At 41.1% G+C, this 72089-nt stretch overlaps 2 protein-coding genes across 2 annotated transcripts; one reads left to right on the top strand and one right to left on the bottom strand.

Annotated features, from left to right (window-relative positions):
• The first annotated feature begins 6516 nt into the window (after positions 1 to 6516).
• On the top strand, positions 6517 to 59689 carry LOC145398694 (ionotropic receptor 93a-like). Its single transcript, XM_080271495.1, has 6 exons — positions 6517 to 6573; positions 41925 to 42145; positions 43071 to 43251; positions 47712 to 47811; positions 49835 to 49964; positions 59588 to 59689. The coding sequence occupies exons 2-6, from the start codon at positions 41966 to 41968 to the stop codon at positions 59687 to 59689; spliced, it is 693 nt and encodes a 230-aa protein (XP_080127621.1). The 5' UTR covers positions 6517 to 6573; positions 41925 to 41965.
• On the bottom strand, positions 18493 to 19062 carry LOC145398775 (uncharacterized). Its single transcript, XM_080271585.1, has one exon. It carries the CDS (start codon positions 19060 to 19062, stop codon positions 18493 to 18495), a length of 570 nt encoding a protein of 189 aa, XP_080127711.1.
• Positions 59690 to 72089: the final 12400 nt, after the last annotated feature.

Below are 72089 nucleotides of genomic sequence, written 5' to 3' on the forward strand. Positions count from 1 at the left end.
TGACACTGTACTACACTCAAACCAAAACCGACTGCACTCCACTACACTCAAACTGACCTGAAACCTGACTAAACTTGTAATAATCTCTATTCCATCTTATATAAGCTTGCACTACTCTCGAAACGTCTACATTTTATGAGTATACTCTTGATGGGCAACAGTTGCCAACTCAGGCACATCAAAACATGTAGAGTTCTCACATTATATAACACTCTAAATCATTTACCATACGAACTTAAACTACATAATTTAACAAGCAGTCATTTAAATAAAACATTGTTGAGAAAAAGCACATTAAATTAATGCATAACTTACGAAATAACTTTGCTCACAAACAGCAGGCTAACTGGCAACTCTGACTCGTACCAAACTTACGGTACCAGAAACATCACGAAGGTACGAGACTACCTATCTGGCAAATCCCCCTTCATAACACTACCCCCTCCCAAGTTTTTTGTCGTCCTGACAAAGCTACACAGTATATACAAACATAAACCTTAATCCTAATGAAACATCCAACTGTACACATAATAATCCTTGCAACCACTAAGGTCTTCTTCTATACTGCTTCCGACAATGTCCTTGTTCCTCCACGCAGTCCACTCCTCCTGGAAGGTCTTGGTCCTCTTCTTGACACAGCACACATCACAGGTCTGACACCACTCTTCAACATCGTGATGCATGCCAATCCAGTAGAACTTGTGTCGCAGCCGGATTAGATTTGCTTTCACTCCCAGGTGCCCACTAGTGATCTGGTTATGGGACTCATCCGTGATCTCAGACCTCATCTTCTTCAGAACCACTAGTTGCCAACACTCGCTAAGGCCATTGGGCTTCTCCCACTGACGCTCCAGTAGTCTGTTGCAATGAAGAAGGTCCCATTGATCCCAGCAGCTCCCAGTCGCAGGGCCCAACTGTACTCCGCTGCAGGCACTCCAGCACCGGTTGCAAATCTGCACCCTCCATCTTGATCCTCCCCAGGTCTTCTCAGTCTGAAGCCAGCCGAGTTACTACAGTACAGTAGCATTTCTTCCTACGATTCCCATTCCTACTATGCTGCATGTCGTCTGTCCTGTCTTCTCGCACACTGTTCATCAAGGTTCTCTTGCATTTCTTCAGTGGTGGGTCTTCTGCAGCCTTCTTATCATCCCAACCATTCTGATCCGCAAGTAACTCGAGCTGTGCACAGTAAGCTTCCCAAGATACTCTACCATCTAATTTCTGAGTTTTCTTTTTGATTGGACCCCCATTATAGCCATGCACTTCACTACTTTGAGGCCTAAAAACTTTGGCATCATAATTATGGCCAGGACTTAAAATTTCTGCACTCTGATTATGCACCCCTATAATGCTACCTTGAGATGTCTGGGATCTGTCAAGATTCACCATACACCGTCCACTCTTTTCATATCCTCTCTACACCAACCTGAGTCCCAGCAGTGCAGTATTTCTCTTCAGCCTCCATATTCTCACTAATTATCTTCTCATGATCGACTACATGCTTCAACCGGTTATCTACATGCTGTCTGCACTCTATCACAATTCCCTCACTAATCTTAGCTGGTTGTCCACATGCTGTTTGCACTATGTCACTATTTCTTCACCATCTGTCTTCAGCTGTTTGTCTACATGTTGTTTACACTCTGTCACATTATTGGTTACCCCATACTTCTGCTGCTCTAGCTGGTCATCTAGTTCCTCCTTAAGCTGTTGCTGTATTTCCTTCATTGCCCCCATGAATGCATCTAGCTCTCCTTGCACCCTCGGTTGTAATTCCCTCTGTTGCTCCTCTGATGCCCCTTGAAGTTGCTGATATCTGTCTTTTTGTTCTTCACGTTGTGCCACTAGTTGTTCCCTATTTGCCTGAAACAGTTCTTTGATTTCGTTCCTGAACTCTTTCTGTTCTTCAGTTCGGGCCTGAAATTGTGCTTGGAGTTTATCCTGTCCTTCACTCTGTGCTTGTATTTGTGCTTGTAGTGCTTGTAATAGTTTCATAATTCCATCCAGCAAAACCTCTTCCTGCCTAGCTTGGCCTCTTGTCTTGACACCTTCTTGCTCCATCTTGGAGATTAGACTCACTGCAGCCCTATATAATCCCAATCCTGATACCAGTGTTGTGTCCCAGTCCCCACACTGCCACAGGCTCCAAAAGTAGTAGTATAGTACAGGAAGGACGTTGCTCAGTGAGTTGTTCTTCTATGGTCAGCCTTTAGGTGTGCAGTACACATGATCAGCTTGGGTGAAAATAAACACTGGCTTCTTATCCCGCCACGTGCCAGTGCCATTTTAAAACGGTCTGACATAATTCTGCGGCCAGTGTCAGTGCCATTTTTAAATGGTTTAATATAAAAAACTTCACTGTGACCATAATTTTCAAGATTCACTGGTAGAAATTGGCAGGGATGTAAGGTAACTGTTCCTCTACCATCCCCCAGGTTGTCAAGGCCATACACTCACTTGCTTCCCCGCTCATGCTCGCTCTGCCTCACTCTGCCTGTGTGCCTAACCCAGTGCTGTACATAGTGAAGGCATTTTGTAAATATTTTCATGCAAGTGTAAGTTGTAAATATTTTCGTGTAAGTGTAAGGACTATATAGTGAAGTCAAGTTGTAAATACCTCCTTCTAAGTGCCAGGGCTCTACGTAATGAAGTCAGGTTGTACTTATTTTCAAGTAAGTGTAAGATAATGCATTCACAGTGAGAATGACATGCAAACTGTGATAGATGCTGAAGTAATACGTAATCAGAAAAGTGTACTGAACATTGCTATACCCTCCCAGCATAAATACCTGAGTTTACCTTACATAGAAAACGGCTTTTTCTCACGTATGTGGTGAGCATGAGAGAGCAGCTATGCCTGTACACGAGTATGCAGGACTCAATAAAACCCGTTTCCTAGCCTCAGTGAGCATTTTTAACAGCGAAATTCGTTGTTTCCACATCAAAACCTATCATTTTAGCCAAAAAAAAAAAGTAAAAAAATGGCCGGCACTGGGGTGACACATCGGGCTAAAAATAGCTGGCACACAGCGGGCTAAGGTTCACTGTCTTTATTTTCCAAGTAATTCCAATTAATGCTTTTCAAATTCACTGTTCTCAAGCACTGGAGCTATACAGACTTTACCAATTGCAGTTATACTTAATGTTTAATCCCTACAGTACACCACGGGGATGTTTTCGCTGCTCCTTGCGCCTCCTGCTGGGATATTCGTGCTCCAAAGTGACTTTTTAAAAATATTTTCCAAAAATCAATTATTAGTCCTAGAATATTATAATTAAATATGCCTATGGCACATACCTTCAGCTTTCTCCTGGGATGTTTGTTGAGCCTTCTTCGACAACCATAGGACTTGTGGAGACTTCTAAAGTTGGGTAACGAAGTCTCCACTTTACACTTCCCGACACCCCGTAATATGATTACCACAGCCTGATATTATCACTAGAAACACTATTCTATGGTTTTAAAGTAGTTTGGAATCCATACTCCAAAAAAAAACACCATACTCCAAACAAAAAAAAATTATGAGCGGGTACGAGCTTCTCACCCGTGATCATTCTCTGCTGGTATTCTGTCATTTATTATTCATAAACCCACTCACACTTTATATTCCTATTACTTTATTACACTTATAATTATATCTACAGTATTTATCCATAAGTTTCCTTCAGTAATAGTAGTTTATTTTCACTCCAGGCATTCATTTTCACGTTCAGTAAACTACGTAATGTATTTTCAATATTTACATTTCTGTTTCATTTACACTATGTTATGTACTGTCTCTTGCAGTAACTTATAAAACTATTTTCCACTGTTCAGTCATATTCACATCCATTGCTTTCACTTCCTATTTACACATTATTTACACATTATTTACATTTCCACTTGCACTGTTTTAGAGTTACCAGAAAGATAGTAGTCACTGTCCATTATTATCATTGATATTAGCCAATTCACGTTCCACAGCAGAGTCACTTAGCCCTTTACCCCTTCCCACATGAGGTTTAGTAGGGGTAGAGGTCACAGGTCCCTTTGCATGGGGTTAAAAAGCGGTGGAATTGGACAGGTGCGAATCCGATGTGGTTTCACCTTGAAAGATGACAGTAAACTGAATGCTGTGGCCTAGGGGAGGTGAAGGGTTGAGAATGACAGCGTTGTGGCAGCTGCTAATTTATATGCTATGATATGATTGGCAGGAAATCTAGACAATACATTATAAATTAGGTAGTTCCAGGTAAATGTAAATATCACTTAGGCTTCTCCCTTCCTTTCTTTTATTTTTATTTTGAGAACAGGTCATACGGCATATTTCAAGGGTAAATAAACAGGGAAAATTAGCGAACAAGAGCAGGTGGGGTGTTGCCAGGTGATAATTAGCCCATTCCGGATGTATGGCAGTATCAATTACCTGTTCTCTTTCTTTTATATATTATTATGTATAAGAATAGCGCATAGGTCACATTTCAATGGATAAAATGAGTGGAAAAATCAGTCCAGAATTTGTGTCGTGCAGCGCAGCTCGGCAGGCGGGAGGAGAGGGTAATGGAAGGGAGGTAAAGAGGGGAGTCAAGGACAGGGGAAAAATGGCTAAATTGTCAACAGTGGATGGGAGTACAGATGACATTAGCAGAACTGAGTATAGCTGGACACTGGTAGTACTGATAGATGATACAAGCCACCACTTGAAAGCCTGTGCGAATTCAAAATAACACAGAATCACAAAAGTGACGCCCCACAGAATGATCCCTTGCACCCAAGCATCTCAAAAGTGACGCCCCGCAGTTAAGGGGTTAACAACACTTCACAGTTAGTACACTTAATGCTTGCTAACACTTCACTTATTACACAAGTACTGAGAATAATCTTCACTGAGAGTAATTACACTTAATACACTTCACTGTCTCCTCAAGTTCCAATTATTTACAAACTTCAATAACCCTTCACTGTTTGCCACTGTTTTCACAAGTACCAAAAATGTACAACCTTCACTGACACTGACACTGCACTTCATTCAAACCAAAACCTACTGCATTCCACTTCACTCAAACTGACCTGAAACCCAACTAAACTTGTAATAATCTCTACTCCATCTTATATGAGCTTGCATTACTCTCGAAACGTCTACATTTTACGAGTATACTCTTGACGGGCATTGGTTGCCAACTCAGACACATCAAAACATGCAGAGTTGTCTCACATTACATAACACTCTAAATAATTTACCATACGAACTTAAACTACATGATTTAACAAGCAGTCATTTAAATAAAAAATTACTGAGAAAAAACACATTAAATTAATGCATAACTTATGAAATAACTACGCTCACAAACAGCAGGCTAACTGGCAACTCTGACTCGTACCGAACTTATGGTACCAGAAACGTCGCGAAGGTACGAGACTACCTAACTGACAAATCCCCCTTCATAACATAGAGAAGTAATTATCACTACAAGCACAATAACGAACAAAGACATACAATGACACATATATGGCCCAAAATTGTTGCAGTAATTATCATTACAAGTTTTGAGATGAGCAAAATGGTACATAGATACACACGTATGTCCACATGTATGCAAAGAGAGGCACATATGCACACATACATTTACGTATATATCTATGCATATATGTATATATTCACACACCTGTATGTACAGGTTAGGTACGCATGTTTAGATATGGGTATATATACAGGCATGGATACATATACATATGCTACATGCACATATAAATGACATTCATATATACATAGACAGGGAGACATATAAATACATATTCACCCTAAATAGATACATATACATAGTCACATACGCAGGTAGATAGATAGACAAAAACAATACGCAATATAAAATTACATCTTCATTAAAAATCCTATCACAAGATGCTCATTTAGTGATATGCTGTGGAAAAACAATCAATAGTGTCCATGACTCGGTTGCATTTGTTTTATTTTCTCAATCACTTAGTTCTCAATGAAGATAACTACCTCTGTCTTGTTTATATAGTTTGTCAAATCTTGTTGAATTAGGCTAGTATGACTTCCATATCAACTGATGTAACATAAAATGATGGCAAGCCTTATACAGCTCAGTATGCGCAATACAGCACTACTTTTAAGTCTTGACTTAAACTCTTGACATAAAGTGTACCAACTAGTAACCATGGTTTTATTGTTATGCTTTTTCATAACCGGCCATTTTACTAAACGACCTTCATATCTGATTGATTTTAGCTGCGTACACTTTCTTTATATTAATTCACTAAATTTCAGGAGGCCGATCTCAGCTGTGGGCCACATCCCATCTCATCCTACAAAATTAAGGATTTGTACTGCAGTCCTACCATCTTTATTACACGGTATAATATACTGGGTACCCGTGGACGCCCTGAAGTGGACCCATGGGGCTTCCTGCTGCCTCTGTCACGATTAGTGTGGGTGGCTGTGGGGGCGGCACTGCTGGCCGTGATCACTCTCATGTTGATCCTGCCCTCCTGCCTTCCCCCATGCACCCACCTTACAGACAGACGAGACACCAACATCTTCAACTGTATTCGCATCCTCCTCCAAGAAGGTTCCCTAAATGTCACGTTCCAAACTTCCTGATCTCTATCTACTTATCTGTCTATCTATCTATCTATATTATGGTTCAGAATTGTAAGAACAAATGTTCAGGGTACAAGCATCGTAATTTGGAAGTATATCATTAACCCCATAACCGTGGGCCATCACTTTCGTGACACTTTGGAGCAACGTATCGTACCGCGGGGCGTCACTTTTGTGATTCTGTTATTTTGAATTTGCCCGGGCTTTCAAGTGGTGGCTTGTATCATCTATCAGTACTGCCAATGTCCAACACTAGTCAGCACTCCCAATCTCATCTGTACTCCCATCCATTGTTGACAATTTAGCCATTTCTCCACGTTCTTGACTCCCCTCCCTACCTCCCCTCCATTACCCTCTCCTCTCACCTGCCCGGCCATGCTATGCCAACGCCTTATAAAATTAGAAGGTCTCTCCAATCCTCTTGTGAACTCAGGGGCGTAGGTCAGGGGCAAGGTGCGTGGTCAGGTGGTGGTCAAGGTTCTGCCTCACCAACTCTCTGTTGTGTACGTGTGTGTGTGTGTGTGTGTGTGTGTGTGTGGGTGTGTGTTAAATGATATTATATATTAATAGATTTATTGGTACTCATAATTTTATTCTTGTGAAAAATTTACATTGGTAAAAGAAGAGTTACTACCAAAGAAACGTATGTAGTGACATCTGAAATCTAGCATAATTTATTACATTTATATATATATATATATATATATATATATATATATATATATATCTATCTATATATATATCTATCTATATATATATATATATATATATATATATATATATATATATATATATATATATATATATTTATATATATATATATATATATATATATATATATATATATATATATATATATATATATATATATATATATATATACATATATATATATTTATATATATATATATATATATATATATATATATATATATATATATATATATATATATATATATATATATATATATATATATATATATATATATATATATATATATATATATATATACATATATATATATATATATATATATATATATATATATATATATATAAAGTCACATATATAAAGAAAAAAGCATACAATGAATGGATGAGAAATAGGGGCGTGAAAAAAGTTGAGAGGTGGAAGAGAGAGTTATATGTAGAAAGAAAGAGAGAGGTGAAAAGATTAGTAAGAGAGAGTAAGAAGAGAGTGGATGAGGAATTTGGAAGGAATTTGAGTGTAATGTGGAGGGACTGTAAGAAGATGTTCTGGAAAGAGGTGAAGAGAGTAAGACAGGGTGGAAGTGAGGTTAGCTGGGGAGTGAATTATAAAAATGGTAGATTACTAGTGGAGAAGGGAGAAAAAGTGAGCAGATGGAGAGAACACTTTAAGGAATTGTTGAACATACAGGATGGAAGTAATGCGAGTTTAAGTGGCTGGGGAATGGCTGGGAGAAGGAGGGATGTGAGAGGACAGGAAGAAGTCAGTAGGATAGAAGTTGTGGAAGCAATGAAGAAAGTTAAATTGGGGAAAGCCCCAGGAACTGATGGAGTGCGTGGTGAAATGCTGAAGCATGGGGGACAAATAGTAGTAGAATGGATGTGGAAGATGAGCAGATTGGCCTGGGAGGAAGGTAGAGTCCCGGAGGATTGGAAGTCATGTATAATTATTCCCTTGTACAAAGGAAAAGGGGAAAAAGAAGTGTGTGGTAATCATAGGGGCATTTGTCTTCATAGTATAATAGGAAGAGTGTATGGTAGGATACTTTTTGACAGAGTTCGAGAAAAAACAGAGTAATTAGTTGAAGAAGAACAGGGAGGCTTTAGGAAGGGAAGAGTTTGTGTAGATCAGATATTCATTCTTAGAGCGTTAGTGGAAAAGTTTCTAGAGAAGGGAAAGAAGTTGTATGCGGCTTTCATGGATTTGGAGATTGCATATGACAGGGTGGATAGACAAGGATTTTGGAAAGTATTAAGAATATATGGAGTAGATGGAAAGTTGTTGAATGCTGTGAAGAGTATGTATGATGGTGCTAAGGCTGCAGTGCGTGTGGATTGTGAAAAGTGAATTTTTCTCTTTGGAGGTTGGGTTGAAACAGGGATGTGTCATGTCTCCATGGTTGTTCAACCTGTTCATGGATGAGGTATTAAAGGAGGTACAAGGTAGGGTAGTGGATGTTGGAGTGGCCCTGGTGAGAGAGGATAGTGTTTGGAAACTCCCTGTACTGTTGTTTGCAGATGATACTGTGTTGTTGAGTGAAGACGAAGGGGAGTTGCAAGGCTTGGTGGATGAGTTTGGGAGAGTGTGTAAGAAACGAAATCTAAAGGCGACTGTAGGGAAGAGTAAAGTGATGGTCTTTGAGAGAGGTGAAGTCAGTGAATGTACAGCGAGGTTGGGTGGTGAGGAATTAGAAAATATGAGTACGTTTAAGTACTTGGGTAGTGTGATGAATAAAAATGGAGGTTTGGAGGGTGAAGTGCTTGAAAGGGTACAGCAGGGAAGAAAGGTTGCTGGTTCTTTGAAGGCAATGATAAGAAACAGGGAAGTGAGCATGGAAGTGAAAAAGTTACTACATGACAGTATTGTGATACCAACTCTAACGTATGGAAGTGAAGGTTGGACGTTGTTGGAAGGACACAAGTCAAGAGTGAGAGCATTGGAAATGAGTTATTTAAGAGGAGCCTGTGGAGTCACATGGAAAGACAGGCTGACGAATGAGGATATAAAGGAGCGTTGTGGTGAGGATGTGGATGTGATAGGAAGCTTCATGAGGAACACACTGAGGTAGTTTGGCCATGTGGAGAGGATGTAGGGTGAAAGACTGACGAAGAGGGTGTATGTGAGTGAGGTGGACGGGGGAAGAGGGAGGGGGAGGCCGAGGATGAGATGGAGGGATGGGGTGGAGAGGTATATGAGAGAAGGGGGTGTGAGCTTGGAGCAGGGCAGTGAAATGGCAGGGGACAGGGCGACGTGGAGGCGATTTTGTTTGTGGCCACCCCAAACGGGATTGAGGCGTCTGGCAATAGATAGATAGATAGACATACGTATTTACACACACACACACACACACACACACACACACACACACATTACAATTGTAAAAGAACAGTTACTACAAAAGAAACTTATAGTGACTTATCTGAGATCTGGTATAAATTACAGCATTATTTACATATATATGTATATATATATATATATATATATATATATATATATATATATATATATATATATATATATATATATATATATATATATATTGATTTGTGATATGGTGCTTAAAGAACAAGTGATGGAAAGGAGGACTTATGTACCTAGGAGGAAAATATGGAAGCTGAAAAACCAAGTAGTAAGGGATGCCTTCTATAGCGAGTTGAGGAGAGTGGTGGCTGAACAGGGAGCTGTAGACAGAGGCGTTAATGAACAGTACAGAGCCCTCAAGAACAATTTCTTGAGTGTTACTGATGTAACATGTGGCTGGACAAGAGGACCACCAGGACATAAAGTAACTTGGTGGTGGGATGAGGGTGTAGAAGCTGCAATTAAGGAGAAAAGAAGGCTTTTCCGGGAGTGGAAGAAGGGTGGTAGCAAAGAGGAATATATGGCTGCCAAGCGTAGGGCTAGGAGAGAGGTATACAGGGCAAAGTCTGAGTCACAGAGACAATTACTTGATAACCTAAATCATGGGGAAAGGAAAAATATATTTAGGGTGGCAGGTCAGGTGAAGAGGGATAATCGGGATATCATAGGTGAGCAGTGTGTGAAGAATGATGAAGAAAGGGTAGTGGTGAACAGTGAGGATATTAAAGATGCATGGAGAGAGCACTATAACCGGTTGCTGAATGAGGAGTTTGACTGGGACAGGGAAGGTTTGGAGCCAGCAGATCCAGTGTCTGGCCCTTGGCCTTTGATTGATACTGCTACTTTGAGTGAGGCAATAGGCAGGATGAGGGTGGGGAAGGCAGCAGGTGTGTCTGGGTTGACTGCTGAAATGTTGAAGGCCTCAAGCGATATAGGGGTGAGTTTAGTCACTGACCTGATAAATAGGATTATTTATGAGTGTGTTGTCCCAGATGATTGGCTGAAGAGTGTAATTGTAAATGTGTATAAAGGGAAGGGTGATGCCCTGGAAAGAGTAAATTATAGAGGTATAAAGCTTTTAGATCAGATAATGAAGGTAATGGAGAGAGTTTTAGAAGGTATGATTAGAGAAAGAGTGAATATTGATGAGATGCAGTTTGGGTTTATGCCAGGTAGGGGGACCACTGATGCCATATTCATTGTTCGACAGCTTCAGGAAAAATATATTGGTAGGAGAAGGGATCTTTATTTTGTTTTTGTTGATTTGGAAAAGGCCTTTGACAGAGTCCTTAGAGAGGTGGTGAAGTGGGCAATGAGAAAGCTTGGCTTGGAGGAGTGGTTGGTTAGGGTGGTTATGGCCATGTATGTGGGTGCTCACACCCAGGTAAGAGTGAGTGGAGATTTGAGTGATGAGTTTTCCGTGAATGTCGGTGTGCATCAGGGGTCAGTCTTGAGTCCCATGTTGTTTATCATGGTACTTGAAGCCCTTTCACGTGACTTTAGAAACGGACTCCCGTGGGAGTTGTTGTATGCTGATGATTTGGTGTTGATTGCAGAGAATGAAAGGGAGGCGGAGGAAAGGTTTAGGAAGTGGAGAGATGGTATGGGGCAAAAGGGTTTAAGGGTAAATGCAGATAAAACAAAAGTGATGATATCTAGGGTTGGTGGTGGTACTGTCAAAGACGAGGGAGAGTGGCCATGTGCAGTTTGCCACAAGGGCGTGGGAAGTAATTCCATCTTGTGCGGTGTGTGTGATAAATGGGTGCATAAGAGATGTAGTGGTATCAGAGGTAGGCTGCGAGATAATGCTGATTTTATGTGTGCGGCGTGCCGGGGTGAGCAGGTGGAGATCGTCAGACGTGAAAGGATTGAACTTGCTGGTGAATCTCTTGAGTGTGTGTGGAAGAGTTTTGTTATTTGGGAGACATGTGTGCTGGAGGTGGGGCTGGAGCTAGCTCTGTGGCTAGGGTGAGAAGTGGTTGGAAGAAGTTCAGGGAGCTCTTGCCTCTCCTGACATTGAGAGGGCTCTCCCTACGTGCTAAGGGGTCTTTGTATGCAGCATGTGTTGGGAGTGTAATGCTGTATGGCAGTGAGACCTGGGCAGTGAAGGAGGAAGACATTCGCCGGCTCAGACGTACAGAAATGACAATGATTAGTTGGATGTGCAGTGCGTCCCTGCGTCCAAGGCCTGGAGGGGCTGGGTTTACAATGGAAGAGTTGAGAGGTAGGATGAGACTGGAGTGTATTGGTGTTGTGATGAGGAGAGGTAGATTGAGGTGGTTTGGACATGTGGAGAGGATGGGGGATGATAATTGGGTGAGGAAGGGGCTGTTATATTGGTGGTATATTGGGGCTGTTATATTGGTGGTATATTGGGGCTGTTATATTGGTGGTATATTGGGGCTGTTATATTGGGGCTGTTATATTGGTGGTATATTGGGGCTGTTATATTGGTGGCATATTGGGGCTGTTATATTGGTGGCATATTGGGGCTGTTATATTGGTGGTATATTGGGGCTGTTATATTGGTGGTATATTGGGGCTGTTATATTGGTGGCATATTGGGGCTGTTATATTGGTGGTATATTGGGGATAGTATATTGGTGGTATATTGGGGCTGTTATATTGGTGGTATATTGGGGCTGTTATATTGGTGGTATATTAGGGCTGTTATATTGGTGGTATATGGCGATGTTATATTGGTGGTATATTGGGGATGTTATATTGGTGGTATATTGGGGTGCTATATTGCTGATATTACATTGGGGTGTTATATTGGTGGTATATTGGGGTGTTCCATTGGTGGTATATTGCGATGTTATATTGGTGGTATACTGCGATGTTATACTGGTGGTATATTTGGGCTGTTATATTGGTGGTATATCGGGGTGCTATATTGCTGGTATTACACTGGGGTGTTATATTGGTGGTATATTGGGGTGTTACATTGGTGGTATATTGGGGTGCTATATTGCTGGTATTACATTGGGCTGTTACATTGGTGGTATATTGGGGCTGCTATATTGGGGTGCTATATTGCTGGTATTACATTGGGGTGTTATATTGGTGGTATATTGGGGTGTTACATTGATGGTATATTGGGGTGCTATATTGCTGGTATTACATTGGGCTGTTATATTGGTGGTATATTGGGGCTGTTATATCGGGGTGCTATATTGCTGGTATTACATTGGGCTGTTATATTGGGGCTGTTATATTGGGGTGCTATATTGCTGGTATTACATTGGGGTGTTATATTGGTGGTATATTGCGGTGTTACATTGGTGGTATATTGGGGCTGTTATATTGGTAGTATATTGGGGTGTTATACTGGAGTGTCACTGTATATTGGGGTGATATATTGATGGTATACTGGAGGTGTTATATTGGGCCTCTTATATACGGGGTGAACAAGGTAATGCAAATTTCGTTTGAATTCGATTCAGTTTATAGAGGAAAGCTGTGGAGATATGTAGGAAAAATGAAGGGTTATATTTTCCTCTCTTATCCAGCTCCAGCCACGTCTGTGTAATGGCTTTGGTCCTACACCCTAGCATGGCTAAGGCCTCATTTGTCTTATATTCAATACAATTACGATGACTTAAAGCTTCTCACTGTACTCTCTACACTTTTCTGATAATACTGAATAGAAAATAATGTTGTACTTACCCTGCTGTTCCGATTTGGAGTGAACTGGTCGCGCTTAATGGCACGTAGCCACTTAGATGCAAGTTCTTTATCTTGCGGGAAAGAAAATACTTACTTTTGGTCCATTTTTATAATTTCCCTTACATCTGGGAACACAACACATGTAAGGCATTATTACCTTAATAAAACATACAAATAATGTAAATATCAATATATAATACAATGTTTTTCCGTTATTATTGTCATTGAACACACAGCGTGACCTCTCCCGACCATAGTTGACCCAACACTACCTAGACCTACCTAGTAGTACGTCACGGCTTACCGTCCCCCCCACCGACGAGGCCTTCTAATTTTAGGCCTTGGCTACGCTAAGTAAAGCTTCCCTGGAATTTTCCACTGATTTCATTCATTGAAATAAGCCCTATGCCCTACTCTTATACCAAATAATATATACAAAAGAGAAATAAGGTAATTGAGAGTGCCATACACCTGGAATTGGCTAATTATCACCTGACAACACCTCACGTGCACTCGTTCGCTAATTTTCGCTGTTTATTTCCCCTTGAAATATACCGTATAATCTATTCTCGTAATAAAAATATATATAAGAAAAGAAGAGAGAAGCCTAAGTGATATTTACATTCAGCTGGAACTACCTGATTATTGCAGGCCACCACACTGTATTCTATGCTAAGTAAATCTTCCCTGGAATTTTCCACTGATTTCATCCACTGAAATAAGCCCTATGCCCTATTCTTATACCAAATAATATATACATAAAAGAAATAAGGTAAGTGATAGTACCATACACCTGAAATTGGCTAATTATCACCTGACAACACCTCACGTGCACTCATTTGCTAATTTTCGCTGTTTATTTCCCCTTGAAATATGCTGGATAATCTATTCTCGTAATAAAAATATATATAAGGAGGGAAGGGAGAAGCCTAAGTGATATTTACATTCACCTGGAACTACCTAATTTATTATGTATTGTCTAGATTTCCTGGCAATCATTTCATAGCTATATATTAGCAGGTGTCACAAGGCTGACGTTGGCAGTATTGCACTCCCTCTAGGGAGGCCACCAGTATCAGTTTACTGTCATCTTTCAAGGTGGAAGTACGTCGGATTCACGCCTGTCAAATTCCGCTGCTTTTTAGCTCCATGCAGGGGGCCCTGTGGCCTCTACCCCGTACTAAACCTCGTGTGGAAAGAGGTAAAGGGCTGACAAATGATAGAGAGTGATTACGATCTTTCTGGTGAGTAAAACAGTGCAAGTGGAAATGTAAATAATGTGTAAACAGCATGTGAAAGCAATGAATGTAAATATATGTGAACAGTGGAAAATAGTTTTATAAGTTACTGCAAGTGACAGTGCCTAACACAGTGTAAATAAAATAGAAATGTAAATAATATAAATAAAATACTGTAAATAGAAATGTAAATGAGTAGTATTATAAGAATACGAGTAAATATACTAGGAGTAATGAAAGTGAAAGTTTCACTCTAGCATGTATGAATACTATGAGTTATGAGAGTGAAGGTGAAAGTGACATCCACTCTCAGCGCTAGTATACAGGACGAGAAAGTGAATGCTACGTATTTTACTGAAAGTGAAATTGAATGCCTACAGTGTCATTAAACTACTATTACTGAAGGAAACTTATGGATAAAGACTGTATATATATATATATATATATATATATATATATATATATATATATATATATATATATATATATATATATATATATATATATATAAGTGTTATATAGTAATAGAAATATAAAGTGTGAGGAGTTTTACGAAAAATAAATGACAGAACACCAACGGCGAACGATCGCAAGTGGGAAGGTCATACGCCCTCGTAATTTTCATTGCTTTCACAGTGTTTTTTTTTGGGGGGAGTATGGATTCCAAACCATTTGAGATCATAGAATAGTGTTTCTAGTGATAATATCAGGCTGTGGTAATCATTTTACGGGTTGTCGGGTAGTGTAAAGTGATGACTTCGTTACCCAAATTCAGAGGTCTCCACAAGTCCTACGGCACTCGACGAAGGCTCAACAAACATCCCAAGAGAAAGCTGAAGGTATGTTCCATAAGCTTATGTATTTTTAATATTCTAGGACTAATAACTGATTTTTGGCAAATATTTTTAGGGAGTCTGTCAGAGTGCGAATATGCCTGCGGGAGCCGCAAGTCAAAGCAAAACAAGCCCGCGGTTTAGGGGTTAATTAGATCAGGTTATTTAACCAATATACATAACATGGAGGTTCAGTTTGGACAAAATTATCTGTCCTATCATTCGCACACTTTCTCCTCCCTTTTCACTCCCCTTAATTTTCGTCTGAGTTACCGAGGTGTCAGAATTGTAAAAAGTCTTCACACTATTTAGACTCTCAGTAATGAATCTTTAGGAGGCGTTTAAGCATGATTCTGAATAACAGTGGATGATGGACAAATGATGAAACCTATATATTTAATGATGAGGATATAAAGCCTTCGTACTTCTGACCTAATTGTAAAGCTTATGTGCCCTAAAAAGCTAAAAGTAACTGGATTAATAAGTTGCAGGGAAATACAGCGTCGAATTACAAATCTATAAGTAAAGAATCTTTTTACAGAACATTATTACTCACACAGTTATACTAGTGAAGTCCCAAGCGCAATGACGAAGTATTATAGTGACACATAGCCTACACAAGATGTTCCATGTGCCTGGCCTTTACCTTCACACATAGATTATATCAACGTGTAATGAAATGACTAACACGTTTGAATACCTCAAGAGTATTGTTAATTCTGTCATAGACCTCCTGAATCCATGCAAGTAAATCCTTCCTCTCAACTGGATCCTCAGACACACAGGTTTTCAAGTGACCCCATATGAAGAAGTCAACTAGATTCAGATCCAGAGATGGTGCTGGATATGGAATGGGAGTCACGTGCTCAATACACTGTTCACGTTATTTAACATCTAAATAAATCTGCACTGTACAATTGCACTATTATGGACAGATATTCCTTCATGCATTAGCCGCATTCTTCTGCGTGTAGCTAGAGGTACATTTTGTATATCTGGCAAACTGTACTAAAGAAATTACTGTTCTCTTAAAGGATAGCCATGGTGTACACGAGAACCTACCAACAGTCCATTATCCCATTTATTATCCCACACAATGCTAGCAGTTCTATGTTGGTATCCTGTACACCTCGGTACATGTTGGTTTTCCTCGTCCCAGAAAAGCTTATTATGCGAGTTAAAGCTGCCTGTCGTGCTGAAAGTGGATTCAACATTATACAGCCCAAAAAAGAGTATCGCACAGCCAGGGTGCGATGAAATCCTAAATAATTAATACTCGTACAGCTCGTGATAGTCTAAGGTAATTAATCTGTTATCAGCTAAATGTACTTATGATAACAGTACAAAATGGTAAGTGTCAAGCAGGCGATATAAATGGAATCCTTATGAAACCAAGCTTATGTACATGAAATAGTTGAATCTGTATTCTTGGAATAGCCATCGTGTGTAGCATCAGAACGTTTCGCGTGTACTCATAATGTTCACACATGCCTTTGTAAAAAAGCGGATTTTACATTACAGTACTAGGAACATCACCATTGTGAGATACCCGATTTATGAACAACTGATAGAATTTTAGACGTCTTAGACGAGCAACAGGCTTTTTTTTTTTTTTTTTTTATGCAAGGATGAAGGAACCAAAGGCATGGAGCCGTTCCCTCCAAGAAAAAAACAAGAACATTACAACAGAGAGCTAAGTTCAATATCCGTTCATTTCGAAATATCTGGACACACGCTGCGTTTGAAAGACTGGAGATCATAGGAAGTAGGAAATATAAACAGAGGGAGACAGTTCCAGAGTTGACCTGTTCCATAAATGAAGGACTGGGAATAACGGATAATGCTTGCATTAGAGAATTAGACAGATAAGGAATTAGAGTTTGATGCTAGACGGGTGCTACTCACTCGTCGTAGTGGTGGAGGGGTGCAAACAGATAGTTCAGAGGAGCAGTGACCATTGGAATAGCGATAGAAAAGAGATAAAAATGCAACAGTGTGGCGAAGAGACAGAGGTTGAAGAGAGTCAGTACGAGGAGGACAGTTAATGAGACTAAAAGCCTTTGACTCCACCTTGTTGAGAAATGCTGTATGGGGAGCCTCGTCACTCATGAGAGTTGTACTTTAAACAGGGGCGAATAAAACCAGTGTATAAAGTCAACAACTGTGCAGGGGTAAAGAAGGTATGGAGACGGCTTAATACACCTAATCTCTTGCAAGCAGATTTTACAAGGGATGTCATATGATCTTTTTCAAGATAAATCCTCAGAGAACGAAACCCCAAGTATGTTTAGAGATGCTGGAGGATTGAGATGGATACTATTAATATTAGTGGGTTCTCCTGCGGAATATTCTGAGGGTTTGATAGATGTATAAACTGAGCTTTTGACGCATTAAAAACAAGATTACTATTACGCCAGTCAGGGATATGAGCCAAATCAGACATTAGGTGTCCCATAGCCTCGTTCCTTGTTTGTTGAAGTAACTGCTGAAAACTCTATACCCTTCAAAAATGATATTGATAGAGTGACTTTTCTTGTTATATCCTCCAGACTGGTGAGTGACTAAGCCCTGATTTATTTACAGTTACAGGAACACTAGTCATAGGATAAGCTCCAGCAGCCTCCAAAACATCTACTTCTCTTTCTCCAGTGTATGAGTAAGCCATGGTCTCTTTTGCCCCTTCTGTCAATGGCAGGATTATTTCCCAAGCTAGACCTCATCAGATCATAGCCTTGAGAGGGTCACAGGAGAGCGCTACTCCTCCTATACTCCTTTCGCAGCAAGAAGTCCGTTCAGGGTGTGGCAGAAGTTAGAATTTCCCCGAGTGCGACATTGCCAATTTGACCACCAATTATCGGATTATCACTCTGTCTCCCTACCTACCCCCATCCCACCTGTTTCTCTCTCTCTCTCTCTCTCTCTGTACATATATATATATATATATATATATATATATATATATATATATATTTATTATTTATTTTCAACATTTTTTCCACACCACCTATGAGGTAAAAGTCTAGGCGGGTTTTATTTTTAAGAGATTTCTCCTGTAGGCCTAATCCTCTCTCTGATCTTTAATCATAATCTTCTTCGTCATCAGAACTTTCTGTTATACTGACGATGAATGACTCTACGAAATGTTCAGCTGCTATGTCTTGTTGTGCATCTTCATCTTGTACTTGTTCGGCATGTCGCACTACTTCCATCCAACTTTGTGGTGTGATAAGACTCAGAGCCTCTTTGACAAGAACTTTAAGGTTAGCCATTTTAAAGGTGTTTTTCTTAGCTATATGAGTCTTCACCTGAGCCCAAATGAGCTCAATCGGGTTATATTGACAGTGGTATGGTGGTAATCTCAAAACCCGATGCCCTGCTTCTTCCGCAATCTTGTCAATTACGTAGGTTGTGGTGATATCCAACTTCTTGGCAAGCTCATGCAGCTCTGCTTTAGATAAGTTATCTTGGGGCTGCACTCCCTTCTTTATCAGCCAGTCCCACAAGTCCAATTTTCTCCATGATGAAGTAGGAATTTTTTCAAGCTTGACAGATTGATAGGAAGCGTTATCCATCACGATTACCGAGTTTGGTGAAATGTTTGGAAGCAACTGATTCCTGAACCATTCCTCAAAAAGTGTTGAGTTCATCTGGTTATGATAATCCCCGTCGTTTTTGGCTTGGAACACTAACTCGGCGTTGTCTACAAAGCGAGTGGAAGTTGTGGGACCTTCCTTCCTGGGTGGTGGCTAGACAGGGAGTGGACCTGGGTCCCTCGCCGACCTCAGCGTGGCAACATGGGAAAAAAGCGCTGCCACGTGTCATAGAATTCATTCAAATCGTTGTTATAATTCTAAAAAGTGATACTCAATGTACTATATAGCTTCCTTTACTATATACAGAATGTAAAAAACAATTTCAAATAGCACATAGATGGGAAATAAGAGAGAGAGAGACATGTACTACGGTTGATTTGGCAGTTTCGCTAGAGGTGATTCACCAGGTGGGCCCCACCCTGAACAGACTTCTTGCGGTGAAAGGACTACAGCACAGCAGCTACCGGGTGGGGCGCCAACTCGCAACTTCACGATTACGAGCCCAACACCCTACCACTGAGCTACCGCACTCCCCATCAGTGGCAGGAAAAGTTGTGCAATGTGAATGAATTCGCGTAGGAAAACGTGCTGCATACTCTCGCTGTTCTTCACGACCATTACCACGTGTGGCACCAAACGACAGATGCAGATTAGCCGGGTCTGGGAAGGTGAATCCCTCCATCCTCTGTTCCTGCAGTATTTAAGTAAATGAAGAGTTTGGCGGTTTGCAACAACCAAGGCAACATGCCACATACATTCCTAGAATTAACTAACATATGAAATGGCAATTGATGACGTGTAGGAATTTGTGTTCATATGCCAGTGATGTCATTCGGAAAAGTAAAAAACAAAAATAAATCACCACACTGTGCTTTTAGGGAATGTGTTTTATTGATAAACAATAATAAGGGTGACATCGAGGATACTGACTTAATGCATGCTAGGTTATTATTAAGCTTACACTTCACATGATTAACCAACATAATCATGGGAAGTTGCATTAAAAATGCTTTTGATACGAAACATACTTATTTCCATAATTAGCTAAGTCTGTTCAATACAGTCGACATACCAACGAACAGACTGAGCCTGTATGAACCTGCCTTAATGTTTTCTTGTTACATGTCGACTCCTATTGGTGTAAAAGGATGGCATTCGAAGCTTTAAAATTTGTAGACATTACGACTATACATCGGTAGTAACTGAATCTCCAGTCATGACGGGAAAGTTATCAACATTCATATTATACTTTTTTTTTTCTCATCGTCCGTTATTGTTTTTACCACATTATGAACCAAAATTTTTATATGGTCATCCTAAACCGAAATGGTAGGCTTCGGTTCTGGTGCACCCGATTCTCAAAACGCACGCACCGAAACACTGCAGTCTCTCCTTGGACCTTGGTACTACCAAGGAATTGAGTTGCTTTCACACGAACGGTTTCTGCCGCGGCAGTATTACCTGCTCGTTTGGATGTGTGACTTTGGTCAGCCCTTCACACGGGTGGTTTTAGCCGCTGCGAATAGGTCTACTAGTGTCTCTTCATGATGGAGGACGTGAGGAAGAGAGCTACAGTATGTGTGTATATTTAATGAGCAAGGTCATGAAAAAAAAAAAAAACTGAAAATTCTGGATCCATCCCTTGAACAGTAGACTCCTCGCGGAGCATTTTACACTCTGTATGAGGACCTGAAAGCTGATAATGCCATGACACAGTTCTGCAATTTGAAGTCAGGAGTTCATAAAAGATATAGCTGCTCACTCACATAACTCACAGTAGATTTCTGGAAGAAGGCTCTACTGAACTGTTGCTCCAGCTCAAAAGCCTCTAAATCATGGTGGCTGTGTGAGGTGGTTATACGTGCCTTATAATTGTATATAAATTCTTGACCCTGCCAGAACTTGTCAAGCCTTCTTTCAAATTGGTTTACTGATGTAGCACTGATGTCCCACGATGGTAAATTATTCTAATTATTTGGTACTCGCAGAGGAATTCATCCTGAGGTTTGTCCTGCCTCTCCTCTTGCCCACCCTCCATTCATGTCCTCTTGTCGTTGTTCTATCGCTTCTCATGGTAAACAGGCGCCCACTACACTCCTCATCATATATACTCATAATGATCTTAAAAGCCTCAATTAAATCACCTCTTCCTCTTCTGTAAGCCAAAGCTGGTAATTAATGTTTCCCTAATCTTTCCTCATTAGGTAGATTCTTAAATCCTGGTGTTAACCGTGTTGCTCTTCTTTGTACTCTTTCTATCGATTCTGTGTTTTTCATAAAATATGGATTCCAAACCTGATTCACGTATTCTAGATTTGGTCTTGCCAGTGCCACATATAAATTTCTAAAGTTTACGGGATCCAAAGCTGAAAAGGATCGTCGTATAAGACCCATAATCTTATTAGTCTTGTTGATTTTCTCCATTATATGGTCTGAAAATTTCAGCTTGTTGTCAATTACTACTATATCTTTCTCCACTGTAGTTCTCCTTAGTTCATTATCAGTCCTGTATATGTAATCATCAACATTCGTGTTACAATTTCGCATTGACTTGCACTTATCTGAATTGAAGCTTAGTAGCCATTTCTCAGTCCATTGATGCATATTTGTTAGGTCCTTCTGCAAGTTATGGCAATCCTCTTTGTTGTCAACAATTTCGAATATTTGGTATCATCACCATATAGGTATATGTTACTGCCATGGGTTGCGCATTCTGGGAAATCATTAATATATACAACAAAAAGCAGAGGACCCTGTACTGATCCTTGGGGCATGCCACTTTTAACTCCCATCCAAGGTGACTCTTCTCCATTAAGTATTACTCTCTGCTTCCTCCCTGTTAAGAAATTTCCAATCAACGTCCTTAATTGTCCTTCAGTGCCACAGCTAGATAACTTGCTCATTAATCTCCATTGTGGAACCCGATCAAGTCTTGCAAAAATCGCAGTACACCACATCTATAGCCTAGCTTTGGTCTAATGCCTCTGTCCATTCATCTATTACTTTTATCAGCTGTAGAACAGAATGCCCAGATATAAATACATACCGCTTGGTACTGAATAGGATATTGGCTTTCATATGTTCAGTTATATCCTCCCTAATGTTGGCTTCCAGGATTTTACAAACAACGCTAGTCAAGCTCACTGATCTAGAATTAACGGGGTCTCGTGGATCACCTTTTTTATGTATAGCCGTAATATGGGTATTTTTCCAATCCTCTGGAATTTGTCCAGTAGCCAGCGAATAATTAAACAGTATAGCAAGTGGTAATGCCAAAACCTCTGCTGCTTCTTCAATATCCTCGGATGATTAATATCAGTGTTAGTATTTGCCAAGAAGTTGCTAACCAGGTGGAATCCATCAAAGGAAAAATACTTGATGAAGTTAAGGAAGAAATGAGTCATGAAGTGAAAGAAAGTATTAAGAGTGAACTCGCAGGTGTTAAGAATTATTTGTCTCGCACCTATAGAGATGTGGCACAGGAGGAAGCAAAAAAATTAAGTGTTCATCAAGCACAACCCCTGGAAGTCGGAAAAGATGTACGAGTAACTCAGGTGGTTCAGAATAGGATGGATCGAGTGAATAATTAAGTATTGTTCAACATACCAAAGCAGGTGAAGGAAGGTATGAACTTACAAATAAGAAGTGAGAAAATTGAGCATGATAAGATGGTACAGTATTTATTGAAATATCCAAAGAAATGAATTTGTCATGTTTTGAGAGTAACATCATTGAAATAAGGAGGATTGGGTGATACACTGAACCCAATGTGATGGACGAGAAACAGCCTAGGCCCATGCTGGTGATTGTTCAGAGAGGCCTAGAAAATAGAATAATGTCAAGGGGATATAAGTTGAAAACTGCCAAGAATTCAGCGCATCAGAAAGTGAGCATTACACATGACATGACGAGAGATGAAAGAAAGATTGGTGCAAATCTAAGAAAGGAAGCAAGGGATAAGAATGGGGCGGAAAGGAATTCGGGAATTTATGTAGTTCAAGGAGATCCATGGAACCGCTATATCTTGAAGGTGAGGAGGAGGGAATCGGGAGAGGCACCTCAGGATCGGGATAGCAAAGGAGGAGTTAGCACTCATTAAGAAATGAAAGTAATAATGTCACTAGATGTAATAATATCACAGTTATGTTCAGAAATTTAGATATACTTACTGTAGATAAGCTAAATGAGCTAAAAATTAGGATTATGGATATGGATTTTTCTCCACATGTGATTGCCTTTCAGGAGGTAAAACCTAAGAATTTTTTTGAGTTGAGAGATTATTAGTAGAATTTCACATTGAAGGATATGATATGGATGATGAAAATCTTTCACGGAGTGATGAAGGAAGAGGGCTGCTATTCCAAGTACAACAAGGAATCTTTTATGCCTCTGATGTGTTTGAGAAAAGTTTTTGTGAATATATTGCTGTTAAAATGAAAAGCAACAATGGTGATATGCTTACTGTATCAATATATAGAAGCCCAAATAGTGAGACAGTGAACAATGGTAATCTTCTGGAGCTTATGCATGAAATCAGCAACTATAAAGATGCTAGAAACATAGTTTTGATAGGAGATTTTAATGTGCTGGGAATGTATTGGAAGAATTGTGCTGTATCAGTTAATTGGGAAACCTTTTATCATGAACTAGTTGAAAAAGTAAGGGACTTTACACAGCTTGTTCAGGACATAACAAGGTTTAGAGGTAATGTACAAGGAAGTATTTTAGATCCTATATTTACTGATGATGAGTGTTTTGTGGATAATATAAAAATAACAAGTCCATTGGGAAGGAGTGATCACAGAGGTATTCTGTTTAAGATTGTGTCCCCCCCTGTGGCGGGGGGGATACAATCTGGCACAAACGGGTGGTACTACTACTCTGCGGCCAGGTTGTTAGGAAGAATACTGCCACAGTATTCCCTGCGTGTCGTAAAAGGCGACTAAAAGGAGAGGGGTGAAGGGACTAGGAACCCCTACCTCGTTATTTTTAGTTTCTGAAAAGAGACAGGCCAGAGAAAGGGATGGGAAATTGACTTATCTCGTACTGTGAAGATTGGGTCTGTGAATGTGTGTGGATGTAGTACGATTCAGGCTATACGGGAGGAGACTGGGAGAATGTTTGTGAGAAGAAAGTTGGATGTGTTAGCTTTGAGTGAAACGAAGATGAAGGGGAAATCTGAGTCTGAGTTTGGAAGTGTGAATGGTAGATTGTCAGGCGTTGATAGAGGAAGGGCAAGAGAAGGTATGACCTTGTTAGTGCGTCCAGAAGTACAGCAGTGTGTCATTCAATGGAAGGAGGTGTCATCGAGACTGATGTGCGTGAAATCGAAATTTGAACATGAGTTGTGGGTGTTTGTGAGTGTATATGGGCCTGGTAATGTGAGGGATGACGAAGAGAGGGAGTCTTTCTGGAATGATGTTGATGAGTGTAATGATGTTAATGAGTGTCTGCAGAGTTTTGGAGCAAATGTGCATGTAGTAATGGGAGATCTGAATGTTAGAGTGGAAAACGTAGTAGTTGAAGGTGTACAGTAGTTGGTATGCATGGTGTGCCTGAAAGAAATGAAAATGGGGAACGAATGATTGGGATGTGCGTTGAGCAAGAGATGGTGATTGAAAATACCTTGTCTGAGAAGAATGATATTTATAAGTATACATGGGTGAGACAGGAGGGAGGAAGGGTTGTTGACAGAGCACTGATGGACTATGTGGTTGTGTCCAGGAAAGTAATAGGAAGATATATTTTTTTAAAATAACAGAACAGAGGAAGGAAAAACAAATGAATAAAAAATAATAATCCATACACCAGATTACTGGTGTCCTCTGTTCATAAAAAATTTGTACCAGTTAGACTTGAGCAGCTGTAAGTTGAAGATTGGAGGGAAACACCTCTAGGGAAGCGAGTTCCAGAGAGATCCAGTTCGGGGAATGAAAGAATTCTGATAGGCAGAAGCTCTGCAATATGGCTGAGTGACATGCCAGTCATGAGTGCTACCAGATTCCCCTGTAGCACGAGGAAGACATGGAGACGTGGCACCATGGACGCAACTTCGTCTGAGCATTTGTCATAAAAATATCTAAAATAATGCAAGGGAGGAAATATTCCTTCTTACTTGTACGGGAGGTAGTTTATTTGTAATGGCAGGGTTGTTAATAATTAAAACATCTTTGTTCTGAATTTTGTATAGTTGTTTTAATGCAACCTCTCCACATCCATTCCACAAGGGTGAGCAATGTTCAAGCTGAGAGCGCCCATGACCCTTATAAATTATAGCTAACTGCCCATCAGCAAAGAAATTACGGACTCTGTACAATAATCCAAGTTTCTTTGAGGCGGTTTTAGCAAGTGATCTAACATGAGAGGTCCAGCTGAGGGCATTGTTAAATGAGACGCTGAGAATTTCAATACTTTTGGAGATGGAAATATTAGTAGCACTGAAGGTAATATACGAATCTGGCAGTATCTGTCTATTAGTAAATTGTATATACAGTATATATTTAGTTTTACTAGCATTAAATGAGACAAGGTTGTTTTGACCCCATTCACTGTTCGTAGATAGGTCTTGATTTATGGAGATGGCTGTACTGAGTTGAAAGTTGGAGATATCAGACTTTGTAAATGGATGTCTGAGTGTGAATGAACTATGTAGTGTTGAGTCATCTGCATATGAGTGGATGGGATTGTGGGTGACAGATAAGACATCATTAAGATGAACCAGGAACAGGGTAGGTGCCAGAACTGATCCCTGTGGCACGCTAGCGTCAATTGAGTGGAAATTGGAATATACATCATCTACTTTTACTCTTATTTTCCTGTCACTGAGATGTGAGGAAATCAAAGGAACAAAAGACGTTAGTCCATAGCAAAGGAGTTTGGACAGCAGGGAACGGTGCCATACTCTGTCAAAAGCTTTAGAAATATCAAGATTGTTGGATGTAAGAGTTCTGAGAGGGGAGGGTGGAGTTATTTTTGACCACTACCTGGTGGAGGGAAAGTTAAGAGTAGGTAAGAGATGGGTAAGAGCTAGGAGATTTAGGTGTGGCAGGGAGGTTTTGAAAGTGAGTGAGTTGTATAAAAGAGAGAAAATGATACAGTATCAGTAGAAATTGAAGGATGAGTGGAACACAGTGAGAGATCAGGAAAATGGCAGTGTGGAGGAGGAATGTCAGCTGTTTAAGAGTGCCGTGGTGGGGCATGCTGAAGAGGTGTGTGGTGTGGGATGAGTGGGTTGTGGTGTAAGAAAGGGAAGTGAATGGTGGTGCGAGGAGGTAAGTATGGCTGTGGCTGAGAAGAGACGTGCATATGAAGTGTGGCTGCAGAGGAAGGATGGGGTGTCATATGAGAAGTATAAGGAAAAAAAGAGGAATAGCGCGAGAAGGGCTGTGCTTGATGCTAAAGTGGCAGCAGATGAGAGGTGGGGTAGGTGGTTGACTGAGAATATTCAACAGAAAAAGAAAATGTTTTGGAAGGAGGTGAAAAGAGTGCAAAAGGGAGAGTCTAGGAAGGAAGAGCAAGTAAAAGCAGAGGATGGAAGGATTCTAAGTGAGATGGACATGGTAAGGAAGTGATGGGTGGATTATTTTGAAAGATTGTTAAACATAGAGGAGGAAAGGGAGGCTGAGATTGTGGTGGATGGAAGGGTGCAAGGAATAAATGTGTTGGGAGAGTTGAATGATTCTTTGATCATGAAGGAGGAAGTGCAGGAGGCAGTAAAGGAGATGAAAACAAGGAAAGCTGCAGGTATGGATGGGTATAGTATGGAATGCCTAAAACGTGGTGGAGCAACTATTGTTGACTGTTTAGTAAGATTGTTGAGTGTGTGCTTTGTGAAAGGTATGTGAAAGGTATGGTGAAAGGTATGGTGCTTGTGTGGTCCCGTTGTATAAAGGTAAGGGTGATAAGTATAAATATACTAGCTTTAGGGGTATAAATCTGTTGAGTGTTGTAGGTAAGGTCTATGGTACTGTTGATTAAGAGACTTAGAGAGGGTACTGAAGGAGTGATTGGTGATGACCAGTGTGGCTTTAGGAGAGAGAGGGGATGCGTGGATCAGGTGTTTGCTGTGAGACAGATGTGTGAGAAGTATTTAGCAAAAGGCAACGATGTGTTTTGGGCGTTTATGGATTTAGAGAAAGAGTATGATTGAATTCATAGGGAGGTTTTGTGGACTGCTTTAACCCATTGGATCCCAGCGGTGCTGGGCGGGGCATTGCATTGGGAGGGCACTAAGCATACCGCCCTCCACCTGTCGGCTCATAGTCGCGAAGCTCATAGATCCCTACCGGGGGGTTCCCTACTTTATGAAGACTTTAAAAATCCCAGTTCTGTCCAGTACTCTGGACACTGGGCTCCAATGGGTTAAGATGGTATAGACTTGATGGTAGGTTACTAAAAGGAGTGAAAAGTTTTTATGTAAATAGTAATGCATGTGTAAGACTGGGAAATACTGTGAGTGACTGGTTTCCCGTGAGAGTGGGGCTGCGGCAGGGATGTGTGATGTCGCCCTAGTTGGTCAATATTTATATGGATGGTGTTGTAAGGGAGGTGAATGCAAGAGTGCTAGGTGAAGGTCTGATTCTGGAGAATGTTGATGGTAGAGAGTGGAATCTGAAGCAGCTGCTGTTTGCAGATGATACTGCACTAGTGGCTGATTCATAGGAGAGACTGAGACAGTTGGTAGAGGAGTTTGGAAGGGTGTGTGAAAGGAAACTGAAAGTAAATGAGAATACTAGTAAAGTGATGTAATGTACAAGGTTGGTAGATGGTAGAAGGATGAATATAGTTTTGAATGGTGATGTGCTTGAGGAGGAAGAGTGTTTTAAATATTTAGGGTCACATGTTGCTGTGTAAGGAAGAATAGATGCAAAAGTGAAGTTTAGGATGAATGAAGTAGGAAAGATGCTGGGAGGATGGATGTAAAGAGAAGGTTGTATGAGGGTGTTGTGGTACCAACTGCTTTATATGGGCTGAAACATGGAATATGGGTGTAGCAGAGAGGAAAAGTTTGAATGTAATGGAGATGAGGTGTCTGAGGAGTACGTGTCGTGTGGCACATATGGATCGAGCGAGAAATGATGAAGTACGAAGGAGAACTGGAGTTGTTCGGGAGATTGCTGATCAAGTTGAGCAGAGGGTGTTGCGATGGTTTGGGCATATCTAGAAAATGGATAATGAGCGAATGGTGAAAAAGATAACTAGATCTGATGTGAGAGGTGTAAGGCTGAGAGGAAGACCACAAATAGGATGGATGGACAGTGTGAAGAGAGTGTTTATTGATAGAACGATGTCTGTTGAGCAAGGAAGAGTGGCTGTGCATGATAGAAATGAATGGAGAGAAATTGTGAATGAATAAATAATGACGCAGCCCTGAAGGGATATTCTCCCACATTTGTCTGATCATCTGATCAGGTCAGGTTCGGGTAAGGGGATGGGTCTATTATATTGTGGCAGGGGTAAACCAGCGCTGCTGTCGGGCCCTGCTGCGGATGTCACTAATTTACACTGCGGAATTGACCCTTGAGCGGTGTGGTGCAGTGAGGATCTGTCCCTTCTCCCCTTTGGGGGTAAAATGCAAATGAATGTGTTTGAGTGGACGAGTAAATTGGCAGTGTGTCGTCCTGTCTCGGCTACCTCCCTTTTCTTGGGGGAAGTAGTCTAGGTATATGGACAGATAGATAGATAGTAAAACAGTATGCGAAAGAATGTGAGAATGCTAGATATCTTTATGAGAAAGGAAAATATGAAACTGATCAGAAAGTTCAATATAAACTGGACAGAATATTTAGGTACACAAAACATGGATGAGATGTGGAAAAAATTTCTATACAAATTTCAAGAGGCATTCAGTGAATGCAAACCATGCAGAGATTTTAAAGGTACAGTTGGCCATAGGAAGAGAACAAACAGCAACTTACTCATCAGTGGAAAACTATGGAAAAAGATAAAAAGAATGCAAAGGTTATAGGAAAGGCTGAAGAAAATGAGAAAGGACAATAGAGATACGGATAGAGAATATGGTGAAGTGCAACTGGAGTATAAGTGAACGAATAATCAGGTGAGGAAGGAAATTAGAAAGGAGATGTAGAATAAAGAAACATAGCAAGGAACGTTTAGGAAACCCCAAAAATATTTTGGAAGTAGGTCCAGTCCAGGACAAAACATATGCATAACTGACCTATATATTATTGAGGAGAAGAAGGACAAAACTAGCAACCACAAGGAAATGGCAGATATTTTGGCCAAATGCTTTAGCAGTGTCTTTACAAGAGGTGCAGTGGATATCCCTACAGTAACAAGAAAACAATTTCCTGTACTGGAAACTATCGAGATTACGAGGGAGGATATAAGTAAAGAAATTAATAAATTTAAGCGAAATAAATCACTAGGGGCTGATGGAATACATCCCCGACTTGCTAAAGAGGTAGTGGAAACTATATTGAACCCACTAAAAATTATACTTAATCATTCAGTGAGGAGTCATCACATCCCTCAAGATTGGAAGAGAGCGAATATTACGACTATATATGGAAAAGGGGACAGGAGCGACCCAGGAAATTATAGACAAGTTAGCCTGACAAGTATCATCTACAAAATCTTGGAGTCCTTGGTACAAGAAAAAACTGTAAAGCATATGGAAGGAAACAAGCAATTTAGTGAAAAGCAATATGGGTTTATATCTGGACGATAACAGTACTACAATTAATAAAAGTTACTGACGAATGGACAAGAATACTGGATGAAGGTGGGGCCATAGACATTGCATACTGTGACTTTATGAAAGCTTTTGATACAGTATCACATCAGTGACTATTGGAAAAAAAAATCAGAGGATATAATATTACAGGAGATATATTCAGTTGGATAAAGGCATTTTTGAGTGACCGACAACAGAGGGTGATAGTTAATGGTGTGCCTTCTGCCTGGAGCGAAGTAGTGAATGGTGTTCCACAGGGATCTGTGCCGGGACCACTATTGTTTGTAATATTCATAAATAATTTGCCTGATGTAGTAAAACACTGTAATGTCTATCTCTATGCTGATGACACAAAGGTTTTTACAAAAATTTTTTATAATGACGATTGAAACAAGATGCAAGAGGATATAGTAGAAATCAGAAAATGGTCTCATGAATGGCTGTTGAAAATCCACCCCCCAAAATGCAGTTATATGAGGATTAGAGGGACAAATGTTGAAAAAAGAACCTATAGGATGGAGGAAGAAATGAAAGAAATACGTTCTGAAAAAGACCTCGGTGTGGAGGTTGATAGTGACTTAACTCACCATGTGCCAGTGCCGTTTTAAAATGGTCTGACATAATTCCGCAGCCAGTGCCAGTGCCGTTTTAAAATGGTTTAAAATAAAGAACTTCACAGTGACTACATTTTTCAAGGTTTGCGGGTAAAGATTGGCAGGCATGTAAGGTAACTGTTCCTCTACCATCCCTCTGGCTATCAAGGCCATACACTCACTTGCCCCCCCTCATGCTCATTCTGCCTCACTCTGCCTGTGTGCCTCACCCAGTGCTGTACATAGTGATGGCATTTTGTAAATATTTTCATGTAAATTGTAAATATTTTCTTGTTAGTGTAAAGACTATATAGTGAAGTCAAGTTGTAAATACCTTCTTGTAAGTGCCAGGACTGTATGTAATGAAGCCAGGTTGTACCTATCTTCAAGTAAGTGTAAGATAATGCATTCACAGAGAGAAAGACACAAATTGTGATAGATGCTGGAGTAATAAGTAATCAAAAAAGTGTACTGAACATTGCTATACCTTCCCAGCATAAATACCTGAGTATACCTTACATAGAAAACGGCTTTCTCTCACATACGTGGTGAGCGTGAGACAGCGGCTATACATGTACACGAGTATGCAGGACTTAATAAAACTCATTTCCGAGCCTCAGTGAGCAGTTTAATGGCAAAATTTGTTGTTTCCACATCAAAATCTATCATTTTAGTAAAAAAAAAGGTTGAAAAATGGCCGGCACTGGGGTGACCCATAGGGCTAAAAATAGCCGGCACACAGCGAGTTAAGTTTCTCAGAACATATGGCAGAGAAAATAAATAAAGCAAACAAGATTGTGGGCCTCATAAAAAGAACACTTTGTGCTCTGAATGAAGAAACCTTTAAACCTCTGTTTACTGCCCTAGTTAGACCACATATTGAATATGCTAATCAAGCTTGGTGTCCTTAAAGGATGAAAGATATTGAGGCAATAGAAAATATTCAGTGGAGGGTGACGAAGCTGATTCCTGCTCTACGAGATTTGTCATATGAGGAGAGATTAAAGAAGCTGGATTTACCCACTTTGGCTTATAGATGCATAAGAGGTGACATGACAGAGGTTTATGAAATTTTATCGGGAGTTTACAATAAGGATGTGTGCAAAGGTATTTTTATCCGGCAAGACTCGGCTACAAGAGGTCATAATAAGAAGATCTATAAACAATGAGCGAGACTGAACATCAGGAAATATGCTTTCTGTAACAGGGTAAATAATGTATAGAATGGTCTTCCTGAATCAGTGGTTAGTGCGGAGTCGGTGACAGACTTTGAAAAGAAATTTGACAGATTATGGGCCAATCAGGATAATAAATATAATTATAGAGCATGTTTGGAGTATAGCCGCCTCGACCACCCAGCTGACATGACTAACCTGAGTAGTAGTGAGCTGGACATACAGGCTTAGAGGATGCCTCCATCCAGAAGATATCTGTGAGTATTTGTGAGTATTCCTTCAGGACCTGGGGACTTGTTCACTTTCAGATTCTTTAGTGCCTTCATTAATCTCCTTACACCTATCTGTACGTAATTCTTCACAGGACAATCTCTTATGTTCATTCCTGGCTCATCACAAAATGTCTTGCTGAAATGGTCTGCTAGGGTCATTGCTTTCTCCTTGTCGACTACTGTTTTTCCTGTCATGTCGTCACTGTTGTACATTTCCATTATAGTCCATCTTGATCTTATCCTGGTCTGTATATACTTCCAAAACGCTTTAGGATTACTCTTTGCCACACTTGCTGCTCCCTTCTCCCTTCTCCTTCGTTTTTACATCTTTCCATGGTTCTCTCCTGACCTGATTTCGAGTTCGTCTATGTTTTACTTAAATTTTGGAAAGATCATTGTCATCTCGTGAACGTTCGGATTCTTTTACCTGTTTTAAAATACTTCATAACCTCTGTTTCCTTTTGATTTTTGCTCGTAATTTTTTATACCTGGGAAAGCTTTTATTTGAATGACCAACAAGATAATTTTTCTTTCCACTGCTGCTCCAGTCTCATCCTGAGAGCCTCGTAATTACCTCTTTCCTACATGTATACAGTTTTCTTACTTCCACATCTGACGTCCTCCAGATCACAGCTAAAATAGATAATTGTGTGGTCACTTTTACCATTTGGACATTCCATCATTATGTTACTGATTATTGTTTCATCATTTGACAGTAAAAGGTCTAGAACATTTCCCTTAGCAGTACCTCTAAACCTGGTTATATCATATACATGTTGGCTTACGAAACCATCCCTTAATTTTTCTATAAATTCTCTTGCATAGAGAGCATTTGGTGTTCCATCCTCTATACTTCAGTTACTCAAGTCAGTGTTTGATAGCTTGAAGTCTTTGGCTAGCACTTAATATCTTACTCTCGTTTCAAATATTTCATCCAGTAGTTTTAATAGGTCTTCATTATTATCCACACTTAAACTTGGGCTCCGAAATATAGATGCAAAAGAGTACATTACTATCATATCCCAGTAATTCAATACATAGATATTCAATATACTTGAACCTCAGATCTATTATCTTGAATTTAATATTTTCATCAACATATATCAAAAGACCTCTACTGTGTCACTGATTACATTTTTCTCAACACACACATATCCATTAATTAGGTACTTTTCCACGCTCTTCTCATACCTTTGGTTATTAGCCTTGACTTCCTGAATGGCAAATACTGTTCACTTATTCTCCATTACACTAATTCTATTTCTTAATTCATCTAGCTTATCTGAGCTTAACACATCTACATCTGTAAACATAAATAACTTATTTACACTATTTACAATATTCTTTTCCTTGATTTTTCCTGATTGACCTCTCCTCCTCCCCTCGTCTTCGTGACTCTCCTTCTCCAAGTTGGCCTCGTGACCACGTATGCTGTTCATTTAAGACTCTTGCTTCTGACCATAACCTTCTCTCCTCTTCTCTTTGGTTTTTAGTTAAATCGTGAGAAATTCTTACTCCTGCCCATTCTTGCTTCCCTTTTAAATTTCTCAGTTCTTAAATATATTCATTTTGGCTGATGTACTTTTCAGCACCACAAGCATAGGTCTATCCTTCCCTGCAGCTCTAAGACCAATCCATGAAACTCATGCAATATTATCAACATCAGTATTACAGGATCCAATTAACCTTTCAGATGCTTCCTGATCATGGTGAAATCTCTCTTGGGCCTCAGCAGAATTGTTTCTTTAATATTATAAACCACAGTGTTGTTTTCACGTGCTTTTCTTTCATTCATCTAAGCCTTCAAGTGACTGCTTCTCCTGAGACTGACCATCAGGCGCTGATCCCTTTTTATCCAGTCTCACATTAAATACAGAAATTTTATCCTCCATCTCCTTAAACTTAGCAGCAGTATTATCTTCCATCTCCTTTATATTGACAAATGTTTCACTCCGTAGTAATTGATTAGTCTGAGTCATGTTCTTAACCACAGTTGCAAATTTATCATGCTTCTCATTGAGCTCTACTTGCATCCTTTCTATCTTCATAACATGCTTGTATATTCTCTCATACCCGACATCACATAAGCTGTATATCCAGTGAAACTCTTTAGAGGACAGATCATTAACCCGCCCCGTCCCGACGACGTATGGGTACGTCACCACGATTTGCATTTGCCAGTCCCGGCGACGTACCAGTACGTCGTGCAATTGCAATGTGCATAATTTCGACAATTTTCAAATTTCGCGCTTGATTTGCGGTACGTACCCTCGCCTGACCTTCCCCTACCTGCCACCAGGCGGGGACACTCGGCGACCCCGCGCGACCCGTGCTAGCCCGCCACTCGTCCACCCACCTGGTAGCCACGGTCCTGCTCAGACATGGCTAAGAGAGGTCTCTCAGAGAGCGAAATTCAAGTCGCCCTGGACACCTTTACCGGCGACAGTGATTCCCCACTGGATGACAAGGAGATGGACAAAGATTATGTGCAGCCAGAGGAGGAAGAAACCACCAGCAGTGACGAGGAAGTTCCGTCACCAAGGAAGCGGCAGTACATGACTTACCGTGCTGCTAGAGAGGGGCAGGAGGCAAAGAAGGCACGTGGTATGTCATATCCCTATCCCCAGCGTGCCTTGGAAGCCGAATTCGAGGTCGAGGACGAGGACGAGGACGGAGACGTGGGACGTGCTGCCATGTGGTATGGGCGGGAGGTGATTACGCATCATGGCCCAGAGCGCACACCACGTTGTCTAAGCAGGTATGGGCCTAGCATTCTGTTTGGGGCGGTAGGAAGTGAAGTGGAGGGAGTGGGGAGTGACATGGACATTCCTGGGATTAGGGAAAGTGAGAGTGAGGTGGGTGAGTCATTGCTCTCCCTACGCAGTGTGAGGCGGCAGAGTGGATCACGTGGGCCAGTGCGGGTGTGTTCCTTATCACGTGGGGTTGTGAGAGAGAGGGAAGGTGGGGAGGAACCACTCCAAAGCACGTCTTATGCTCCCCAATATCCCCTAACACGTGGTCGAGCAAGGTTGCGTGAGAGAGCACGTGGTGTGGTAATGGAGGGGGAAGGTGTGGAGGAACCACTCCCCAGCACGTCTTCTGCTCCCCAATATCAAACTATTTCATCCCCACGGCCCCCTAATGTTCCTCAAGGCCGTAAGGGTAAGGGAAAGGGAAAGGGTAAAGGCAGAGGGAAGAGGAGTGACAGTGGGGAAGCCCTCCGTACTCCTTCTCCCCAACCTCCCCAACCAGGATCTCCTCCCCACCCAGACGAAGGCGGTGATGGGGACGAGGGATTTGTGTCGTGGGATTGGGAGGATGGGAGTGATTTTTCTCCCCTCATTCACCCCTTCACTGAGCAGGGGCGATCTGGCTGCATTGCACCAGGCATTCACTGTAATTCAAGCAGGTTGGATTTTTTCCACCTGTTTTTCAGTGAGGCCTTCGTTGATCAGATCGTGCTTCAAACAAACCTGTTTGCAAGCGGCCAGCGGCTAGAAAGTGAAAGATTGGGAACAAGGAGTAGGCATTCAATGATTTATGATTACCCTGTCTCCATTCCAGAAATGTTCTTATTTTTTGCCCTTGTCCTTTTGATGGGTATAATAAGAAAAAATAGAATTCCTGCTTACTGGACTAGGGACCCTGTTATGTTTACCCCCATATTTGGTCAAGTGATGAGCCGTAATCGGTTTCAACAAATTCTAAGTCGCCTCCATTTTTATGATGCTAATGACCCTGCAAATGCAAACAACACAGACAAAATGAGGCGAATTAGGCTGGTCTTTGATCACCTCAGGCAAACCTTTCGATCCTCATTCTATCCCTATAGAGATCTCGTCATAGACGAGAGTCTCGTGTTGTGGAGAGGCAATATTTCATTCAGACAGTATATACCCAGCAAAAGGCACCGTTTTGGGTTCAAGATCTTTGTTATGTGTGACTGTAGGACTGGATACGTGCAAGACATAGTCTTGTACACCGGTGCACAGACAGACATAATAGATGATCGAAGTATAGGACTTTCTGGAGCAGTGGTAAAGACGATGATACAAGACTACCTTCATCGTGGTCACGTTCTCTATCTCGACAACTGGTACACTAGCCCTCTTCTCGCTCGTTATCTTCACAGACATGAAACGGAAGTCTGTGGAACCGTAAAGGTGAACCGGCGTCACATGGTCAAGGTAGGGCGGAAACTTGCAAGGAGTGAGGTTGTCTTCTTCAAAGCAAACAACATCCTTGCAACAATGTGGAACCACAACAGAGAAGTAAGCCTCTTGTCCACGGTTCACCGCCCCTTGATGCACCGTACTGATTCTGTTGATTACCATAGCGAGAGCAGGCGTCGTGTTTGGAAACCTGAATGTGTCATGGACTATAATATAAACATGAGCCTCGTGGACCAGTCAGACTCCATGATATCGACGGTAGAGTGTGCCAGGACCACGATGAAGTGGTATAAAAAACTGTTCTTTCACTTGCTAGATATCATTGCTCTGAATTGCCACCACCTTCACGCCATGACCACAGGAGTTCAGGAAACCTTTGAAGGGTTTGTGAGGGAGCTCACACGAGAAATCTTTGCAAAATATGCTGTTGAAAGGCCCCAACAGCGCCCCCGCACTGCCCCTATTACCCACACTCCCCAGAGAATATCCGCCCGCCATTTCCCCACTCCTATCCCGCCCCAGCCCAACAGACCTAGGCCCCAGCGCAGGTGTCACGTGTGCAGTCATTCCCAGGTGAGACTCACGACACAGAGGAAGGACACCCGCTATGAGTGCGTGCAGTGTGACGTGGGTCTGTGTATTCACCCATGTTTTAGTGAATATCACACGTTGCTGCAATTTTAGCATGGTGTGATTGCGAAAGGACGCAGAAATTATGATGTAAATGCGACAGACAGACGCTCTGTGAAAATATCAGTCATGTGGATCGCCAAATATTAGTATAAAGTGCCTACGGGTAGAACATAAGTGCAAACATTGGGTGTAAGTATATAAATCTGCCCTAAGTTGAAACTTACATAGAGAGGGTTGTTTGATGCGATATTCTGTCGCTCTGTGCAATAAATGCGGCCCCTTATTATAAATTTTCTATTATGTTTCATTCTTACGGGTAAAATATAAGTTCAAATTATTGTATATGATGATGTATTTTCTAAGTCAAATATTCATAGCGTGTCTATAAAGATAAGATTTCCTGACGCTTAGTCGAATGAATAAGGCACGTATTAGTCAAAATAAAAGTCAGCAAGTGATAAAGTGAATAATTAGTATATAAGTGTGTGAGTGAATTAGTATATAAGTGTGTGAGTATTATGTATGACGTAACATTCCTTGCGAGGGTATTTTCAGGCGATATTCTCACGCTCACTTGAATAAATAATGGCATTAAGTATGTACAGTGCATTGGAGGGGTGTAAACGTGTGTAATGTAAGTGGGAAAATATAATTGGAGTGAATAAATAAAGTAGATGATGAAACACGAGTGTTTGAGATCGTGGTTGCTACGTGAATAGGCGCTAGCATATCGCTAAATGCCCTCGTAATGAATGAAAATAATTGGAAACCTTCACAGTGGTGGGGGAAAGGTTCTATGTAAATGGGAAAATAATTGGAAAGTGATAAAACAATTTGGTATGTTGAAATACGAGTCATAGCGAGTGCGCTTACTAAGCTGATGTGCGCTAAACTTATGCTGCATGTCATCAAAATGAATGAAAACATCTGAAAACACTTACAAACAGTTGTAATTGGTAAATTGTCATTGAAACAGAAGTATACAAGTAGAAAAAATGATCGGTAGACTCATAACAGAAAATTAGCAGATAGCATGATACGACTCGGACCTAACTCGCTATGCTCGCGCGATGGTACAATGCTTATTTTTCCTATATATGTGTCTGAAATACATTATATTGTTACTGTTATTGTTTATTAGTACAAATTCAATAAAGGTAGAGGTGTTGTGTGTTGTTTGTCCCATTACTCCTTACCATAGAAAACGTTAACGCATATCCAGCCCATTACAGAATACGATACCTGCGGGGGGAAACCGCACCTGTATAGACCACTTATAGACCGCAGAGACCACTTTCTTCAAGATTTTCCATAGTTTCTCGACCTAAGCGGAAGTTTCATAAGAAAATAAATTTTTCCAAAAAGGCTCGGGACTGGGGGATATCATAGGTGCGGAAAGGCTCGGGACGTGACGGGTTAACCATATAATTGTAAACAGACTTAGGAATATTTTCACAGGTGATGTGAAACCAAAAACTACATACTTCACAGCACATAGCTTTATCCTCTGTATCCACTTCTGAGCAGGATTTCCGACAATAATAATGATCACTGTCCTTTTCATTATTAACTATTTCCCTCTTTGTTGATCCTGAGATGTCCATACTGCCTTTGTCCATATGCTCCAGTCCTCCTGTGAATCCTGTCGCCATCTTGAGAGATCCTCAATGTAATTGTTTACTCTTGCAGAGTTTGTACTATACAGTTCTCTTTAAAATATTACTTCGCTCATGTAAATCTTTCTTTTTCTATTTCCATTTTTCTATATCTTGCTTTGAAACAATGTTTACAGGAGCAGTCTCTGACACGTCCACCTCACACTACAAAAAATAAAAAATGCGTGATTATAATACATGTCAGCTACTGATGGTGCAGAGCAGTTGGTTGGGTGTTGTTTGTCCCAGAGCTGAAACCTAACTGCCGCCGTAGGCAAAACTGCTCGTCTGAACGGAACTATAGCAACATGTGGCCTCCCATCCTGACTGACAGTTTTATTGCCGCCGCGGTTTAGCGATCCAGACGGTCGGTGGCGGCTGCCGTTGCGACTATTTTGCTGCTCCCGCCTCATGTGAACGGTCTCACTGGATTCAATGTTTTTGTAAACCTCGCAACAAGAACCCCTGCGGGAGAAACCACTCGTGTGAAAGCAGCCTTAGTGAGGGAAGGGGGTGTGGTGTGGGTATGGGGGAGGGAAGGAGGGGAAAACAGGGATATCGGTTTCCGGACGGCGACCTCGACATCGGTTACCATGTTTCGATCTCCACTCATCATTGCCAATTCTCGAGATGTTGGCTGCTAAAGTTGTTAAGGTAGATTGATAACACGTTGGTAACTCTTGACATCTCCAATATGCGTTTATCATGGTGTTTAGAGTTTAACAGTTCCGTAGTCTAGCATTATATCTTAGGAAAGGGTTAAGAGTATTTCCAAAGCAATTTTTCTGTATAGAGGCTTGCAACTTAGTGGTAAGTTTTCAATATTGCTAGTACTAACTTAATTACAATGTCTGATTCATTTACTATGCATATCTTGAATGTTATACATACTGTATATTTCTCACTAGCAGGGGTACCCGGCATTGTCCACAAAAAACCTAATGGTTGTGCAATACCGGCATTGCCTGGAACTTTGTTGACCACTTCCCTTGTTGGAAGAGATACTTGAGACTCCATTCAACCCACTGAACATATGTCCCTTCTCGGGACCATTTCCCCAGGGATATGCTCCCCATGCACCTATTCCTACCATGGACCTATTTTCTCACTATCCACTCTGCTCATCCACTCACCCACCAACCCACCTACAGAACTCATCCACCCACCAACCATGCACTCACCCTTCCTACCCACTCATTCACACTCACCCACGTTGTCTTACCACACCACATCTTTGTCCACCCACCCACCCGCCTATCCAGCCCTTCCACATGCACCTGTCCAGTCAACCCTTTGCACCCACCCCACCAACCCTGCCCACCCCACCAACCAGTCCACCCATATGGCCCATTGTAGCTAATAATGGCATGACTGTAGAAGTAAAACCTCTGTGGTAACTGACTACTATATTTCCACCATGTTGACTTGAAGATTTTTAATTAGTTCTAAAATTGCCCATCAGATGTGTCACTTTAGTAAATGTAATGTACACATCTAAATTCGTCGTGCAGAGTGTCACCTGTTAGAACTGTTTGAAGAGCTCTGCATGCATCCTTCCCGATTTCCAAAGAGGATAGAAATACAGAGAGACAAGGACAGACATTTTATATATATATATATATGTATAAGGAGTCGCATGTCTTAAGGGCCCAAGCATCAATAAGAAAAAAAAAGAAACAAGCTTTTTATTTAATTTTTGTTTATTATAAACCTGAGGATAAACTTCAAAGGCATCACCTTGTGAAAAGAAAAAAATCTCTCTCTCTCCCCGTCTTTGCATAAGGCCATGCGTAATAATACGTACGGCAGTAGTGAAAAAAAAATTGTTTTTGGTTATTATAAACCTGAAGATAAACATCCAGGCCATCATCTGGTCAAAAGAAAAAAAAAATCTCTCTCTCCATCTTTGAGTAGCGTCATGCGTAACTTTGCATAGTGGTGGAATTGTTTACGGTGATGCACGGCCACCACGGCCTGAGCTGTGGCTCGCAACACGACGCTACCCAGCCTGAGCTGTGGCTCACAACCCACAGGTTAAGACGTGCGACAGTCTTCAGGGTCGAACGCACCAAAAAATGACAGAAATAACCTCCCTGGGAGGCTATTTCTGGCGTTTTTTTTTTATTACTAGCACATTGGGTCCTTAAGATGTGCAACCCCTCAAATATATATATATATATATATATATATATATATATATATATATATATATATATATATATATATATATATATATATATATATATATATATATATATATATATATATATATATATATATATATATATATATATATATATATGGCATATCATTTTATGTGAATTATACACAACCTTCAAATTCTCAGATGAGTCTCTGCTTGCTGTATTTTTGCCACTCACTTGGCCTGCCCTGCTCTTACACTCCGAAAAGCGTTGGTAGATACACCAAAAATGCGTAGCTCCAATCTGAACCAACAGAAGGACACTAAGAAAAGCCAGCACTTTGCAATTTTAGCAACGCTTCTCAAATTAGAGCGACTGTAATGTATACATCTAAACTCGCCTTAAAGAGTTACTTGCACATCTGTTAGAGCTGATTAGAGTTCTATCTGCATCCCCCTCGATCTCCCTAGAGTACAGACACACTGACAGACACACACACATTCTCTACTTATCTATCGATATGAAAGAGTCGCGTTGATTCTTTTTTTGTGCTTCAATCACGTTCAAACCAAAAGCCAGAGACCCTCAGACCAATATATATTCTGAATTAGGGTGACCCAAGGATGGTTTGGGGGGGTCAAAATTCAGATCTGGGTCATTTGAGGTCACTGGTAGAGTGTTGGTTTGGCCCAGGCAACGACGGGTACCCCTGCAGCCCAATTTTTGGCATGGAGACTGACATAAGCCCCAGTTCATACACAGGCTATGTAAGGTTGACCTCCGAGATCATTTGAAGCCACCGGTAATAGTAAACAAGAGTCCACAAGTGCTGTGCGTTAGTCTGGAAAAGCTAAAATAGAAAGGGCCTGGACCACTTATATTCCCTCTTTGAAACCATGAGAGGTACATGGTCTTTCTGGAATAGAAGGAAAGATTAAACCAGAACAAATTGGATTAGAGTGTTCACCTTTTTGGCCCGGGCTAGTATATATATATATATATATATATATATATATATATATATATATATATATATATATATATATATATATATATATATATATACAGCGAGAGAGAGAGATAAAGAGAGATGGATAGATAGATAGATAGATATAGATAGATAGATCTGTGGTACAGTGGTAGAGTGTGCATTTTCGTACGTGGGAGAACCAGGGTTCGCGCCCCACCAGGGAATGTTCCCCCGGCCACATACTGCTTCTTCAGACATAAGAGGTGTTGTGGTTGAGCCAGCCATAAAGTATGCTTGCACCCAGTCGCCTTGCCCGGGCCGATTACACTTGTTTCACGGACTACACACGCATCCAAAGCCACTCCAGCATTACAATGGCACTTACAGGCACTTCTCACCCTACATACAACCTCTACCAGACAGCCTAAGCCACTTCGTAGAGATACATTGGCTGTATCGTTCCCACTTCGGTTGGGATAGGCCGGTCCTGCAGTGGATACTCAAATGGCTGATATACAGTATATATATATATATATGGATTACATTTGCATCCTCTGCTATGACAAATATTTGTCGGTACAGTGTACTGTACGTTACTTTCAACAGACATAACGAGGCCGTCTGGGTGGTGGTGGTGGGAGAGGGTGATGCAGGGGGTGTGGATGCTGATGATGGTGGTGTTAACACAAAGCTACGTGGGCAACCTCATGTCCCTCCTGGCCGTCAGACACATAGACCATCCCTACCAGACCCTAAGAGACTTCCTGGATGATCAAAACATCAAATTGCTCATCGCTGCTTTTGCCACAAAATCAACATTTTTCAAAGTAAGCATAATCCAACTCCTACTACAGTCAACAGTATTAAACTGTACTTTTTTGCGTTACTAACATGAATCATATCGATATCTGTACATACCTATCTATCTATCTATCTATCTGCCTGTCAATCTTTTTATTTATCTATCTGATCCTTACTCATAATTCACTAATACCATAAAAGTAAAAATTAGCAGCTTTCCTTCCACTCCATAAATACATAAAACTTTCCCTGTTTCTTTCCTACTAAGTTTTCCCATAATATAATCAGACCCACAATTCCATAACTACCTAACAGTCTTTTACGTGGTTTCCGCACTGTAAAAAAATATCCAAGCATCCCTTACCACTCTTAACACGCTCACATCGTAACTTATTGTTATTACTTTATTCCCCAGCCATTCGGATATATTCCTAACCTCCTCTTTAATTGTTCTGTCACATTCCTTTCCTTTAAGCACTTGGCCTTGTTTTGTAAGATTGTTTGTTTCACTTCCATTACCTGCACTTCATATTGAAAAAGAATCGCATTATTTTTAATTCTATTTGCTTCCTAAGATTCGAAGTATTGTAACATTCGGATTTCTGTTTGTTTCATGAGATTCAAAATACTGCAACATTTTGCTTTGTATGTGGTTCCTGAGATTCAAAGCATTGCAGCATTTTTATTTCTTTTTGGTTCCTGAGATATCACGAGAGTGTTATTCCCATTTGATTCATGGGATTCAAAGTATTGTAACATTTTGATATGCCAGTGGTTCCTGAGATTCACAGTATTGGATCGTTTTGATTCCTCATTGATTCTTGAGATTCAGTGTATTGCAATATTTTGATTTTGACATGCATCATAACATTCAAAGTATTACAGCCAAAGATTCAGTGTAGTGCAACATTTTTATTCCTCTTTTGTTCCTGAGAGTCACTCCTTTTTCAGACTGTGCAAAGTGGGATGTGGCGTGAGTTTGCAGATATGTTTGACACCGAGCGAGTGACAACTACCACATACAACAACCTACTGCCAGACATCATCAAATATGCTAAACCTGGCACTCATGCCGTCTTTGATGTCGATATAAACTTTTGGAATTTCATGGCTGCAGACTTTTCTCAAACAGGTCTGGGTTCATTTAATATTTTTTATGATAATATATAAACTCCAAACAGGTGAGGGTCGATACTACTTGCTTTTTTTTTTTTTTTTTTTTGTCATTTGGAGTCAAGATTCCAGTGGCTTGAATGGAGAGTGACTGGGAGCGAGGCTTATTCTGTTGGGTAATTTTTGCTTAGTGTTTCATTAGATTGTTTTTTCTGTTTCTCTGGACCCTACCTCACCCCACATGGCGTGGAAAGATTTGGAAAAAGCGCTTTAGAAGAATAGCAATTATATCATAGGATGATGTGGGTTGTCTTTCAGGCAATACAGATCATTTAAGAAAATTTATTTGTCCTAACAACCATTTAGATTCAGTCTTGTTAGTCAACAGAGGTTAAATTCCAGCTAGTTTAATTCATATTTGGGTATATTTAATTAGGCTCGTCATATGTACTCATATGTAATATAAATGTGAATGTAGGTGAATGTAGGGAAGAGTAAAGTGATGTCATCGAGAGAAATGATGTCACTGAATGTACAGTGAGATTGGATGAGAAAGAAATGGATAATGTGAGTGCACTTAAACACTTCGGTTGTGTGATGTGTAAGGTTGGAAGTAGAGGGTGAAGTGCTTGAAAGGGTACAACAAGGAAGAAAGGTTGCTGGTTCTTTGAAAGCAGTGATAAGGAATAGGGAATTGAGCATGGAAGTACGAAAGTCGCTGCATGACTGTATTGTGATGCCAACTCTAACGTATGGAAGTGAAGCTTGGATCTTGTTGAAGGGACACGAGTGAAGAGTGAAAGGAGTGGAAATGGGTTATTTAAGAGGAGCATGTGGAGTCACATGGAGAGACAGATTGATAAATGTGGAAGTGAAGGAGCATTGTGGTGCAGGTATGGATATGATAGAAAGCTTTAGGAAAAATACATTGAGGTAGTTTGGCTATATGGAGAGGATTGAGAGCGAGAGACTGACGAGGAGAGTGTGTGTCAGTGAGGTGGAGACAGGGAGAGGGAGGGAGAGGCCAAGGATGAGATGGAGGGATGAAGTGTAGAGGTATATGAGAGAGGGGTGTTTGAGCTGGGAGCACGGCAGTGAAATGGCGGGGGACGGCGACATGGAGGCGATTTATTTGTGCCCACCCCTTATGGCATTAAGGCGTCTGACAATAAATAGAAAAAAATGTGGTCAAATTATATCTGATCACTTTAGGTCTCTTCATATTAGCTCACGTCCAGTCAATACATATCCTGAAAGGATTCATTTTCTGTTTCTCCTTGTTTTTCATGTTCTTTTTGCCTACACTTAAATTTCATGCCCTCTCGCCTTTAAAAGTGTTTGTAGAATGATGTTGTTTTGGAACGAGGAGCAAGCTCTCTATGGGCACTGGAATAATCTTCAGTATTAAGGATACGAGGATTAGCCAAGAGTCTGGAATGAGTGTGTTATGGCACGTCACCTCTTTCTAAAGGTTACTGGGTAAGAAACGTCTATATGTGGAATCCAAGCTACTCGTTTATACTTTCTGAAAGTAGCATAAAACTCTATATACCGGTGAATCGCAACGTGAAGGCTTATAATGGGAGAGTAGTTTGTGAATAATAGGGTACCCTCAGAGAGGAGAAAGACATTGGTCGATAAAGTGTTCTTAGCTTATTTTTTAACGTGGATACGAGACTTGTAAGATCTTTTGGTGTTAAAGAAAACATCATATGGGACAGGCGAGAAAGTGTTATTGAGATATCTGAGAACATTGCAGAGTATGTGACTGAAAACTATTATTTAACCCCTTAACCATGGGCCGTCACTTTCGTGACGCTTGGGAGCAAAGGATCATACCGCGGGGCATCACGTTTGTGATTCTGTGTTATTTTGAATTCACCCGGGCTTTCAAGTGGTGGCCTGTATCATCTATCAGTACTGTCAATGTCCAACACTAGTCAGCACTCCTAATCTCATCTGTACTCCCATCCATTGATGACAATTTAGCCATTTCTCCCCGTTCTTGACTCCCCTCCCTACCTCCCCTCCATTACCCTCTCCTCTCGCCTGCCCGGCCTTGCTACGCTAAGTATACTTCCCTGGAATTTTCCACTGATTTCATCCATTGAAATAAGCCCTATGCCCTATTCTTATACCAAATAACTTATACAAAAAAAAATAAGGTAAGTGAGAGTGCCATACACCTGGAATTGGCTAATTATCACCTGACAACACCTCATGTGCACTTGTTCACTAATTTTCACTGTTTATTTCCCCCTGAAATATGCCATATAATCTATTCTCGTAATAAAAATATATATAAGAAAAGAAGGGAGAAGCCTAAGTGATATTTACATTCACCTGGAACTACCTAATTATTGCAGGCCACCACACTGTATTCTATGCTAAGTAAATCTTCCCTGGAATTTTCCACTGATTTCATCCATTGAAATGAGCCCTATGCCCTATTCTTATACCAAACAATATATACAAAAAAAAATAAGGTAAGTGATAGTGCCATGCACCTGAAATTGGCTAATTATCACCTGACAACACCTCACGTGCACTAATTTGCTAATATTCGCTGTTTACTTCCCCTTGAAATATGCCATATAATCTATTCTCGTAATAAAAATATATATAAGGAGGGAAGGGAGAAGCCTAAGTGATATTTACATTCACCTGGCACTACCTAATTTATCATGTATTGTCTAGATTTCCTGCCAATCATTTCATAGCTATATATTAGCAGCTCTCACGAGGCTGACATTGGCAGTAATGCTTTCTCCCTCGGTACCCCACCAGTATCAGTTTACTGTTGTCTTTCAAGGTGAAAGTAGCTCGGATTCGCGCCTGCTAACTTCCGCCGCTTTTTAGCCCCATGCAAAGGGCCCTGTGACCTCTACCCCCTACTAAACCTCGTGTGGAAAGAGGTAAAGGGCTGACAATTGATAGAGAGTGACTATGATCTTTATGGTGAGTAAAACAGTGCAAGTAAAATGGTAAATAATGTGTAAATAATGTGTAAACAGCAAGTGAAAGCAATGAATGTAAATATAAGTGAACAGTGGAAAATAGTTTTATAAGTTACTGCAAGCGACAGTGGCTAACACAGTGTAAATAAAATAGAAATGCAAATAATGTAAATAAAATAAAGAACGTAAATAGAAATGTAAATGAGTAGTATTGTAAGAATACGAGTATATATACCAGGAGTAATGAAAGTGAAAGTTTCACTCTATGAGTTATGAGAGTGAAGGTGAAAGTGACATTCACTCTCAACGCCAGTATACAGGACGAGAAAGTGAATGCTACGTATTTTACTGAAAAAAGAAATTGAATGCCTACAGTGACAATAAACTACTATTACTGAAGGAAACTTATGGATAAAGACTGTAGATATATATATATAAGTGTTATATAGTAATAGAAATATAAACTGTGAGTGTTTTTATGAATAATAAATGACAGAACACCAGCAGCGAATGATGTCAAGTGGGAAGGTCATACTCTCTCGTAATTTTCATTGCTTTCACAGTGTTTTTTTTTTGGAGTATGGATTCCAAACTATTTGAGAATCATAGAATAGTGTTTCTAATGATAATATCAGGCTGTGGTAATCATATTACGGGTTGTCGGGAAGTGTAAAGAGGAAACTTCGTTACCCAACTTCAGAGATCTCCACAAGTCCTACGGTACTTGAGGAAGGCTCAACAAACGTCCCAGGAGAAAGCTGAAGGTATATGCCATAAACATAGTTGATTTTATTATTCTAGGTCTAATAACTGATTTTTGGCTAATATTTTTATAGAGTCTGTCGGAGCGCGAATATGCCCGCGGGAGCCGCAAGTCAAAGCAAACAAGCCCACGGTTAAGGGGTTAATGCTCAGCCAGTCCAAATGTGCCATGGTTATAATTGGTTATATCGGTTGATTACTGGATGGTGAAAACGATTCTCATGAAAGAGGCCCGGATACACAAACGCACTTACGATCAATCTCGAGTCCTAACTCAGGTTCTGATTTGCAGGAAGGACAGGGAAGGTGTCAAATATTCCTCTGTGTCTTGTTCTAACTTCACTAATCTTAGCTGCGACATATAAAGTACTGCAGATTATAACTGTTTTCTGCAGGAAGATCAGGGAAAAGAATGCAAAATCTTGTCTACAGTAGTTCTTACAATAAAACTATATCTAAGTTACGATGGGGAATCGATCGTAAGTATGTTTGAGTATCACATACCAGAATACTCATGGGCCCGTATTCTCGTCAGTTAAGGAAGCTCCCTAGCACCATTTCTTAAGTGACTAATTTTGCTTATTACACGTTATTGTCCCAGTGCTTGTTATATAAATCATTCTAATATCGCCATGGTCTGCATAGATAACATGCCAAAGGCTGTCAGTCAGCCATATCCAAAAATAAATCGCTAAGGAAGAGGTAATATGGAGCCTCCTTACTAGACGAGAATACCGCCCATAGTGCTAATTCTCGACAGGTCAGTGCGATTTCTATATGAGCAGGAGCAGCTACTTACCACTGCCATTAAGTATGTTGGCCCAGAAGAATAGCCCTCTCACTCCTGCCATGGATAGAGGGTAAGTGTGCTGAAAACAATGGTCGATCTACCTGCCAATCACTCAGTCAATATGTCAGTCCAACTGTCCGTCAGTCTGTCAGTCCATCCCTATATTTCATTACAAACACAGGTGACTCATCTTTTAAGAATGAAATATTAGTCTGAGTGACTTCTGAAGGTTGGTGGAGGCGTGTGTAACGGCAGGAAAACTGCCATAAATTGTAACGGCTTAATGTCATACATTTGGGTCATCCTCTCAGGTCCAGTAACTCAAGGAAAAGAAGTTTTATTAATACTGATTGATTGATTGATTGATTGATTGATTTGTATTTCTTTTACTTTGTCCCATTTAGGACAGGAATCCAATTTCCCGTGGTAGTTGGCCAGGCACAGACGTGACTGTCACCTCCTCCTCTCTTGTTGGAACATCAACATTGAACATAATGGTTAGAAGGAAATACCACCTGGTTTTGATAATTTTTTGCCATATTTTACTTGCATAGACTTCATTCTTGACGCCTGGCGCAGAACCCAAACTTGAGCTAAAGAATCAATCTGTGACATGTACCCTAGATATTAACACAGTCCTTAATATACTATAAACTACCTCCCCTGCAAGTAAGAAGGAATGTTGCCTCCCTTGCATTATTTTACAGATATTTTTTTGGCAAATGCTCAGACGAAGTTGCGTCCATGGTGCCACCTCTCCATGCCTTCCCTCGTGCTACACGTGCATCTGGTAGCGCTCATGACTGGAATGTCACTCAACCATACTGCAGAACTTCTGCCTATCAGAATTCTTTTATTCCTCGAACTGCATCTCTCTGGAACTCGCTTCCCCAGAGTTGTTTTCCTCCAAATTTCAACCCACAACTGTTCAAGTCTAACTGTTACAGATATTTTATGAACAGAGGACACCAGTAATCTGGTGTATGGATTATTTTTTTTTTACCCATTTGTTTTTCCTTCCTCCGTTCTGTTATTTATAAAAAAAAAAAAGTTATACTAATTAGAAATAAAATATATATGAATGAGCACAGAAATATGCATACATTTGACATGGTAGCCTAATATTTACATATTATCGTACGGTACAAAATACACCTATTCGTTAGAATATACTATAATTAATACTGTAGGTAAATACAAAGCATATAATTCACAGGTACTAATTTTCAGTGTTTTACTCACGAAATGATTTTCTAATTTACTCCAAGCAACTGCCAGCCATCAGGTATTGAATCTTACTATGTGTGAAGGGATATTAACACGTGGGAAGGTAGTTTAACACAAACTCTAAAACCTGGCCAATGCAACATCTGAGAGTTGTAGGTATATTAGATTAAGTTGTAATATTTAGTTAGGTGCACTAGCCTGTGACCAGTGATCTGCCAACCCATTACTTTCAATTGTTGGCCATCCTATCACTACTATGATGACTGTTATATTCTAGGTGCCCCAAGATGTTTTATTTACTTATCATCCCATCACTACTATGATGACTGTATGTTATATTCTCGCTGCCCCAAGATCCTTTATTTACCTGCCAATAGATTGTTCAAAATTGTAGGGATGGATAATCTCCATCAACTCATTCACTATTAAAGATCACACATAAGCCAAGTCGTTTTGCCGCATCATGTGGAAATGATTAATGTCATTGCAGTGAAGGAATTACTTGATTTGTGTACTTCCCCCTCCCCCTCTCTCTCTCTCTCTCTCTCTCTCTCTCTCTCTCTCTCTCTCTCTCCTCCTCCTCCTCCTCCTCCTCCTCCTCTTCTTCTTCTTTTATTTCTTTTTCTCCTTTTTGATTCTTCTTTTTTCTCTCATCTCCCTTTTCTTCATCTTCTACTTTTTTTATGATGATATGGATGATGGTAATGATGACTGAGCGTATTCTTCTACTGTTTATTGATATTGATGCTGATTTTGATGATGATGATGATGACGATGATGATCTTGAGGTTGGTGCTGTTGATGTTGTTTCTTTTCTTCTTCTTCTTCTTCTCCGCTTCTCTTCTTCTTCCTGTTCTTCTTTGCAGTGCCATGGCGTTGGTGGAATCGGGTTTATATGACAAGTGGCTGAAGTACTCCCTGCCTAACACCACGGCCTGCATCAACGCACCCATGGTCACCACCGTCACTACTGTCCTCTCCCTCACCAATTTCTGGGTGAGTGGGGAACGTCTTATAAATTCCACCTTTTTTTTTTTAATAGAAGAAAGGAGAAACCAAAGGCCAGGAGCCAGCTTAATCATTCCCTCCAAGCAAAAATAAAAAGCATGATAACAAAGAGCCAAATTCAAGATGCGATCATTTCGAGGTGCTTGGACACAGTGCATTTGAAAGACTGGAGATCATAGGCAGTTGGAAATAGACATATGGAGACAATTCCAGAGTTGACCTGTTGCGTACATGAAGGACTGGGAGTAACGGTTAACTCTTGCATTTGAGAGTTGGACAGAAATAGGATGAGTTTGTTTTTACTCTGACTTGGCATAAAATTGTCATATCTCCATCTTGACTGCCGAGTTGTAGCAACAGAATAGCACCAGAATCTGATGTTTTAGATACCCTTTTTACTCTACCTTGGCCTAAAACTGCCATATGTTCATCCTAAATGCTGAGTTGTCATAATAGATTGGCAACAAAATCAGATGCTAGTCACGAAGAAACGCAAGGGATCGGGATATAGAATCATAGCACAATGTTTTTTAGCCATGAGGCTACGTGAAATAAGCTGCAAAAGTAAGGAAATCTGGGCCAAGTGAAAAGGATGGTCAGCTTGTGGACTAAACTTGAGTGCTTAGGAGCTTTCTAACCTCTCCATTTGAGGCAAATTTACAACTAACCCTATTTTTCTATTGTTTGTTAGTTGTATCGTTTTTCTTTCTTTTTTTTTTTAATTTAGGCAAAGTAACGCAAATAACATACGAAGTTATTAACACGTCGCATGCCGAAAGAACACGTAAGTCAGAAATGCTATAAAGCCTTCTTAAGAGAAGAGAATGCACCCACAAGAGCCTTTCTCGAATATCATCCTTCTTAATTTGTATGTGTACCAGGTAAGGTAATATTTCTTGTGTGTTACTGATGCAATATGCGTTGACTACATGTATGTATGTATGTAACTTACGTATGTATGTACAGTATATATGTATACATTTATCTGTATCTGTCCATCTGTCTCTCTATTTCACTATCTATCTATTTATCCATCTGTCTGTCTACTTGTCTGTCTGTCTGCCTGTCTATCTATCTATCTATCTGTCTATCGCTCTGTCTGTCCATCTCACTATTTCACTATCTATCTATTTATTCATCTGTCTGTCTAATTCTCTATCTCCCTATCTATCTATCGATCAGTCTATCTATCCATCTGTCTCTCCATCCATCTGCCTGTGTGTGTGTGTGTGTGTGTGTGTGTGTGTGTGTGTGTGTGTCTCTCTCTCTCTCTCTCCCCCAATATCAAACCCGTTGCAGTCGTGGGGGGGTCTGGGGTCGGGGGCTGGGGCCTGATGGCGGGGGTGGTGTAGTTATGTACTGCTTCCCCTACCCTTCGGTCCCAGTCCTTGACCCTACTAATTTTCTTGGTCCTTTTTATTCCATTCTGTTCTTTTATCTTCTTTTCTTCTCACCTTCCTAAGGTGTGAGAGCCGTGCTGATGGGATGCAAGGCTGTCTCTTTTGTGTCAGTCGCGAACGGCCTCAGAGAACCATGGGTACGGTAGCCCTTGTATCTTTCGCCCTTACTTCTGACTCGGGCTGTAGGGAGCGAACCAGTTTATTTCCCGTTTTTTACATTTAGGCTTACCATGGCCAGTAATGAATCTTCTCCTCTCTTCCAAGGAACAACGGGAGATGCTTCTCCAAAACCTTCTCCCAGTCAGGCGGATCCCCCCTCACTCACTTTTCCGTCCCTTTCCTGCTCTTCCTCTTCTCTTCCTCTCCTTCTGTTTCTTCCCCTCCCCTGACTCTCATTCCTCCCCCTCTCTTCTTGAATCGTCCATCAGTATCATCAATTTTCGGCCGCCAGACATGGCTCAAGTACTTCAACATAAAGCCGATGACGAATGACCTTACTTTCCATCTCTCCTCCGACAAATAGGCCCTGATGTCTCATTCTCGTCACGCCCTAATGGCGACCGCCTCTTGACGGTTCAAACTGCTACACAGGCTGAGAAGACATTGTCACTTACTGACTCCTCTGGTCACCCTATCTTGGCAGTTCCAGATGTCCACCTAAACTCTACTGCTGGAACTGTTCTGATCCCGTCATAAATATCCGTGGGAGACAGCAATTTCTCAGAATGTTCTGCTGATCTCCAAGCAACCTTGTCTGCCCAACACCTTGCAGTATTTTCTGTCCAGTGCTACATGCTTCCCCCACAGGGGCATCGCAGATACTCAGCTAACATCTATGATTATTTGTGGCACATGACTCCAGGTAAAGGAATACACGCCTCGTCCTCGACAGTGCTCTTCCTGTTGGCCTTATGGCCACCCTATCAAATACTGTAGGTCAGAGACAGTCTGCCCTACCTGCGTCCAACCTGGCCACACCTCCTCAGCCTGCGTAGCAGAGATACAAGTCTGCCCAGACTGCCGAGGCTTTCATGCTGCCTCGACCTGGAAATGTCCGGTATACGTATTTGAAACTGAAGTCTCTGGATCCGCTGGAAACAAGGTCTTTTCCTCCGTGCAGCCCATCAATGTGCCCGAGACTCAGGATTTGCTTCCTGTTTCACTAATGCTTGAGTAGTCCGTCCTGTTCTGACTACCTCTTTTGTTTCTGTCCAGCTACACTGCAACTGTTACAGCCTCAAGTAATTCCTCTTCTGCAATCACCTCCCTATCCGACACACCTGCCCCTTTGATACTGCCAGTCTCCAGTTCCTCTATTGTCTCGGCCTCTTTTCCTGTCACTAGTTATACCTCCTCCTCACCTAACCCTCCGACTGTCACTGTTGTCTCCTCTCCCTCTGTCTCTGTTCTCCCCTTTTCTTCCTCCCCTTCTCCCCCTGCTTGTTCTGCTTCCTACTTTCAGGCCACATCCTGTTTCCCTTTCCACCTCTTTCTCTGTTCTAGACTCTTCCACTCCTACCTCCTGCCTGTCACCTTTATTGTCAGCTCCTCTCTCTTCCCCTCACCGCCCTTCTAGTTCTGCTGCTCCCCCTCGCTCTTCCACTTCTCTCCAACAACAAATACTCCCTTTGCCACAGTGTGGTGCCCACCGTCCGCCTTCTTCTGGCAAACGTCGGCTACCCTCCACCGCATTTGATACCAAGGGTTCCACAAAACTCTCACATTTTCCCCCTGCTCGCAAGATGTGTACCGCCTATCCCTCACTCTCCGCAACACCTACTCCAGCAAAGATCCCTGTCTTGACTCCACAGTCTGGTCCCAACCCTATCCCAACTCCACAGGCACTCTACAACCTGCTCTGACTCCCCTGTCGACACCACAGACGATACTCCCAACAGTTGCCGAGAGTGAAACCCTCACAGACATCATGGAGTTTCTGGCGACTTCTTTACAGGAACCCATGAGTCCTGAAAAAGTGCTTCATATGGGTAAAGTCTATTCGGCTCCTTATATCCCTCCCACTCTAATAATTCCTTTCCCTCCTGCCCCTCTCTTTTCTTGTTCTAATCCCTCTCCTTTATCCCTCCCTATGCCACCGGGCTATAGTGACCATCCCGCTCATCAGCCTCTTCCACCCTCTGCTCCTATTCCTACTGCTGAACTGACTTGTTGATGTACAGTATGATACTCATCTGTTGTAAATTCATTTTCCTGTGTACTATATTTTTATCCTTTGTAATTTTTCATATTTTTGTTTTTTTTACTTTTCTTTGGTTTGACTTTTATTCAGTGTTGTAAATATTAGTATATCTCTTTTGCAGGGAACATTTGAAGTTTCACGGCCCATCGTAATGACCTTCGATATCTTCTTTCGGTTCACCTTCCTCCCTTAGTCTGCTTGCAAGAACCCCATTTGTCGTCCCTTCCAGTACCCATACGTGACTATTGTTTCTAGTTTTCTCTTGCTTCTCTTCCCGTTTCGGCTATCTTAGTTCATTACACAGTCCTTCTAGAACGTCTATCCCTTCACACCACGGTTCCATGTAATTTTATTTGTGTTTTTCTCGGACACTGGATTACGGTCATTTCTATATATATCTCTCCCTCCCATCCTATTGATTTCCCTGCGTGAACTCTTTATCACAATTAGGCTACCCATTCCAATTATATTGATGGGAGATTTTAACTGTCACCAAGCCTTATGGGGCGATAATATTGCTAATTAGTGTAGCTGCTGCCTTGAGTTTTTTATTTTTAATAATGATTTATACATATTGAATACAGGAGCTTCAACTCATTTTGATGCTAAAACTCGTACTTTCTCCTGTCTAGATCTCTCTTTGTGCTCCCATTCTTTTTCTTTAGATTTCTGTTGGTCTGTTCTTTCAGATGTTGTGTACAGTGATCACTTTCCTATCAAACTTACGCTTACTACATATTGTCGGGTACTCAGACCCCTCGATGGTGTTTTCCAAAAGCTGACTGGCCGTTATTTACTTCTTCGACTGTTCCTTCTATACCCCCTTCTACCTTCTCTACGCTTTTAGATAAGCTCAGCTTTTTTAATATGTTAGTTCCAAGTGCAGCTTTGACTGCGATTCTTAGGTCCTCCCGTCATTCTAAGTGTGTACCTTGGTGGGATTCGGATTGTACTGTGGCACTCTGTGTTAAACTTGCATGTTGGAAGAGTTACCTATGCAAATGCAACACCCCGAATGAGCAGAGTGCATTTCTATACCTACGCTGCTTCCCCCCTGGAAAGGGAGGTAGACGAGACAGGACGACACACTCCCCATTTACTCATCCATTGAAACACATTCATTCGCATCTTATCCCCAAAGGGGAGAAGGGAACAGATCCTCATTGCACAAGGGTCAACTGCGCAGTGCAATCAGTGACATCCGCAGCAGGGCCCGACAGCAGAGCTGGTTTACCCCTGCCACATCATAATAGACCCATCCCCTTACCCGCACCTGACCTGACTAGCTGATCAGACCAAATCCGGGACAATATCCCCTCAGGTCTGCGTCATCATTTATTCATTCACAATTTCTCTCCATTTATTTCTGTCACGCACAGCCACTCTTCCTTGTTCAACAGACATCCCTCTCGCATCCAGCGCTCTCTTCTCACTGCTCATCCATCCTATTCGTGGTCTCCCTCTCAGCCATACACCTTTCACTTCAGATCTAGTTATCTTTTTCACCAATCGCTCATTATCCATTCTCTCCATATGCCCAAACTATCGCAACACCCTCTGCTCAACTCAACCAGCCATCTCCCGAACAACTCCAGTTCTCCTTCGCACTTCATCATTTCGCATTCGATCCATACAAGTCACTACACACATACTCCTCAGACATCTCATCTCCATTACATTCAAACTTTTACTCTCTGCTACTCCCATATTCAATGTTTCAGCCCCATGTAATGCAGTCGGTACCACAGCACCCTCATACAGCCTTCGCTTTACATCCATTCTAAGCGAACGACATGTAAACAATTTTTTCATTCCTCCCAGCACCTTTCCTACTTCATTCATTCAAAACTTTACTTCTGCATCTGTTCTTCCATCCACAGCAACATGTGGCCCTAAGTATTTAAAACACTCTGCTTCCTCAAGCAACTCGCCATTCAAAACTATATTCATCCCCCTACCATCTACCAACTTCGGACACTTCATCACTTTACTCTTATTCTCATTTACTTTCAATTTCCTTCTTTCACACTCTCTTCCAAACTCCTCTACCAACTGTCTTAATCTCTCCTCTAAATCAGCCACCAATGCAGTATCATCTGCGAACAGCAGCTGCTTCAGAGTCCAGTCTCTACCATCAACATTCACCAGACTCAGACCTCAACCTAAAATTCTTGCATTCACCTCCCTTACAACACCATCCATATAAATATTCAACAACCAAGGCGACATCACACATCCCTGTCGCAGCCCCACTCTCACAGGAAACCAATCACTCACAGCATTTCCCACTCTTACTCATGCTTTACTACTTACATAGAACTTTTCACCCCTAACCTACCATCAAGTCCATACAATCTTAAAACAGTCTATAAAGCCTCTCTATCAGTTCTATCATACGCTTTCTCTAAATCCATGAATGCCCAAAACACATCCTTGCCTTTCGCTAAATACTTTTCACACACTTGTCTCACAGCAAACACCTGATCCACGCCTCCCCTCCCTCTCCTAAAGCCACACTGCTCATCACCAATCACTCCCTCTGTACCCTCTCTAACTCTCATAATTAACACTACCATACACCTTACCTACAACACTTAACAGACGTATACCCCTTAAGCTAGTGCATTCATACTTATCACCCTTGCCTTTATACAATGGGACCACAGAAGCACTTGCCCAGTCAATTGGCACCATACCTTTCACAAAGCACACATTCAACAATCTTACTAACCAATCATCAAGAGTCGCTCTACCACCCTTCAGGCATTCCACAGCACACCCATCCATACCTGCAGCTTTCCCTGTTTTCATCTCCTTTACTGCTTTCTCGACTTCCTCCTTCGTGCATTTTTACTGTTTAAATAGGGCCGCGCTCTTCTTCGTAAGATTGTTAAACGGGCTAAACGACGTAGCTGGAGATTATACGTTTCCACCATTACTGCCAATACACTCAGTGCTTCTGTCTGGAAAATATACGCGGAGTAACCGGTAAGCATCTTCCCATGCTTTCCCCTCTCCTCCATTTGGATGGGAAGTCAGCTGCAGATGCTCATCTAGTTGCTAATGGCTTAGGTCTTCATTTTAGTAATGTTAGTAGCAGCTCTCATCTCTCACCTAAATTCCATGCCCTCAAAGCTGCTACTCAATGTACGCCTGTTGTCTTCAAGCTGACGTCTAATCGGTTATATAATGCGCCTTTCATGCTCCATGAATTGTCCTCTGCCCTTCGTCATTGTAAGAACACCTGTAAGGGTCCTGATGGCATACACCATAATATGCTCCGTCACCTTTCTTCCCAGGCCCTGGCCTTATTATTAACTATTTATAATCGTATCTGGACGGAGAGAGTTTTTCCTCCCTCTTTTCATGATGCTGTTATTTTCCCGTTTCTTAAGCTAGGAAAGCAAGGCCATGTCCCTCAAGATTATCGCCTCATTGCTCTTACTAGATATCTTTGCAAATTGTTCGAGCATATGATAAATTATCGTCTTATGTGGCTCCTAGAATCCAAGCAGCTTTTGTCATCTTCACAATTTGGTTTTCGAAAAGCTCACGGCACCTTAACTCCCTTCCTAAATCTAGGGACTTATATCCGCTCAGCCTTTGCCACTCGCCAATCTATTGTTGCAGTGTTCTTTGACCTTGAGAAGGCTTATGACACAGCCTGGCACTACCATATTTTACGCACAGTTCGTTTTTGTGGTATTGATGGTGACCTTGGGCTTTCCTTAAAGAATGTTCTATCAGCTCGTTTCTTTAGAGTCTGTGTTCAGCAAACATATTCAGATCCATTCCCACAATATGAAGGTGTCCCCCAAAGCAGTGTTCTTAGCACTACTCTGTTTTTATTGGCAATTAATGGGATTGTTCCTTGTCTCCCAGTTGGTGTTTGCTCTTCTTCATATGTAGATGATTTTGCAATATATGCCTCAAATTTTGATACCTCTGCCCTTGGTGCTCTTATTCAACGTGCGGTTTCTGGTGCCTCAGACTGGGCTACTTCTCATGGCTTTCGGTTCTCTTCTCTTAAGTTTCATGCTATTACTTTTACTCGTTCTCACTTTTATTCTTAACCACCTCTTTTTCTCTAAGACTCTCCTGTCCCATACAAAACCTCGACTTCCTTTTTTGGCCATCTTTTTGGCTCCCGTCTTGGAAGGATCATATTGCCTACCTAAAAATCTCAGCCTTGCAACGCCTCCATCTCTTACAAACTTTGTCTCATGTGTCGTGGGATGCTGATCGGATTACTCTCCTTCGTCTCCATATTGTTCTTATTCTTTCCAGACTTGATTATGCTTCAGACACCGTCCTCCAACAACTTGATTCTGTGCATCATCACGGTTTGTGTCTGGCTCTTGGCGCTTTTAAGTCCTCCCCAGTTGAGAATCTGTTTGCAGAAACAGGAGTTCCATCATTTTTCCGCCGTCGTGCTCTACTATCTGTTTTCCTCATACTCCTCTACTTCCTCCCAGTCCTGATTTGGACATGTTTTCCACTCCTAGGACCAAGCCACCTTTTGCAGTTCGAGCTTGTACTTTCCTCTCGCACTCCACCCTTACTGTTAGTAATGTTTTCTCTTTCCGCATGTCTTTATACCCCCGTGGCTCCTTCCGCGACCCCACGTTTGTCCTTCCATTTTCCCTTACTCCAAGTCCCGGTTTTCTAACAATCTCTCCCACCATTCCTCTGCAGTCACTGTATACACTGATGGTTCAAAAACCCCTGCAGGTGTTAGATTTGTGATTCTCTTTTCTAACACCTTTTATCATTTTAACTTTCCTGCTTATGTAATTGTTCTAACAGCTGAGTTTTATGCCCTCTTGTTTGCGTTGCGATATATTTGTCGTGCCTCCTTTCCCTCATTTGTGATATTCTTACATTCGTATTGTGCTCTGTCCCTTCTTCAGTCACTTTCTCCTTTTCGTCATTTGGTCCTTCGTATCTTAGAATGGTTGTTCCGTAGCTCCTCTCGTCGTAAAACAGTCCAGTTCTGTTGAGTCCCAGGGCATGTGGGCATCGCTGGTAATGAACGTGCTGATCAGTTGGCTCGCACGGCTGTTGCCAGAGATGCCTCTCCTTCCTTCCTCATTCCAGTCTCTGATATTCTTCCTGCCTTATCTTCCTTCCTTCAGCATCGGTGGCAGTCTTGCTGGGAATCTATCACTAATAATAAAGTACGTGTTGTGAAACCGTTTATTTCTCCTTAGTTAACCCTTTGCCACCGTAATAGGAGGTGGGAAACTGCTTTAGCTCGTCTTAGAATTGGTCATACTAGAATTACCCACTCTTATTTGGTGTCTAGTGGTCGCCCCCACTTTGTACTTGTTGCAATACCATTCTCTCCGTACGCCATTTTATTCCTTGATTGTCCTCTTTACACTCTATAGCGACGTATTTCATTTCCTTTTTTGTCTCTCCTCCAACGTCCCCCCCCCCTTCTTGCGGACTTTCTCCAAGAATCACCGTATTTTTCCTTCCATAATATCATGTCCTTCCTAACCTCTGTTGGTCTTCTTTCCGACATCTAATTCCGTTCCTTACAGCAACCCCATCTGAGATATGATATACTCCTTTCATTGACCCATTTCTTTAACGACGCCGTGTCCGTGTTCCCGGCCCACCCAGCGTACACAACTTGTAGCGATGATCCGGCTTTGTGCTGCCACTAGGTTATTTTGCTCTCTCTCTCTCTCTCTCTCTCTCTCTCTCTCTCTCTCTCTCTCTCTCTCTCTCTCTCGTCTGTCTATCTATCTATCTGTCTATAAGGCAATCAACCAATTAATTATATTAGTACAGTATCTATCTATCTATCCATCTATCTGTCTATCTATCTATCTGTATGGGGTTCTTGTTATTTTTTGTACCATGGATTTCTTTATGACATAGGCTACTGAAGGAACATGACATTTGACGAAGTAAAATACAAAGAAGGCAGGAGAGAGAGAGAGAGAGAGAGAGAGAGAGAGAGAGAGAGAGAGATTAACATTTGTTATTGTTTACATTTTCAGGGGATGTTTGTGGTGTTTGGCCTGGGCTGTGGGGTATCCTGCCTTGCCCTGGTTTTGGAAAAGGTTGTGTCATGTCTACTGAAGCAGACTGAAGCACACTAAACGAAGCATAGAAGCATTATGGGTTGGTTGACTTACGATGCTTCACTTGTTCTGTGATTGCAGTGTACTTATAATTATATTTAAGTTTAACCCCATGAAGACCTCTTTATATTCATCATATTTTTCCTAAACTCAGATAACTTCATATTCTAGTGCAACAGAAAACACTTATCAAAATGAAAGTATTAAATATAACAAATTTTCTCCTCCATTCCTAAATATCCCTCTGAGCAGAATATCTGATGAAATTTCCAAAATAAAGCAATAACTGAAGAAGTTAGAACATTATTAGCCCTCTCAGTAAGAGTGTTCTCCCTCAACTACAATAGTAATTTTGAGAGAGAGAGAGAGAGAGAGAGAGAGAGAGAGAGAGAGAGACTACAAACCAGTACTTAACCTGTAATAAAAACATCAGCAATTTTATTCATTGTACTGTATTTCCCTTAATATCAGACGATTTTTTGATACTCAAGAGAACACTGGAACACCAAAAATGTTAAATTTGTCACGAATTAAGCTCTTATTAACACTATAGAACTTCGTAATTTATTCTTGCTTACGATAGGCAGTTTTCATCATCTCACATATTTGCACCCCAGCTAAAGAGTTAAGTTTGACATGTGTTGGTAGAGTTCAGTAATCATATGTACTATATCCTTCTTACTCTAACATGGCCTAAAACTGCTATTCCTCCATGTAAAATGCTAAGTTGTAATAATAGATCTGAACTACAGTATTGTGCTAGTCATGAAGAAGTGCTATGGGAAGTTGTAGAGCCGTAGAGTCTTCTCGTTCTGCCGCTGAGGTGTACAGTAAGTGAAATAGGCTGCAAAAGGACACAAATCTGGGGCAAGCGAAGGTACAGTACCAGAGCTGTAGTTATTTTTCTCTGGTATACTTCATTAATTTCAGTGCCTATCACCTTGGGGTTGATAAACTCCTCTGACTATATATCTGTTATGACTGAGTGCCCGCAGAGCATTAACGTGTAGCCTATGTAAACGTCATAGCCAAACGACTACAAAGTCATGCCATCTTTGTCTACTGCTCAGATAAGTGGCGTCATGGCATAGACGATCCTCTGGCCTCTCCCTCAGAGCTAACCTTGGTGGGGCTTAAATGTAGGTGTGACTGTCATCTGACAAACTCACCCCTTAAACCATGCATCATTTTCAACAACTACTTACTACCTCCACATTTTCTCATTCTTTTTACTTCCTGAACTCTTTTGCTGTCTTTTAACATAACACACCAAAGATATATGCAGGTCGTAAGATAATCAATTAAACAGCACAATGCTTATACGCATTTAATTACATAAATGATTAAAGAGTAATCATTGAGTAAATATGAACTGGAGCAAATGGGGGACATCCAAGGTGTGTGCAAGATATTTACAGAAGAAATATGTGCAGCATGTGATGTGGTGTGTGGGGTCAAGAGAAGATGGAAGGGGGTGCAAGGAACAGCATGGTGGAATGAAGAGGTGAGACAGGCTGTGGCACGAAAGAAGAAAGCATACAATGAATGGATGAGAAATAGGGGCGTGGAAGAAGTTGAGAGGTGGAAGAGAGAGTTATATGCAGAAAGGAAGAGAGAGGTGAAAAGATTAGTAAGAAAGTTAGAAGAGAGTAGATGAGGAATTTGCAAGGAAATTGAGTGTAAAGTGGAGGGACTGTAAGACAATTTTCTGGGAAGAGGTAAACAGAGTTAGACAGGGTGGCAATGAAGTTAGTCAGGGAGTGAAAGATAAAAACGGTAGGCTAGATTGCAAATGGGGAAAGGAGAAAAATTGAGCAGATGGAGAGGAAACTTTAATGAATTGTTGAACATAGAGAATGGAAGTAATGCGGGTATAAGTGGCTGGGGAATTGCTGGGAGACGGAGGGAGGTGAGAAGACGGGAAGAAATCAGTAGGATAGAAGTTGTGGAAGCAATGAAGAAAGTCATACTAGGGAAAGCCCCAGGAATTGATGGAGTGTGTGGTGAAATGCTGAAGCATGGGGGAGAGATAGTAGTAGAATGGATGTGGAAGATGTGCAGATTGGCCTGGGAGGAAGGTAGAGTCCCAGGGGAGTGGAAATCAGGTATAATTATTCCCCTGTACAAAGGAATATGGGAAAAAGTAGTGTGCGGTAATCATAAGGGGTATTTCTCTTCTTAGAGTAATAGAAAAAGTGTATGGTAGGATACTTATTGACAGAGTTTGGGAAATAACAGATGAATTAGTTGGAGAAGAACAGGGAGGCTTTAGGAAGGGAAGAGGTTGTGTAGATCAGATATTCATTCTCAGATCTTTAATGGAAAAGTTTCTAGAGACGGGAAAGAGTTGTATGCGGCCTTCATGGATATGAAGAAAGCATATGACAGGGCGGAGAGACAAGGATTGTGGAAAGTATTAACCCGCCGCATGCCAGCTACTTTAAGCCCTATGGGACACCCCAGTGCCGGCCATTTTTTTACCTTTTTTTGGCTAAAATGATAGATTTTGATGTGGAAACAACGAATTTCGCCATTAAAATGCTCACCAAGGCTCGGAAATGAGTTTTATTGAGTCCTGCATACTCATGTACAGGTAAACCCGCTCTCTCATGCTCACCGCGTACGTGAGAAAACCGTTTTCTATGTAAGGCATACTCAGGTATTTATGCTGGGAAGGTATAGTAATGTTCAGTAAACTCTTCTGATTACTTATTACTTTCACATCTATCACAATTTGTGTGTCTTTCTCACTGTGAATGCATTATCTTACACTTACTTGAAGATAGGTACAACCTGACTTCATTACGTACAGTCCTGGCATTTACAAGAAGGTATTTAAAACTTGACTTCACTATATAGTCCTTACACTTACAAGAAAAAATTTACAATATACACTTACAAGAAAAAATTTACAATTTACACTTACAAGAAAATATTTACAAAATGCCTTCACTATGTACAGCACCGGGTGAGGCACACAGGCAGAGAGAGGCAGAGCGACCATAAAGGGAGGGGGGGGCGAGTGAGTGTTTGGCCATGACAGCCTGAGGGATGGTAGAGGAACACTTACCTTACATGCCTGCCAATTTTTACCGGCGAATCTTGAAAAATGTGGTCACAGTGAAGTTTGTTTTAATTTTAAACCATTTTAAAATGGCACTGGCACTGCCCGCAGAATTATATCAGACCATTTTAAAACGGTGCTGGCACGCAGCGGGTTAAGAATATATGAAGTAGATTGGAAGTTGTTGAATGCTGTGAAGAGTATGTATGATGGTGCTAAGGCCGCAATGTGTATGGATGCTGAACTGAGTGAATTTTCCTCTTTGAAGGTTGGGTTGAAATAGGAATGTGTCATGTCTCCATGGTTGTTTAATCTGTACATGGATGGGGTAATAAAAGAGATACAAGGTAGGGCAGTGGATGTTGGAGTGGCCCTAGTGAGAGAGGGTAGTGTTTGGAAACTTCCTGTGCTGTTGTTTGCAGATGATACTGTGTTAAATAAAGACAAAGGGGAGCTGCAAGGCTTGGTGGTTGAGTTTGAGAGAGTGTGTAAGAAACGGAATCTAAAGGTGAATGTAGGGAAGAGTAAAGTGATGGTCTCTGAGAGAGGTGAAGTCAGTGAATGTATAGTGTGGTTGGATGGTGAGGAAATGGAAAATGTGAGTATGTTTAATCCGCGGCGTCCCGGGGACATACTTCCACGTCCTCACGTTTTGTCACAGCTAATCCCGGGGACGTACTTCAACGTTCTGCAATTGCAAGGTTCATAATTTCCACAATTTTCAAAATTCGCGCGAGATTTTCGTTTCGCCCGGGTACCCAAGCCACCCCTACCTGCCGCCAGGCGGGCAGCGTCCTAGACCCCGCATGACCCGCGCTCACCCTTGTCTTGGTCACTCACCTGCTAGCAGTGACCCAGGTCAGACATGGCGCGGAAAGGTCTCTCAGACAAGGAAATTGCATCCGTCCTGGAAGCCTTCACTGGAGACTGATTCTCCACTCGATGATGATGTGGTGGATCACGATTACGTCCAGCCAGAGGGAGAAATAAGTAACAGTGATGAGGAGGTCCCTTCGCCCCGAAAAACGCAGTATGTGACATACCGTAAGGCAAGGGAAGGCCAGCCTGCTCCCCAACCACGTGCACAGCTATCTCTCCATCCCAAATCTGATGAGGACGAGGATGAGGGCGATGAAGATGACAAAGGCCTAGGACTTGATATCGCCGCGTGGTTGGGAAAAGAGAAAATATCACCACGAGGATCAGAAGGTGGGGCGAGACGACACATAAGGTATGGTGAAAGTACTTTGTCTGGGGAAGTGGCAAGTGGTGTGGTGGGATTGCTGGGAGAAAGGGAAAGTGTTGTGGCGGCAGTGTGGGGTGAAAGTGAGAGTGGTGTGGGGGTAGTGCGGGGAGAAGGGGCAAGTGGTGTGAGGGAGGCAGCACGAGCACATGGTGCTCGTAGGCCTAGGGGAGAAGAGGTTGAGTCACTCCCCAGCACTTCTTTCGCCCCTGAATATTCCCAAACTTCCTCCCCACAGCCCCAGGATGTGGGGAAAGGAAAGAAAGGGAAGGGAAAGGGTAAAGGAAAAGGGAGAGGGAAGAGAAGTGCGAGTGATGAGAGGCGCCGCTCTCCACCTCCCCAACCTCCCCCACCACCCTCACCTCCCCACCCTGACGAAGGGGACGATGGTGACGTGGCTGGAGACGGTGGTGTCACGTGGAACTGGGAAGATGGGAGTAATTTTACTCCCATCATTCACCCTTTCACTGAGGAGTGGCGGTCAGGTTGCACGGCTCCAGGTGTAAATGCAGGTTCGTCACGGTTGGATTTTTTCAACTTTTTCTTTGGTGAGGCGTTTGTTGGGCGCATAGTTGAACAAACTAATATTTTTTCACAATCACAGCACCGTGAAAGTGAACGTTTGGGAACCACGAGCAGGCATTCCGAACAGTATGACTATCCCATGACTATTTCAGAGATGTTCCTATTTTTGGCCCTGGTTATCTTGATGGGTGTGGTAAGGAAAAACCAAATTCCTGCCTACTGGACAACTGACCCAATCATCCTCACACCTTTCTTTGGAAAGGTGATGGGTCGTAACCGATTACAGTATATTCTCGGCCGCCTCCACTTTTTTGATGCAGATGATCCAGCCAATGCAAATAACACCAATAAAATTAGGAGAATTAGGCTGGTATTTGATCATTTACGGAAAATGTTCCGCTCCTCATTTTATCCCTACAGAGAGCTCGTCATAGACGAGAGTCTTGTGTTGTGGAGAGGCACTATTTCCTTTAGGCAGTACATACCCAGCAAGAGACACCATTTCGGGTTCAAGATCTTTGTTATGTGTGACTGTAAGACTGGTTATGTGCAAGACATAGTCTTGTACACGGGCACACAGACAGATATAATAGAAGATCGGAGTATAGGACTCTCTGGGGCCGTGGTGAAGACAATGATAGAAGAGTACCTTCATCGTGGTCATGTGTTGTACCTGGACAACTGGTACACTAGCCCTCTTCTCGCTAGGTTCCTCCACCAACACGACACCGGAGTCTGTGGTACAGTCAAGAGAAACCGTCGCCATATGGTCAAGATAGGGAGGAAACTTGACAAGAACGAGGTGGTTTTCTTCCAGGCCAATAACATCCTTGCAACCCTGTGGAACCACAACAGGGAAGTTTGCCTCCTATCAACTGTTCACAGCCCCCTGATGCACCGCACAGACTCCGTGGATCACCGTAGCGAGAGGAGGCGCAACGTATGGAAACCAGAGTCTGTACTTGCCTATAATCTGAACATGAGGCAAGTTGATCAGTCAGACTCGATGATTTCAAGTGTTGACTGTGCCAGGACCACGATGAAGTGGTACAAGAAACTCTTTTTCCACTTGCTCGACATCACGGTCCTGAACGCCCACTACCTGCACACAATGACCACCGGAGTATCCGAGACCTTTGAGGGGTTTGTGAGGGAGCTGGCACGTGAAATAATCGCCAAGCATGCCCAGGACAGACCCACACACCGCACCCGCACCCCCCGGGCTGCTCAGACTCCCCTACGTCTTGCAGGACGCCACTATCCCAGCGCAATCCCCCACCGAACCAAACCGTCGTAAACCCCAGCGTCGCTGCCATGTATGTAGGCACTCGACAGTCAGACCATCCACTCAGAGAAAAGACACAAGATACGAGTGAGTCGAGTGCAATGTTGCATTGTGCCTTCAGCCTTGTTTCAAGGAGTATCATAATTTCCTACACTACTGAAACTGTGTGGGAAGGCGAAATGACGCTCATGATAATGGTAAGGCCAGTCAGTAGGTGCTAAGTCAAATATAAAGTTGAAGCGGGTGTTATTTTTTCAGAAAAGTAATGTATAAGATGAGAATTAGTGTAAGTGGAAAGAATTGTTATCAAAACTACACCCAGTGTGTAAATCTGGTCAGTAAATATGTGATAGCAAGGAAATAAAGTGGAAACGGGTGTAATGTTAGCATGAGTAAAACGTATAAGTTGAACATTAGTGTAAGTTGTCATAATTGATGTCACGAGTACACCCACATTCTGGTCAGTATGTGATAGGAATTATATACAGTGGAAGATGTTGTAATGTTAGTAGTAAGGTATTTTATAAGTTGAATACTAGTGTAAGATGAAACAAATGTTATCACGATAACACTCCCTGTGTAAGTACGCGCAAATATGACGCTCAGTTCCATCGTAAGTTCAGAAATGATGTGATATCAATTATATCAAGTGTTAACATGTGCAATGTTAGTGGAGAATTATTATATAAGTACAAAAATAGGTTGTAAGTTGAAATAGTTGTCATAGCGACTTCACCGTGTGTGTTATTATGCGCTATTATTACGCTATATATTTACATAAGGCCTGAAATAATCTCAAAACAGTTCTATAAAGTTGAAAAGTGTATAATAATATTAGAAAAGTATTATGTAAGTAGAAAAAGCACAATACGAGTTGAAACAACAGTCACAGCGAGTTCACTCACTACGTATATAAGCGTTAACATTACGCTAAATGTTATCAAAAGGCCTGTGAATACGTAAAAACAGTTCAATAAAATGTAAAATGGTATAATGTTATTGTAGAAGTATTATGTAAGTAAAAAAAATTATATGTATCATGATTTTAGAATGTTAGCGATTCATCGTGACCAAGTTGGCCGATTTTGCTCGTTTCGCATGATGGTACAATGCTTATTTCTGCTCTATTTTTGTATAAAATCCAATATACTCTTTTATCACATGTTTTTATGTTTGTAATAAATTCATTTCTACTTACTTTCATTGGTTTCCCAGACTTATAATACCATAGAAAACGTTTGAGGCTCAGACCGCCTAGGGAGAACACGGGGCCATGTGGGACCAAGGCATACCTGGTTAAGCTAATTAGGGACCCCGGAGACCAATTTCTTTGCCACCGACCATTGTTTCTGACCAAAAGCGAAAGTTTAAGCAAAAAAAAAAAAAGGTCGAAAAATGGTCGGGATTGGGGGGTATCAGTGGTCGAAAAGTGGTCGGGACGGGGCGGGTTAAGTACCTGGGGAGTGTGATTAGTAAGGATGGAAGTTTGGAGGGTGAAGTGCTTGAAGGGGTACAACAAGGAAGAAAGGTTGCTGGTTCCTTGAAAGCAGTGATAAGAAACAGGGATGTAAGCATGGAAGTGAAAATGCTACTACATGGCAGTATTGTGATACCAACTCTAATGCATGGAAATGAAGCTTGGACGTTGTTGGAAGGACACAAGTCAAGAGTGAGAGCAATGGAAATGAGTTATTTAAGATGAGCCTGTGGAGTCACATGGAGAGACAGGCTGACAAATGAGCATATAAAGAAGTGTTGTGGTGTGGATGTGGATGTGATAGGAAGCGTTAGGAGGCACACACTGAGGTGGTTTTGCCATGTGGAGAGGATGGAGGGTAAAAGACTGACGAGGAGACTGTATGTGACTGAGGTGAAGGGGGTGAGAGGGAGGGGGAGGCCGAGGATGAGATGGAGGGATGGAGTGGAGAGGTATATGAGAGAGGGGGGTGTGAATTGGGAGCGGGACAGTGAAATGGCGGGGGAAAGGGCGACGTGGAGGCGATTTGTTTGTGGCCACCCCATGCGGGATTGGGGCGTCTGGCATTAGAGAGAGAGAGAGAGAGGGCGCCCGTCATCCACTCAGTGTGGATATGCCTTATAGTCTCTAAATTGTGTGACAAGCCAATTAGTTTCCTGCACCCAGGAAAGCATTTACTACGCTGAGTGGTAATCATATAACCGAGGTTTTTGGCAGGGTTAAGAGTTACCCAGATTCTCCTATCTAAAATTACTTGATTTGGCAAACATTTCGGAGAGCCTTGAGGGGTCCAGTACCTACTCAGGGCCCCAACCAAATGGGCAGATTCACATGGCCATGTGGAATGTGAGAGGTGTGAATGAGACAAGCAAGAGGGTGGAAGTGGTAAATGTGTTCAAGAGTGAGAGACATGCCGTGATGGCATTGTGCGAAACAAAGATGAAAGGGTGTGACGTGGAGGAGTGGGAGATTGTGAAATGTGTAAGATCAGGCATGAAACGGCGAGGAAGATGCAAGGAAGGAGTTGCTTTGTAGATGAGTGAGGTGTGGCAGAGTAGAATGAGAGATTACGAATGTGTCAGCTCGAGATGTATGTATGACATGTTCAAGTCTGAGAAGGTGAAAGTGGCAGTCATTGTAGTGTATGCACCATGTGATGACGTAAGTAAGAGAAAGAAAGACAGATTTTGGGATGAACTGGATGATGCAGTGGGAGAAATGCCCAGGAGCTGTAAAGTGATCGTAATGGGCGATAGGAACTGAAGAGTAGGCACTGGTCCTGAGGATGACATAATGGGTTGTAATGGAGTACCCGAAGAAAATGATAATGCGAAGCGACTGAAGGATACGTGTCAGGAAAGAAAGTTTTGCATTTGTAACTCATATTTCAAACACAAAGATGCACATAAACATACATTGTATAGAGGGAACGAAGATCGTGTTGAAAGGAGCCTGATTGATTACGTGCTCGTAGAGAGGACGATACTGGGAGTGGTTACTGGTATAAGGGCCGTGAAAGAACAATGTGGAGGTCAGTCAGATCACATGCTGTGGTAAGGAAGATCAAGGTGAGAGGAGTGAGGTGTACCAGGAGAAAGAAGAGCAGTCAGAAAGAAAGACTGAAAGTCGAGAAACTGAGGATCTAAAAAATGGTATATGAATACAAGGAATACAGGACCGAAGCAGTGGAGGAGTTGGAATCAGTCATTTAGAATTAAATGAATCTGGACAGCCTGTGGAATGCATATAGGGATTCCTTAGTCAGGAAAGCTAAAGCTGTGTGTGATGTGGCATGAGTAACAACAAAAAAGAAAGGTACGGCATGGTGGGATGAAGTGGTTAAGAGAGCAGTGGAGGAAAAGAGGAAGACGTGGCTAGAGTGGTTACAGGACAGGGATTCAAATGAAATAACTGAATCTATTGAGAGCAAGAAGGATGTAAGGAGACTAGTGAAGAGGAAAATGGAGGAGGTCAGCGATGATCTAGGAAGAAAAATGAATGCAAATTTCTCTGAAAATAGAATGTTATTCAGGAAAGTGGTGTGGAAATGTAGAAGTGACAGCAGAAAGACTTATGAAAGTGTGAAGGATGTATGTGATAGATTATTAACCAATGGGGATGAAGTAAGGATCAGATGGAAAGAATATTTTGAATGCCTGATGAATGGGAATAGAGAGAGCAGAGTCGCTATAAACATGATCGGTTTGGGAGAGTACAGAAACGGAATGCAGTATGAGGAAATGTAACATTTGCAGCGTAGAAACTTCATAGCTTTTTGTAGTGTGTTTTGTAGATCAGTTATACATATATTAGACTTGTGGATGAGTGGTTTTTTTACGTGAGTAGGTTTGTAAGTAGGTAATCTTCATTCCCTTTTGTCATGTAATGACAGGAGCGGTAAAGTTTAGTATGGAACTATTTTATTTGTCTTGGAAATATTAACAAAGTGTCTCACACACGAGTGAATTATAAAGTAGAGTCCCGCTAGCTACCTCCCTGTCTCGCTCTATCTCTCTCTGCCAAACTCTCGTCCCTGTTGCTAGCCTCCTTCTCCCTACTACGAGTATCTGTCGGTTATATGGCTCGCCCCATTCTGAGCTCTGATTCCTACATTCTCGTTTAGCAGGGGTCGTGTCACGTGTGCTATACTGTCATGGAAGCTTCTAGAATACTATATGTCTGTGTGTATGTACTGCTTCTGGTGCACGACCAGCATTCCTTCACATAAAGAGTTGCAAACTAATTTCCTTTTCCCACACCTTGTTTGGTGCTCTGTCTATCTATCTATCTATCTATCCATCCACCATTCTATCTATTATGATTTGTATTTATAAAATGAAGTCCTGACATCACTCGGTCACGCCACTGGCGGTCCTCCGACAGCAATCATTATTGACATATTCTAATCTATTACTACATAACATTGATTATAATATTGTGTAGATATAATATTCATGTTAATATCGCAATGATCTAGTAATATTACCTTATAAACAAATTGTATACATAATTGAATAAATGCAATATGGTTAAATTGGTTATTATATGAAATTTTGTAAAATGTGTATGTATAATAGTATGTATAATATTTCACCTAACTTGTATGATGATTCTGGCAATACAGAATTGTAGCAACATTGTATGAATTGTTACCTAATTGTATTTTTATTGTACATAATTGATTAAAATAACTGTAGCAACTGTAACAATTCTAGTAACACTGCTGTAATATTGTAGTAATACATGATTGTAACATTGTATGAATTGTTAGGTAATATTGTGGTAACACTGAAGTAATACATGATTGTAACATTGTATGAATTGTTACATAATATTGTAGTAACATTGTAGTCATACATAATTGTAACATTGTATGAATTGTTATGTAATATTGTAGTAACACTGTAGTAATAAATAACTGTAACATTGTATGAATTGTTACATAATATTGTAGTAACCCTTGTAGTAATACAGAATTGTAACATTGTATGAATTGCTACGTAATGTTGTAGTGACATTGTGGTAATACATAACTGTAACATTGTATGAATTGTTACGTAATACTATAGTAACAGTGTAGTAATACATAACTGTAACGTATGAATTGTTACATAATTTTGTAGTAATATTGTAGTTATACATAACTGTAACATTGTATTGTTACATAATTGTACTGTAATTGTTACATATCGTTTGTAGTTACGTAACTGTAGCAAGTGTAACATAATTCTAGTAACACTGTAGTAATACTTAATTGTAACATTGTATGAATTGTTACATAAAGTTTGTAGTTACATAATTATAGCAAGTGTAACATAAGCAATCATTTGTCGTTACATAATTGTGATAATTGCAGTCATGACATCGCTAATCCGGTCATGCTGCGGTCAATGATAGTGATGATGTGTTTTGCCACTGGCTCGCAGAGAACAATTTTGTTTGTTTGTTTCACTTATAGAAGGAGTTTATGTGGTATTTTGGCATTTGTAGTAACACACCAATTTTCATTTGTTTGTTATGTGATCTTACTATATTTCTTTCTTTTTTTTATACGTATTGATTTTCTATAGTTTGTTCTTCTTCGTTTGACTATGCTTTTTCGGTGTTGTCCAAGGTTGCATAATTGCTGGTTAACTTCCTTGCGACCTTTTTTTAAGGTTTAGTTTATATTACACAGATATTACTGAAAATGATATTATATAGCCCCATATTTTGTTATTTTATATAAAAAATATATATATACACTATATACAGTATTAACTATTTACACTGACTCGTTGTTCACTTGTACCTATCGTGGGCAACATATGTGTCAACACTGTGTGGAAATCTTTGTCATCACGATTGTGTGGAAGATGTTGTTCATTCTTCCTAACGTCATTTGTGTTGGCCATTTTTTTTTGTAACTTAATTTGTCTGTTTCCACTAGGTAGCTTTAATTAATAAATGTTTAATACAGTTCTTTTAATCGTTCGCTGAGTAACTGTGATAGTATATTTTCTTGATCACTTTGTGAATGTATAGTTGTATGTATGAAACACGTTTTTTTATGTAGGTATAAAGGGTAACACTCGTTGGTAGTAAATAAATGCTATAGTAAATGAATGAATATATGCAGTGTAGAATATTTATTGCTGGTGAAAATATTTTGCGACTGAATTATGCTGATAACTGAAGTAGGTAAATGTATTTAAGTTGTAACAATACATCACATTTTATATGTTTGTGCAGAAGTTTTTGTCTATCACTGTGTATTGTATAAATGAAGTAATTATGCAACTCACTAGTTTTTACCGTGGTTGGAATGGTGTGAGTGGTGGTGAG

This window comes from Coenobita brevimanus, chromosome 46 (genome assembly GCF_032717465.1).
Source record: "Coenobita brevimanus isolate Jiangsu-jjx chromosome 46, ASM3271746v2, whole genome shotgun sequence".
In the NCBI taxonomy this organism is placed as follows: domain Eukaryota; kingdom Metazoa; phylum Arthropoda; class Malacostraca; order Decapoda; family Coenobitidae; genus Coenobita; species Coenobita brevimanus.

Excerpts from the sequence above, each read along its gene's own strand:
- LOC145398775 (XM_080271585.1), bottom strand. The coding sequence starts at position 19,062 with ATGAACTCAACACTTTTTGAGGAATGGTTCAGGAATCAGTTGCTTCCA.
- LOC145398694 (XM_080271495.1), top strand. The coding sequence starts at position 41,966 with ATGCAGGGGGTGTGGATGCTGATGATGGTGGTGTTAACACAAAGCTAC. Across the intron at positions 43,252-47,711 it reads TGCAGACTTTTCTCAAACAG|GTCAGTGCGATTTCTATATG; the intron begins GTCTGGGTTCAT and ends AATTCTCGACAG. Across the intron at positions 49,965-59,587 it reads TCTCCCTCACCAATTTCTGG|GGGATGTTTGTGGTGTTTGG; the intron begins GTGAGTGGGGAA and ends TTACATTTTCAG.